The sequence below is a fragment of the Lygodium microphyllum genome, chromosome 3 (assembly GCF_053477565.2).
Source record: "Lygodium microphyllum isolate KBCC chromosome 3, Lygodium_microphyllum_v1.1.10, whole genome shotgun sequence".
NCBI classification, from domain to species: Eukaryota; Viridiplantae; Streptophyta; class Polypodiopsida; order Schizaeales; family Lygodiaceae; genus Lygodium; species Lygodium microphyllum.
The window spans coordinates 14,925,240-14,997,328 of record NC_141137.1 but is presented as its reverse complement, the minus strand read 5'-3'; the positions used below and the strand labels follow the sequence as shown (position 1 = coordinate 14,997,328).

Below are 72,089 nucleotides of genomic sequence, written 5' to 3'. Positions count from 1 at the left end.
TCAAATCTCTTATCTCTTATAGCCTCTTTTACTACATCACTAGTGTATGTCTATGCATGTACCTTAGGATAAGAAAGCCAACAATATATTGCACACCCCAAAAAAGATTCATTGCACCTCCCAAAGGAGTTTTACCTCAGTAATAAATATTGCAACAAATATTTCTCTCCAATGTATCTTTTGAGATGTGTACATGGAATATTAAGGTAAAATCCTTGTTACAATTCGCGAGTTTAAATATCTATGGGATATAACTAGCTCAAAAATAGAATGGTTAGTCCCTAAGAAGAAACTATGAAAACTTATTCAAATAGAGTATAACTTATCTCAATTAAATTGTCATGTGTCACTTATATGTGACATAGTTTTGATCACATGGTCAAAAGTATCATGTTTAAATTTTCTTTTAATAATTAGAACTAATAAACATCTTCTCTGTACATGCCATTTTGAAGGCCTTTTAAAAAACTGAGTATGTTAAATATTATAATGATAATATAATTTGTGCAACTAATTACAAGAATCTATTGTTAGTATCTCAAGTATACTTATAACTAGCGAGAAAAAGTAGGTATGGAAAAATGACTTGATTAGAATAGATTTTACTTCAAAAAAATCGTCATATATATTTTGTTCACCTCATGATATTACTTTTGATTAGATTTGACCACATGGTCAAATGTCTCTTTTCTTAAGATATCATTTTTAAAGTAGTACCTATTTATGTATTTATTAATGTGAAGTTAAATTGCTTTAGTGTTCTATGCCAGTTTATAGCTCAAACATTAGGTAGAATGATGAGGAAGTAAATGAATCTAATGTGCTTCTTTTTCTTCTTTGTAACTTCAACTAAGACATCTATGGTTGGATATCTAACAGATTCAACAACAGTAGAGCACGATGATGTGAATGATGTTTCCTTGATAAGAAATGCAACACAATTATGTGTAATACTTGATCTCAATGGTCTTCTTTTACAACGATGCTTTGCTAAGTCTAAAAGGTTTCAAAGCTTTCAAATGGGAAAGCAATGGCTTGTTCTTCGACCAGGATGTATGGAGTTTCTTGAAGCCTTATTTGCAAGATTCCAAGTGGGAGTTTAGTCAACAGCTTTACATAAGAATGTCATGGCAGTTATTAAGTGCTTGGAGATCCATGCAAAAAGGAAGTATCCTTTCTTCATGATTTGGGGCCAAGAACAATGTCATAGACATCGACTCAAAATCATATATAGGCCAGATAAGATGGGAGTAGAAGCAATGTTCAAGCCTCTAAAGTATGTATGGGATCAATATGGAGATGTTTGTCAGCATATCAAGACTATTCTCATAGATGATAGTCCTTACAAAGGATGTCCAAATCCTGTTGAGAATTGTATTTATCCTAAAACATTTGATATTGATCGTGAAGACTCTATCTTGATCAAAGAACTTCTACCATACTTGACTCGCTTAAGAAAATACCATGATGCACGTGAAGTCATCAAGTTTGATCAATATGGACAAGATCCAGTTCAATATGGACATGAATTGTATGCTCAATTCAAGGTTGTCATTGATGAATGGACTAAGGCAGAGAATGATGGTATTTCATCTTCATCATCAACACCGCACGAGACCATGATTGATAAACAAGGTATATATGTTCAACATTCAATTACTTCTTGCTTCAAGAGACCATCTATTATACAAACATCCTCAACAAATGCCTCATGTCATCCGTTTCTTACATTGAACAGCTCACAATTATCCATGTTGAAGCAGCCTTCTTTAGTCTCTACTTTCAAAGATATGGAAGCAATGCAACTTGCTCATGAGTTAGGATATCACACACATTTCATAAATGGTAGTGCAGCTAAACGTTTTATACAAAATCTACAAAATTTCTATTTTTCCAATATACATGATGTAACAAGAAGGCGTTGACTCTATATGGACTAATTTTGACTTTCATAATAGGTATATCCCTTACATTAAAGGCTTTTGCATGGCTATGAAATATATGCTTGTTAGAAATTTAAAGTGTTTTATGTAATTACCTTGGTGTTTCTAAACACCACCAATATCAATGAGAGAATCTACTTGATGTTTTTTATTGTTTCAATAACATTAGTTAATTGTGTTGAAATTTCTTATAAAGTGGTTTAAATCCTATTTTGTACTTTATGATAGTCTACTATACAAACATACTCAACAAATGCCTCGCATCGTCTATCACTTACATTGAACAACTCACAATTATCCATGTTGAAGTAAACTCCTTCAGTCTCTACTTTGAAAGATATGGAAGCAATGCAACTTGCTCATGAGTTAGGATATTACAAACGTTTCATAAATGGTAGTGTAGCTAAATGTTTTATACAAAATCTACAAAATTTATATTTTTTCAATATACATGATGTAACAAGCAGGCACTGACTCTATATGGACTAATTTTGACTTTCATAATAAATATATCCCTTACATTAAAGGATTTTGTATTTCTATGAAATATATGCTTGTTAGAAATTTAAAGTGTTTTATGTACTTACCTTTGTGTTTCTAAACACCATCAATATCAATGAGAGAATCTACTTGATGTTTTTTATTCTTTCAATAACATTATTTAATTGTGTTGAAATTTCTTATAAAGTGGTTTAAATCCTATTTTGTATTTTATAACCATCTACTATACAAGCATACTCAACAAATGCCTCACATCCTCTATCAGTTACATTGAACAACTCACAATTATCCATGTTGAAGCAGACTCCTTTATTCTCTACTTTGAAAGATATGGAAGTAATGCAACTTGCTCATGAGTTAGAATATCACAAATATTTCATAAATGGTAGTGCAGCTATCTACAAAAGTTGTATTCTTCCAATATACATGATGCAACAAGACAGTGACTCTATATGGACTAATTTTGACTTCCATAGTAAATATATCCCTTACATTAAGGGCTTTTGCATGGCTATAAAATATATGCTTGTTAAAAATTTAAAGTGTTTTGTGTAGTTACCTTGGTGTTTTTAAACGCCACCAATATCAATGAGAGAATCTGCTTAATGTTTTTTATTCTTTCAATAACATTAGTTAATTGTGTTGAAATTTCTTATAAAGTGGTTTAAGTCCAATTTTGTACTTTATGTCTTAGATAACAAGTAAGTCTTGATTGATTATAAAATTTATGTCTATTTCTTTGGAAACACAAACCATTGGTCAAAGGTTAAATCTTTAGTCTTAGAAAAATCATAAACTTCTGGCTTGGTATATAAATCTTTATTTTATGATATGAAAATTCATTTGGCTAGTCAAAGTGTGAAGCTAGTTAATTTTGGCCAAAGTCAATATCCATCTTGTCCATATATTTTCAAGATAGATAGAAATTTTGAATAAAAGATATTTATATATCATACATATACTTACAAAAAATGTAAATGGGGTGAGCAATTATTCGACATACTTGTGTCTATTGGTTTACACAAAAAAAAGAACAATCACATCATAGGTTATCCAAACTTATTACGATATGGTATTAGATCAAGTTATTAAACCACACCTAGTTAGTGGTGACTCTTTTAAGGTCCTAGTTCATGAAACTTATACGTGCCACTTTAAATGATGCTATATCTAAAAGAAAAAACTCGTATTATAATATCTTCAAATCCATAACATTATAAATTTTGGCCATGATAACATATTTTCATACAATGTTTAAGGCTCTTGTATTCTAAATTCTCTCTCCACTCCATCAAACCTTTGTATTCTTACATTAAACTTGGAAATTTCCTAGGTATACACTAGTTAAGCCTCCTTGATGTTTCCACCACCATACAACATCATATTTTGTTAGTATGATAGAAAAGATAGCGGTGAAATCCAAATCTCGTAACAGCCACATAGCTTACATTCATCATTTAAGCTCTCAAGATGTGTGATCTCATATTTGTAACATACAAAGTGCCCTTTAAAGATAAACATAAACATAGTGCTCTCTTTCATTCACAAAAGTAAGACATTCATTCAAAGTGGGACTTGGAAAATTTCCAAAATCTCTAATATGGTGTTTGAAAGTTTTGAAGTGCTCAAGCACTTTACTTTTTTCCTTCATGAAATATACATAGAGTTTTCTAGATCAATTGTCAATGAATGTAACAAAATACTTATTGCCACCAAGAGATAGATTCCAGGTAGGCCCCCAAACATCTGTGTGCACAATATCATGAATATTCTTGCTTACATCTCTATTATGAAAAAATGGTTGGCTTACCTACTTCACAAATTGACATGCTTTAGAGACTTTATGTACTTTTGCAACCTTGAATGTAGGCAAACCGACCCTTTGGACAACATTCATTTCAACCTTTGCACATTTGTATGTCCAATACTTTTATGCCAATTCAATGTCTGCCACCGCATCTTGACTTTAGCATATATAACAATATTTATAGCAGGGATTCCTGTATCCAAAGTAATCATATGGCTAACTTTGCTTCCTTTTTCAATCAACTTGTACTTATTGTTAAAGTCTTCAACAAAATCGCCCTTTGTAATATGCATCTCTTGCTCTATCATTTGACCAACATATACTAAATTCTTTGTGATGGATGGCACATGTAAAATATTTGACAAACACTTTATTTGACCATCATGCAATGACAATGGAACTTCTCCAATATGTGAAATCGAATGATATGAATAATCACCTATCTCTATATAGCCTGGACTTTGTAAATCTTGCATCTCTCAAAACCATTCAGCATGGTTAGTCATATGATTAGATGTACCCATATCAATATATCATACATTATCACATGTCCCCTTTCCTATAATAGCATTTGTTATATGTCGCATGATAAACAAACATTCCTTTTTATCTTCATTTTATCTTGAATACAATGCACAATTTCCATTAATGTTGCCACTACAAATGTCATCCTTTTGATCAAAACAATGGCCTGCAATATGACCTATTCTTCCACAATAATGATAGGTGATACCAAAATTATTAGAATCTTTATTCTACCATCCACCTCTTTCTTTGGATCTTTCCTTGTTTCTAGAATTACCATGGCCTCCAAAAATTTGTATGTCATTAAATTTTTTATTTAACGTGTTTTGTTCGTTACCGCCAGTATGACCCATACCATGACCTCTTGAAGAGGATCTGCTATGTTTCCTTCCTGAACTTGAGTAAAATTCTTGGACCTATTCACTAGTTCTTTTAGATGATTCACTCTGCATGTTGATCTCTTTAATGATCATGAGAGAGACCAACTCGTCAAAATCTTAAGACGGCTTTCTTACATACACAGAAGTAGTAAAATATTTCTAGGCCTTCTCATTATTAGGGCCACCCAAAGTAGATGAGATCAACATATCATTCTGAGGCATTGCATTAATAGTTGCTAAGGCATCTACAATAATCCTACCTTCAAAGCATACTCATTTACATATATATTCTCTTTTTTCAACTCTTGCCTGAGTTGAATCTTTCCTGCATTTGTATTTACTGAAAATATATTTTTAAAGGTTGTCCAAGCTACCTGTGAACTTTTTATATTTCTAATATACCATAGCATAGTGTTATCAATGAATATACATAGCCAATACATTACCTTTTTGTCTTTTTCATTCCATTCTTTCCATGGCTTTAGTTCTTCTGCAGTTGCAATATTACTCGGCTATGGTTTCTTTTCTTCACCTAAACAAACTCAAAGAGGCCTTTTTCAATACGAAAGTTTGTCACACAAAACTTCAATGATGGGCAGTTATTATTATCTAGCTTCTCAATGATAGGATTTTCACAGTTCTTAGACATTATGACAAGGCTGAGTACTAAACAATAAGCAAGTTTTTTGCAACCCTTAACACAATGTTCACAACAATAAATTGGGCAACATTTTTTATTGATTGCTCAGTAATACACATAATCTGCAACCTATTTGTAAATAAACCTTGTGTTTGCTTCTTGACAAATACCTAAAAACTTATAGATTTGAAGTATGTAACCTATACCTTAGAGAATTGCTGACACAGTTGAAATTATAGTATGCCTTGAAATTGATGATAGTAATCCTATAGAGCTAAAATGGGGCCTAAAATGTCCTCAGATAGCAAAAAATATAGGGGTAGCCCTAAAGGACTAAATTGCAAAAAATATATCATTTTTCTTGCTTAGCAAATCTCACAGCAATTTGAGATTTTTCTTGTGCCTCCACAAGCATTATCCAAGGGAAAGAGAGAGAGAATGAAAGATCTTCCTAATTATTGCTTTCTTGCCTAAGTCTTTACGCCTTCTCCTTTATCTCAACCTTCAAAACTAGTCTCTCTTAGTAGCACCACTCTGGTACTATGTCAAGAATCGTTTGGTGGAGGGACTTGCTTTGAGCTATTGTGCTGAACAAACATAATACACATAAGAGACATCTCACTCAAGAACACAAGAAAGATGGAGACCAAAATGTTCCTTTACTAGTTTTTCTTTCTTCCTCTAAGAATATAATGTACACAAAGTATAGATAAGATATAATATATAGAAAAGTGGCCTATTAAGTCAAACAATACATAACTGATTATACTAATTGACAGGTACTATAACTATGCTAGTTGTAGGTAGGTGTACACCTATCTAACTAGCTGGTGGTTCATCATCAATGTTCACACATATTGAGCTTGCCATATCAACAAAGTTCTCTCGCTACAATGGCCTACAAAATAGTCTACAAGACAATTTTGGTTCACTTATGAATTTGCTGGGAAGACAAGGGGGAGGGGGGATATTACATGGGCTCAAAAGAACAAATTTTTAAAATATCATTTTTACACATTTTATGTATATAGAATATTGCCATATTAAAGGGATTATTCATAGATTGAAAAGAAAAGGGGCATGTTTTGTTTTTTTTTTTTGTAGATAAGGGTATTTTTAAATAGTCCTTGAATACACATGATACAAATGATTTACATATAGTGAACCCCCCCATGGATTGACTAGATTTAGAATTGGAATATCTTACTAGATCTTGGATCGGTTCGCTTGTAGAATTGGAATGTCTTACTAGGTCTTGCCTCTTGGAAACACATGCCCTCCTTTTTGAAAAGGCCCGACGCTTGGTTTTCATAAGCATGTGCAACAACAATCCTTTGGTAAAGGTGATCTAGTGCTCTTACACTGTATAAAGGGGCCACAAATAGAAACTAAGAGCGAGAAAACATTGAAAATTTCAATGGTAGTCACATCAATAAATACTACATTGTAGGGCACTTCTTACATGAATCCCCCATACACTAGCTTGATGTTCATGTTAGCTCAATCATTGTGGTAGAACATACATGTTATGATGAATTTGAATAGCATGATGAATCCCATCAATTTTCTCAACCAAGCCCTTCATTAAATTCCTCTTATTTTAATGTAGGCTTCCTTTCACTCACTCTTTGGACTCCAAGAATGGGTATGTTTTTCCTCTTGCTCACCTTATAGTTTGGCTAACTTGTTGACAAACAAGTTAGTGTTGATGCTTTCATTGATAAAGGCTGCAATTTTAACATGCTTCCATATGCAATCTAGACGTGGTTATGCTAGCCATCTTTGAATTTGACTAACAAAAAGTTGAATCCATATGGTGCCAACCTTAATCCTTCTTGGTAAAAGGTAAGCTATTGCTTACTATTAAGACTAAGAATGTTCCACTTCTCTTTTATCTTGTTACCCATCACGAGGATGTGGGGAAAGAACTAATTTTATGTATTAGGTTCCATGCAATGTCAACTACATCGATAAACACATCGACTTAGAGCTTCCACACCTTGCACTTTTGGTAAATAGGATCTCTCTAGAGGGCACACATAGACTCCTATATTCATCCCTTCCCCATTTACCACACCCCTCCAAGATGAATCTTTACTTTCTCAACTACTCCATGACTAGAACCAAAGGAAACTTATAGTGTGTTAGTCTAAGAAATGTACTTCTTCTATGAAACCTTCTCACTTTCAATGGCATCCTCAAGTCTTGTCATAAGCCCCATCACAACCTCTTATAATTTCCCAACCATCACATAGAAACCCAATCAAGTTCCAAAGGCCTCCACTTCAACCAACATATCTTTCTGATAGGTCTCTTATACTCTTCTAAAGGCACAAGGTCACTATCAAGGTAGTTGCTATATTTTGGTTTCCAAACAATCTCGATCCTAGTCGATCCTATTTCATAAATCTTTGCCTAAAGGAGCTCCAAGATAGTCCAACCAAGATAGTCTAAGCCTAAACCTTCTTACAACCTCAAGATAGTGCCTCTATAAAGTAGTCTACTCTCTTTCGAGATCAAATCCGTATAAAGCATAATGCTATATTTTTGAGACGATTAACTTTGACTCATTTGAAATTTTTGTATCCTTTGTGGGTTCTTAACCTTCTTAATCTATTCACTCTTCTTCCATGTCCACCTCTAATACCCTAGATTTGTAAACTATTGCACCCCCTACTACCCCTCAACCAACCAAGTTAGACTAGGCTTAGTAGGCTAAGCTTAAACATGCTCCTAGGAAACTCATTTAGCATCATTTATAAATTAGTCAAAATTCTCCTAATCCCCCTTCTAGTGTGCCACCACTACTCATTTGGCACTCTTTTAGCAACATAGCGATTGAATTGAGTAGGCAGACCCCTCTTCTTGAAACTGAATGTTTGTGCAACTCAATTCCACATTTAATAAAATTTCCATGTTGTTTGCAATGATCGACCTGTGACTTTTTGATGTGTCAATGATTATATGGTTCAAATCGCTTCAAAATGGTACCCCAGGTGGAAAGAGCATGGAGCATCTTTCATAAAAGCATCCTCATCTAGGCTAAATTTTCAAAGACTTCTCGCAAAAGTAATTGCATCATGCTCGACTTATTTCATCCCCTGCTTCTATCATGAAATGTGATGTCAATTAGAGCTTGTGGCTTTGAATGAGAAAAGGCAAAACTTCTAGCCCTATTTACATGGGTAGTAAGATCATAGACTTGAGCTTTTTTATATTGGCAGTCACTTAATGATCACATCTAAATAGCAATGTACAACCAATACTCTAGATCCTACCTTCCATCATATCCACACCTCTCTCCATTCCATCTTTTTGACTCAAAATCTAGATGTGCCATCCAACTTATGGTACCATCCTTTATATGACAAGATCTTGACCAAGGAGGAACTGCATATTACTTTGCAAGACCTTCTCAACACAACAAACTTAGTACCCATGTATGTGGATTGGCCATTCAATAGTTTGACCTTGATGCTTTTGTGAGCTTCTATGACATGGTTATCCACAACCCTTTCTTCTTAAACTCCTATACAATGGATATAGGAATCTTCATTCACATAATTATTTGTATTTTTTTAAATGTTCTTTTACTCTTGGATTGCATTAATAAACTTTCTTGCTTTCTTCCTATTACATTTTCAAGCTTGGATCTTGCTAGCTTTTGTTTTCATAGGGGAAAATAAGCCACTCACTCTTTTTGGGTGTGATGAAGGTAAGAAAATTAGGTATATTTTGTTTCTTTTTTATTGTTGATTGAGAAATTATTGTGGTAGGTTTTTCTTACCATTTATGCAAGAAAAAATGGGAGCATTAAAGGTTCCACAAATCAAGGTGGTTGCAACACATATTTTAGTTCAAATCAAGGATCCTCGTAACAAATATAAGATTGTGTTTACCCTTAAATAGCAAGGGGAATTCGATCTTCATAATAGCAAGGGGAATTCGATCTTCATACAAACATGTGGGATGTTGGACAGCTATCTAGAGAATATCATCCATAGGTATCCAATGACTCAAGATTTAGTGGCCAAGTGTGGAGTTATAAATATGCCAATGCAATTGGTGGCCCAATTCACTTCAAATCATGTGTGGATTGGATTTGAAATTATTGTCCTAATAGTAGGGCTAGTCTAATAGGTTATTGGGTATGAGACAAGCAAAAAGTTGGCAAAGTCACTTTTACTTTGCAATTGATAGAATGAGCTTTAGGTATCTGGTAGGGATTCGGAAAGAATGAGAAAGCATTGCAAACACCCTTGGTAGACTAAAGATGGGATAACATGCCCAATGTTAATCAAGAAGCATTGCTCTTTAAAGCCATTCAAAAGGAAGATCTTAGAGCCATTGCACAAGTATTCCACCATATGTTTGCATGCAACAAAGTGAGCACTCTTGCTACATGATTGCCCAAAAGTCTCATGGAGGATATCCTTTCTAGTGAGATTGTTAACTATGACGAAAAGAATTGTGGTTGGAACGATTCGATGAAGTAAGAACAAAGCAAACAAGAGACAAAATAGTTGGGGGGGTTCATTATATATATATTCTCTATATAACGTGTGTTCATGGCCTATTTATAAATATCCTAATCTCTGAATTTTTCTTGAATAAAATACAACCCTTTTCTATTCAATCTATAAGTAACCCCTTTATATGACACCCTTCTATATGTAAAAAATGTATAAAATTGGTGTTTTAAAAACCCCTTATTTTGAACTCACGTTATATATACATATATTCATGAGTGATCCCCCCCCAGAGCAAAATGGTTACAATTCACCAAATGAAGCAAGAAATCAAGAGAAAGAAATAAAGAAGATAGTACACTCACTGTGTTCAAATGACATTAAAAAATGACCACAAAACAACATATTTTTGGATTTTGATCCTAAATTTTACAAGCATCTATATGTGCATTGAATATTTTTTAAAATTATGCTAGTATATACATTAGAAAAAAAAGTATCTTCTTTTTAAAAATTATAAAAAATTATAAAAAATTTAATTGTCATTTTTAATGCTTATTCCAACATATATATCGACATTGAGATTTGTTTCCTTAAATTATCAAACTTTTTTGTCGGTATACTGTTCATCCCTTGTAGTCAAATTAATCTACATTATTTATTTATTCTCTTCCTCACAGACCTCACTCATTGGCACTCTCAAGTTTATCCCACAATAGGAAGCAAGAAAACAAAACCATGTCTTTCTTCGTGTGGAAGAGACGCAAGAAGAAATGGAAGAAATGTATAAAAACCAAAGGAGGAGAGTTGATCTTATGATGAATTTGACATGCTTGCAAATTGAGGATATGTTTGGAATGAGTAGAGAAAGGAAAAGTTTCAAAAATGAAAATTTTTAATAGGATTAGAATATTTGTTGAAATGTTCATCGCTATGTTTGGTGATACATATGGATAGATATATTAATGCACGTTTGAAACATATTTTAATACTAATACCAATGCTATAAAGTCTTTTCCTAGACCCTAAGAAAGTAGCATTGGAGTGCTCTTCATTTATTGTAGTGTCCTTAAGGGTCTCCTAGACACCTGTTTCTTCCTGATATCTATGACTAACTCTATATTAACTAGGTGCATTTACATCTCATTTCTACACCCATAAGGTGGTGGATTATAAAGTCAATTTGGCTTACTTGGAGTTAAACATCTACCTCAAGCCTTCTGTGGTTTTCCTAAAAGGGCATATAGACTTATGTTTGGTTTTGTGTTTCAAACAATGGATAATACAAAGTACTTTAAGGACATGTATTACCCTAAATTACTACTTCCCTTAGGATTGCTAGACCATTAGGCTTGTTTCAACTCAAATGATCCATTCCCAATTCTAACGTGAAATGTAGCCTAGATATCTTACAATTATAAATTTCTTTAGATCATTATGACCCTATTGATCCTTTAACTTAATTGGTAGATTCAATTCTTCAAGTACAAGAAGGAACCTGGAGGTCCCAAATCACTTGTGATACCATGAACGTGTGGGTGCTAGGGTGGTGGAGCCCCCTTGGGGGACATGACTCATAAATTTAGCCTCTTATAATGACCTGGTGGCCTTGTTAACTCAACACAATTAACATTAAGTTGGTTCAAGGTAATCAAAGAAGATTTTAGTAGTGGAGGATGAGGATTGATTTTATTTTTGGCTGACATGAGTTGATTAGAGCACTATGCTAGTAGACTCATTAGGCAATAGGTGGAGGATTGGTGAGACCCGAAGGGGCAATATTCGTGGTGACATTGAGAGAGGTGAGGCCAACACATCAATAATAAGTGGTCATGGCCTCCCACAACTTGAGAGCTACCTATGGGTCAAATTATGTGGCAATTGACGATCAACAACCCAACATTGAGTTCATAGCGTTAGTGGTGGCTATTGGGTGGCAGGCGGTAATCCATGAGACTTTGACTCTCTCTCTCTCTCTCTCTCTCTCTCTCTCTCTCTCTCTCTCTCGTGGCTGGGTGGTAGCAAGATGGCAATTCATGAGGCTTCGAATCTCTCTTTCACACACACGCGCATGCATGCGTATGCATGCGCATGTGTGTGTGGTTGGAGACGGCCTGAGTGCCGAGGAGGAGGGAGGGTGGGGAGGCAATGCCCTCCCTTATATAGAGGATGGGGAAGAAAGATGCTTAGGGGGGGTCTAGGCAGCCACTGTTCTTTAAGCATCACATTAAGTGAGATATGACCATGAATGAAATGGTGATATTTGTAGTCCTGGCTGGTGGTAGGGTTGTTGGAGTTGGTGATAGGGTTGTTCTTTGTTGGGGATTACACTCATGGCTGGCACATGTGTTGGTGTTTTGGGGATTCTCTGGGCAACAATTCTTTGGTGTGCTTGCAGGATGATAAATGATAAGAATTCAGAGGTGAGTGTCGATGAAGAGTGAGTGACCTCTCCGTTGGAGTCTTCAATACCTGCAATTGAAAACCTCTCATATGTGGTCTCTCCCTAGGGGTAGTGCTACTCTTCTTTATCATGCACAAGACGTAGTTCAATTAGTTTGGGAGACAAGTCGAACTCTAAGTAAGTTGAGAGTATTATCCTGCACTTGAGGACCCAAACTGTGTATATATTTCGGTGCATATATTATGTGAGTGCTCGTGCATACTTAGATATTACCTAGTTAGAAGACCACGGGCTGGTTTCTCGTAACACGTGTGGGCGAAGCAAAGTTGTCTATGCTCAGAAGAAGTACACGTGAAGGTATATGAGACATTCTTTGCATTGTGACTGCACCACATAGCATATTTGAACTCAGGGGCACTACACTTTTAGTTAGCTGGTAGCTATTGGACCTGCGTGATAAGGATAGTGTACTTTTCATGGCCATTCATGCAGTGCTTACCACAATTGATTGCAATGGTATTAAGGTAGAGTGCAAGAGGGAATCCTACGAATGGGTCAGGGTGACAGGTCTAACCATAGGCGAGACAAGCTCCCTAGGTATGTCTTGCCCTTGATGTGCCCTGAACAATTGTGGGTGATGTTAAAGGGCTAGGGGACTAGGGATGGAGCCAGCCAACCAAGGTCACTGGACGTACCTAATTTGAGGAACCCTAGGTGTTGTGCTATGATCGTGGGTGCTTCTTATTTTTTCGTTCTTTTCTTTTCTTTTTTTCTTTTCCGTTTTCTTTTTCATTTATTTTTCTTATTCTTATTTTTTGTTTTCTTGTTGTTGTTCTTCTTTTTGGACTTGCTTGGATACAAACATTGCAATATGTTGAGGCTATCAGTCTTTCAATGGGTTGGGAGATGTCAAGCTTCGAAGGCTCAAGAAATGGATATTACAATGATGATTGTGCCCTAGCCTCGTTGTTAGAGAAGCAGTTCTTGAGATGGGGAGATATACTTGAGATATTGCAACCCTCTTTGGAACGTGCAATGTGGATACAATTGAGATAATAGCTGCCATGAGTGCTCGGCGTAGAGTGTAACCCAAAAAGAGGAAGTGGTTAAGATCATGCTTTGGGCCATGCGACATGGGCACTCGCAAGGGTGATTTTTGCTTTCGGCAACGTGGCTTTGTCGCGGCTCTTTGTGGGGTTGGTGGTCTTGCGGTGTCTTGGGTATTGAACACTTTCGCACAAAGACCTACATCATCCTGCATCCACTTGTCACTTCATGAGAGTACATGCATGGCACATGCCGTGACTATAATAAACTAGTGCAACGCAAGGAGACATCACTTATCTGAATTCCATGGTGTTGACTTAGATACTTATCACTTGTGCTTGATTTTCTTTTTCTTTTGCTAAAGTTGTGAAATATATTAAATGCGGATATAAAAAGTTTGTACAATTGGGGAATCTGTCAGCACTTAACCATTTAGAGACAAAAAGTCATTGCTAGGTAGCATTTGATAAGCCTTTTATACAACATGGGGCTACTCTATTTGTACGAGGCGAGGCGAGTCCGGGTGGTCGGGTGACTGAGGCTCTACTGGTAAGACGCACCTGTGAGGCTGGGCAGGGGAGATATCGACCAAGACCTGAATGATGTAGTCCCTGGCTGCAACAATTTTGAGAATGCTTTTGAACATTGCATTCGAGCACCTGGTGCTCAAGCGTCTGGTGGGGGCCTGCACGACCGGTGTTGCCACGCCCCGTGTGCTCCCTTGATCTTTTATTCCCCTGGGCTGGGGATTTTTTGACCTACGTCTAGGGCGGTGTCGCTTGGGGCCTCGTTTCTTTGCATACCTTTTAAGGGTAGATACGTAGCGTTCCGGCAGAGGAGCTTGTGTTACATGCTCCCTCCGACGGCGAATAGCGTCCTTGCAAGCCAACTACACTGGGTGCTCCATGTGGGCTACCATAGGGGGACCTGAAAAATGCGAACCAAGGATTAGGCTTTGAGATAGGATAAAACTATTAGCATGGAAGGGATTATATTGTGGGTTATCAAGCACATATGATGAGGAGGGGAGAGGTGAGGCATGTAGCATTTGTTGTAGAGGGACAACCCCCTGTTGATATTCGTTTTTCTTCCAGCCATTAAAGCAGATCTTGGCTTATGCTAAGTTACGTGGATTGGTTATCATGGAGTGGGACACGGCTCATCCTCGGAAGGATAGACCGGAAAGGGGAAAGGTGCATACAAAGGGACAGTGCCCTGTCTACACCATCAGAGATTTTAGTCAAGGCTTCTTATGGCGGTAATGAGGGTTGCATGCCCTCCACCTGGGAGGTGGAAATGGTCACGCGACTTCTAAATGTGTGGTGAGAGGAGGACCTGAGGAGCTTAGCTTGTCAAACCCAACTCTTCTCCCTACGCTTGACTATCATTGTTTGTGTGTGTTGATATTATCTATACAAGGTCACAAAATTCATTGTTTATTTATGTACATATTTATGAATCCAAGTCACTTTGTGAGGATAAAAACCAATTGTAGAACTCAGGATTGTACTGGAGTGTGGCACATGCATCCAGTACTCGTGGTAGCTTACTCAATAACGATAGATATTTTGCAACATTGAGTAGCATGGAACCCTGTCCAAGTCCACTGGCTAGTTTCAACAAAGTCTGTACTCCGAATGGCAGTTGGCACTCAAAACAAAGTTGGTGCCACATAGTTTGGGTCTCTTTGAGACTGCCATTTGGCCAATCACTCCTCTGAGACTGTCATAATTTGGGCTCCTAGTTCGACCATTGCAACACGGTTTTCAAACCAACGTTTTTCAAAGTGACTTCGACTCTTTGATTATCGCTTTAGTTGCTCTTTCTCTAAGAGATTTGGTTGCCAAAGCACATCATTGAATGTCATAGTTAAGCATAGTTCCTCGGCTTCCTCATCAGAGATGAGTCTCATGCGTTCATGCAGGAGCCTATCATAGTGCTCGTCAAGATGTTCTTACTCTTTCCAGGATAGGGGAAATGGCAAGTATTCCCCAAGCTACTTCTTGGGGAATGTACCCATGTCCGCAAGGACGTAGACACGTGTGAATACTTTGAGTTTAGCATCCAACTCAGTTAAGCATTCTGCGACACTTCTATGTTCAACGAGGGCTTGCTCAGTTGCTATCTCATGTAAGGCTCTAGGAGTTTGCCTAGGCTTTAGCATAGCTGGGGGCTCAGGCCTGGATGAGCAAGATTGGTCAATGCTAGGATTTCTTATGCTCTCGGGGTTTCCATGTTTCTTTTGAGGCTTTGTTATTGCGTCATGGTTCTCCTTGGATGTGACTAGTATAAATTTGTCACCCTGTTGTGATAGCGTTGTATCCACTCTTGATTGGTCAATGCGAGTTCTGTTGTCGGTGGATTGAGTGTTGAAAGAAACCATTGATGGTAACGACTGCTTTGATTTTTCAGATCACACGGATGCGTCTGAGGTTTCACTGGTATTAGGAGAGACATCAATGGGTTCATTGGTAGACGGACTTGATGCTTGATTCCTTAGCTCTCAGCGCTCTTGCTCTCAATGTTCTTGGGGTCCACAACCACCTGTAAAACTGCTGTTGTTTTCGCTGTTTTCTCCTCTTTTTCTTGGTCAGTGAAGGTGCATAACTTAACGACTCAAGACCCTGAACTAGGATAGCCGCCGTTGATGTGCTTGGTTGGGCCTCAACTTTCCCCTTCCGTGGTGTGTCCTCATGGGACATAGTTTCACCCTACTGGACAACCTTGCTGGGTTGACTGGTCAGATGCGCCATCTCCTTGGCCACATCTTTGAGAGGTTTCTCCTCAAGCCTAGGCTTTAGGTGCTTTGGAAGAGCTGAAGTTGTCAAGGATGTTGGTTGCGATACCTCCCCCTCAGGTGAATTGCTAAGGATACATTCCGCAAGGGTTGTTGTCACGGCCAAGGGCTATGACTGCTGTGATCCCTGATTGGAAGTGGTAGCGGCTAGTCCAGTGGGCTAGCTAATCTTGGTGGATTGCAATGTCAAGTCCTTAGGGCAATCGGAAGCGGTCGTGTCTTTTGTTGCCCTTTGAGCATTCACCTGTGTAGATCGAGCATGAGTCGATCGAGTCACATTAGGTTGCACAGGCATATCCTTGGTCCGAGAGCTATGGATAGTGTCATGTCCCACCTCTTGGACATTTGGAAGCTTAGATGGAGATAGAGATTGGGATTGAGCAGTCGCCCTTGACGACTACTATTGTGCTTCCTGTGTTCGTTCGAAAAAAGAGGGTGTAGGAGATCTAGGACTCTTAGGTGGACTTGGCACTGGGTGAATGATTTACTCAAGGCTGTTAGACGATTGTGCCATCTGCTTTGTTGAGCAATCAGCCTTCTTACAAGCAGTGTTGTGCCTCTCGTGCTCACTATCCTCTTGGGAAGTCAAAATCTCCTTGAGCACTAGTGGCCTTTGCATATCCTCAACGATTACATCTGATATCTGCTTGTCAAGCACGCTAGGTTGAGGATCTACCCTCCGATTAGTCCCGTTTGATTTCTTGATTTTGACCGTGAGGGGCTCGGTCAGTCCAATGCTTTTGAATCGAGACTTTGTTTTTCGTTTAGATCTCCTCCTACGCTTCTTTACTCTTGATACGATCTAGCCTTCAGTCGACAAAGGAGGTTTAGCAGGGGGTTTTGGCACCCAAATCCATCGGTTACCTGCGTAATACCCTTGAGCATGTAGCAACGCTTTGGATATCCATCATGGCATTGTGCTGACCCTCCATCGATGCCTTCGTCTATAAGGCTTGGGCTTCTTTTGAGGTCTTCTACAATATTTGTAAGGTCAAAGCCCGTCCTTGGCATTGTCTCTTGACCTTCTTGTTTCAGGCATGGCCTCACTCACTGGTTCTCGTTGTTCGACCTATGCTTGTATCAACTCTTCCAACAAGTCCTTGCTCTCGTTAGTAGGCTTGATTGTTATGTTAGCACCTTCCTTGCCTTTCCCTCGAGGTTCGATGAGGTCACCCTTACTAAAGGTTGTGACTATCCTCACACCCAGTAGTGTCAGGTGTATCCTCTGTGCTACATAGTCAACCCTCACACTTGGTCGCCCTTTTGAAGGGTCTTCCTAGGAGGGTTTCCTTCCCGTAATTAGCACTATTTGAAGGACCATAAAATAGGATATCAGTTTCAATTGTCGCAAGGATTTTACACTTCCCTATGAGTGCTTGTGGGTGTCCCCCAAGGGCTAAGAGTTGCATTAGTCGGTGTGAGCTCTGGTTGGCCTAGTATGGTCCATGATTCATAGGTCAAGATATTAAAATGTGCTCCTTCATCAATCAAAGCATCAATAGTGTGCTCTCGTTTTGTGGTGAGTTTGACCCTAAGATAAGCAGGTGGTACTATGTCTTTGTCTTTCGGGTCTTGGCTTGTAATTTAAGCCTTCTAACAAATGCCCTTGAGTCCCTAACTGCACAAGCAGATGTGGATTCTCCACTGATGTCTTGGATCGCCTGTGCAGTGTTATTCAAGATGCATCTATCATTAGGACGGTCATATCTAGTCATTCTTTTTGTCGTAGCTTGATGTTGTTGCTTTTCACTTTGACTAAATGCAGTCCGAATGCAACATGTATGTGCTTTTGCAGTGTGGCCTTTTTTTCCTTGTTGGCTAGATTGCCCCATTGAGGTTCTAGGGTCTCTCTTTGTCTCTGTTTGGGTATGCGCTTTTGGTTGCTCTTTTGCAAGTGAGAGGACTTGTCACGACGCGCATTTTCTCTCCAACCTACTTGGGGGAGGTGTGGAGGGGACAAAGCCCCCTCTGCGAGGGGGTCCGAGGGGGCAGTCTCCCTTGGCCCGCAGGGCTGTTACAATAAATACCATGTGCAATTTGGAGGACCGTTTATAGCCAAATTTTGAACTACTTGCTCTAAGTTTAAGCCAAGTGATTGATCTAATGATATGGTTTTGGCTCTATATGGTCTCTAGGTCAGTTTCAGGATCTACAGGTAAAAATTTGAAAAAATCCAAATTCGGCCCAATAGGTCCGAATTGCAGGGGCCGAATGCCCAATTCGACTCGTCCAAGAGCCGAGTAGAAAGGGCTGAATGTAACTTGTCCGAATGTCAAATTCGTCTAGTCCAAGTCTGGTTCTCCGAGGGCCGAGTGGTCGACTGGGTCAAGGGCCGAGTCAAGTGGTGAATTGGCCCGTGCTGAATGTCAACTTGTCCGAGTGGGGTTGGGCTGAGTCGGCAAGGCCGAGGGCGGCCGAATGGCCGAGCGGTCCAATGGCCAATTCTGGGACTCAGCCCAGAATCGTGGTCACTGGAATGGGCCAAACGCGATGCGATTTTTGCTGGACTTTAAAGAATTTGTCACGCCAAGCAATCGAGGGCTTTCTACCTACTGAGCATCTCCAGATCCAACCTACTCATGTAGGGGAAGGTGTAGAATTACTTGGGCTAGGCAAATAACTTCTGGATGGCCAGATCAAAGTGGATCCACACGACGAAGCTTTCTCCCTCTCTCCTGCTCTCTTGAAACCCTGCAATGCAAAATGTGGCCTTTCTTGCCACTCCTCGCCCCTTATCACCCTGTCCAGGCCTGCACTCACCTTAGTCTTACTCCCTTCACCAACATTTAAGCCAAAATTTCATTTTTTACCCTTCTTTTTCCTATTTTAGCCTATTATACAACAACAGAAAACCCTATTGTTTGCTCCAATGTTTTGCTCCTATCCTTCCTAAATGCAAAAAAAATCATAGGGGAAATACCTACACTACTCCATCATACTTTCCCAAGTCCAAAACAGCAAAAACCTACTTGCTAAGGAGATAGAATACCTCTTCAAACTCCCTCACTTCCTATCTATGTACCTCAAGCACTGGTTCAGGGAAAACCCTGCTTCAATGCTCGATTTGAAGCGTGCAAGCGCTCAAGGCTTGAATCCGTTGGTCGCGACAACGAAACCAAAATGTGGAAGCTCACGCTCAACCGCCAAGACCCACGGACCGCTTATTGCTTCAAGCATTCCAAGCAGAGCACTAATGGCTACCTCTCACGTAGCCGACGCGCCATCCATATCTACTAGTGTAGTGAGCTTACATCCATGCTGATTGAGTTACCTTCTCTCCTGCGCACTCCGATAGCTCCACGATCCAAGTGCAAGCTTCAAGCAAGCTCCACGCTCCAAGCTCCATAGCCGTGAGCAAGACAAGAGAAGAGAAGAGAAGAGAAGAAGAGAGGGGAAGATGGAGAGCTTGTCCTCCCCGGTCCCTCACCCTCACACACTCATTCCCTTACACTCTCACACTCACTCCTTCTCTCAAGCATAAGCTCACGCAAGTAAGAAGAAGAAGAAGAAGAAGAAGAAGAAGAAGAAGAAGAAGAAGAAGAGGAGACCTACTTTTGGCCACACACAAGAATGAGCTTCTCATTCACTTTTCAACTTTATGAACAAAACCCTTATAAATCCCTTTTGGGCGGTCATCCCCTTATCCCCTTTTTTACATGGTCGGTCGTAGCCTAGGCCCTTTTTCCCATTGTCCTTCTATCTTCCTAGCTTCCTTTCTACCGCCCATCTATCTTTACAAATTGCACGAGTGAGAGCCCGGTGCTCTTTAAATTAAATCATGATGCGCTTTCTCTCTTTTACAAAAGTATTGACTTGCACTTTTTCTTGTGCGTCTTTTTCCTTTATTTAGGACTTGTCTGTACTTCTTGTGCTTCCATATTTTCTTTGGCACGCCTTCATCTTCCGTTTCACTTTTGTCTTGGTCTTTGTCTTCTGCTTTATATTTTCCACCTTGTTCGTCTAACGGTTAAGAGAGGTAAAGAAAGCATCACTTTGCACATATGCAAGAGGAGGAGAGAAGGTGATTCGAGTCTCACAAAGTGCTACGGGCGGAAGCAGAAGCTCTACTAAAATCAAGCACCAAGAAAAGAGCCCTACACATATTGTGTAGGAGAGAAGAAGATAAATCAAGAAGATCAAAGGAGCCAACTTTCAAGTTGTGCAAGTGCTCGCCGGTTATATACTGTGTAAGGATCTATGTAAGTTCAAGCTCACTAACCCTCAAGTTGTGCAAGTGCTATGGAAGCTCTGCTAAAATCAAGCTTCAAGAGGAGATCCCTACACATATAGAAGGAGAGACTCAAGAAGGATCAAAAGGTGCTAACATCCAAGTTATGCAAGTGTTAGCCGGTTGTATACTATGCAAAGAACCATCACTACAAGGTACATGCACAAGGAACTTTCAATCGTTCCCCACATAGGCAATTTGGTGAAATATAGGAAATTCTCGAATATTTCCTATGTAGACAAGTACGAATTCCCCATCTATAACTAGGAAATTGCATTTCCTACATCTTATAATAGGGAATATAGAGCATTCCCAACATTCCTTTGAAAGTCCCTACGTTCCCTACATCTTATAATAGGAAAATATAGAGCATTCCCCACATTCCTTTGAAAATCCCTACATAAGGAATTATAAGGATGTGATTCCCTACTTTTATGTAATAGGGAATTAAAGGTACAATGAGGATAAGATAAAGATGATGTTTATCACAATTCTCTATTTCTCAATTCAAGTTGATAATGATGGTTTCGAGAAGGTAAGGACAAAGGTCACAAGAAACTCTAAACCACTTACTATATAGAATGTTCACATTATAACTAGGAAGATTACTAACCAAACTAGGAAGAATGTAGAATTTTCTAGTTATAACTAGATAATTTTGCCATCACTAGTCTCTTCTAACTAGTAACATCCTTTTCCTAGATAGTATCTAGAAAATTGAAGCCCTATCTAGCAACATTATCTAGCAAGTTATTGTATAACTAGTAATAATATCAACCTAATTAGAGAATTTTACTTTTTACTAGTCATAACTAGCAAGTACTATCCTCTAACTAGGGAATTATAGATATTCTATCAAGTTAACTTGGAACTCATGATTTTTCTAGGTATAATTAGTAAATAAATATACATTGATTAGACATTTACATTTGTAATACTTACTCACAGCTAAGCTTTTCACATTGACACAAAAGCAAGACCAGAGTTGTTGAAAGGTAATCACAATAACAAAAAAGAAAATTAAAAGAAAGATGTTTAGTACACATGAATAACACAAACTGTGTGGCCCCAACAGCAGAGTCATTGCATTTAGCAACAATAACACTTACAATGTTGAGCAAAGTACATGGCCACATTGACCAAGCATATATCATGGCCATGACATCCATCTTATTGCAAAGCTCATGATTATATTAGTGAGAAAAAAGCATATTGCACCAATGGATTAAATAGAAACTCCACACACTAACATCATATTCCCTACTTTCCAAATGAGCATCAAGAGCAAACATTCAAAGTGCATGGCAAGAAAACCACACAATCATATATACCCCATCATGAAAATTAGATAGCCATATTAAAAAGGAAAGCACATTACCAAGTGCATGACCATATTGGTCATGGAAGTGCACATGGAAAAAAAGAACCACCAAGGCAAAGCGCATAGCCATATTGAGAAAAAGCTAAATTGCATTGCCCAAAACATGTGGCTATAGAAAATAAAGCAAACTACATTGCTAGTTGTATGATGTAATATTATCACCTTTCAAACTAGCACTAAACTTATAAACTTCATGTCTTAGCACAAAAATATAAGTACCAAGGATTCTAGTGATTGCCAACTATTGTAGCTAGCTCTATGTGGAAGCTTGCAACATGATAGATGGGAAGCTACTTGAAGGTTCACTATGAGGTGACTTGAATAACAAGAAGGCTACACCTAAATAGCCTTACAAGGGTGGAAGTATATTACCTTTACAAAGAACTAGTGCTCCAAAACAAAGAAATCCTCATTGGATATTCTCATTTTATTAGGGTTTGAAGTTGAGAAATTCCATAGAAAAGTATCGATGGGAGCATATCAAATTCTCACCAATCTCAAAGGTAGGTGAAATAATTCAAACAATGTAGAAACTCTTGCAATTTCTCAATGGAACATTGAAAGTGCATCATAATAAAAGGAAAACACAAGAGGAAAATAAGAACAAATTAAGCTTGGAAAAATTTTGAATTTATCTTTTGAGAAAAAATAAGAGAGCTAAAAGAAAGGCATGCTTTTTGTGCTAAGAACATGCTCAACAAGGCCAATATTAAAATAGAGTACTATAAAAAGCAAGGAGGGTGGTGCACAGATTGGATGTTGTACGCTCACGTAGTGAATGCCAGAAGGTTCCCAAGAACAAAAGAACTCTACTTTTTGCACAAAATTCAAGGTAAAAAGCATGCACGACATGAACAAGAGACCAATTGGGTGCAATCTACGCCCATGCCTTGTGTGAGCGCTTCATAAAGCATGTATTTTATGTATATTTCATTTTCATGCTCAATAATAGCCCAATTTACAAAAATATAACAAGCTTTTAGCTTTTGAGTTTGCTTTTACAAAAATAGGAATAAAGCTAATGGACGGTGCCCAAAGAGTCTGGCACGCCCAATACAATGTCCAAATAGAAATAACATAACCGTGCGCCCATGCGCATACAAAATAATAATAAATAATTGATGCCTTAATAAATAGGCATGACAAAATATAGGCATGGCACCGATCAGAATATAATCCATAAATCGAATACTCGCTATCCTCCAATGCTTTCCTCCGCCACTGCTGCTATCTCTACACATCAACTGAAGCATTCACAATCGTTAGTAAAATAATACAATTAAACCGACAAAAGTGAATACCTAGCAGTCTTCAGCTACATAAATAAATCAACTGGTTAGAAATCAATCCTAACCTTAAATTATTACGAGTGCGCACTCTAAACTCATAAACGTTTATTAATTTAATATGTATTTTACGGAATCACCCGCTATGGAATCACCCATGTACACACTAAATTAATAAAACGCCCGAAAAGGATAGGCGTCCCCATCAACTTCTCGCACAAAGAATCCACTTTGTGTATGAGCCCCAGTCATCAAAGTTTACGGAATCCACCATAAAACCTCATGGAATCCACCGTGGCACGGAATTCACCGTGAAATATGCCTCCTGTCATCAGGTAGATTGCCTTCAGCCATAAGATCATCCATATGTGGTTCCGTCATCCTGCAAAACTAAAAAGACATTTCTCACTCAAAATCAAGTTAGCGGGATGAGCGTAGCTCAAGTTCGGGAATACACGACTTATGTGTTTTTGGGTATAGCTTTCACAATCTTCGTCTTTGACTATTGCAGGATTTGTAATCTTTGAAAAATCTGTGTTTTAATCTTTTGCGTGTGTTGAAAATGGTTCGGCAAACATGCGAACAGTACCTTCCAACGAACAACTTTGCAGTTCGGAGTTTCTGCGCTGGAACAGCCCTTCTAGGAGTTCTGAGCATAAGTCAGTTTTGACTCCAGTTGACTAGTCTGACTTGCAGAATTGCAGACTTATGTGACTTGCAGAATTGCAGACTTGCAGAACTTAGTCGATTTATGGAACTTGGAATACTTCAACTTGGTAGACTTGCCAAATCTGGCTGACTGTATGTGACCTGGAGTTATTTGTGACTTGCAGGATTGAGAGTTATTTGTGACTTGCAAAACGGCACAAATCGTGGGGGGGGGGAGCCGTTTTTTTTTTACAACGCGAAAAAATCGAAGGTCCTCAGAGACCTCGCGGATCAAATTCGAAGCTTTTAATCTTCTTTAAAGCTTATAAGCTTTACTATTAAGCTTATGAAAAGATTAGATATGGAGGTTTCTCACTATTTTTCCATGACTTGATGAAGGAGATTTGGAAGTGGTCCTCCGTCGCTATAGCTCGGTCCTTCACGATCCAATAATAGAAACAGGGGTTCTTGATCGCCAGAAGTATGCCTGTATCGACGGTTCGCAATGAGATTGACCGTAGAGCCTGATCATTCCAGGAGCTCTGCCTTCGCACGAGATGGGTAGCGATTGGAAGCTCTTGATCTCAGCTCCGCTGTGATACCACTGGTGTACAGATCGGATGCTGTACGCTCGCGTAGTGAATGCCGGAAGGTCCCCAAGAACAAAAGAACTCTACTTTTTGCACAAAATTCAAGGTAAGAAGCATACACGACATGAACAAGAGACCAATTGGGTGCAATCTTCCCCCATGCCTTGTGTGAGCGCTTCACAAAGCATGCATTTTATGTATATTTCATCTTCATGCTCAATAATAGCCCAATTTACAAAAATATAACAAGCTTTTAGCTTTTGAGTTTGCTTTTACAAAAATAGGAATAAAGCTAATGGACGGTGCCCAAAGAGTCTGGCACGCCCAATACAATGTCCAAATAGAAATAACATAACCGTGCGCCCATGTGCATACAAAATAATAATAAATAATCGATACCTCAATAAATATGCATGACAAAATATAGGCGTGGTGCCTATCAGAATATAATCCATAAATCAAATACTCACTAGTGGGTTGGGATCCCATGATCTTTTAGGAGATAGGTGTTTTTGATTACATGAGTGCTTGAGAAGGCAAAAGGCCAAGTGACCCTATCATATAGGATACCTTTAATGCTGAGGGAAGCTTATCATGGCTGTAAGTTAATAAGTTCCCTACTGTGTGTTGTTGACAGAAGTAGTGTAATCACATACAACCCAATCTTATGGGGTTGGAAGCTCATATCCTAGGCTAGACAATTGTTTTCTCTGTAGGGAGATGGATTTTATACTACTTCATGGAATGGTGTTTTTATATATTATCTTTTGTGCAATAGAATGTTGTTTTCCAAAGTGTTTGTCATGTGCTAGATGTTGTGTTAATGGACCCTATGTAACATGATAATAAAAGGAAGCTGCTTTTTTATGTTGTAATAGTATGGTACCTTTGCTAATTAGATAAGTAAAATAAATCCCATCAAGGAACGTGAGAATACCTCAATCCTGATGACCAATCATCTATGGCTAGATGGACCTAATAATTTGGGTAGCTTTTCTAAACATTAGATGGAGTTATTAATACATGATCCTCCAAATTCAGTAGGATATATATGAGGCTCAACTTCATTTTTGGGGGCCTAATGTGAGATGATGCCTTATCGGCAAGGGGATCAACATTTTATTCTCTTCCACTTCTCACTCTCTTTGAACCAAGTGCAATATTTTCTCTACTCTCACCTATGATTGATTACAAAGTAATATTTCTCAGGCAAGCATTATGTTGCTATTAGGGGTCACCTGCCTATGAAGTAGAATCGAGATTCTCATGCTCAACTAAGTTTGAGATTTCTTGAGGGAAAATTGAGCAGTGATGTGCATGGACATAAATTTTTGTTGAACACTAGAGGGCTTCTCTAGGTTTATTACATGAGACAACTCACAAGAATCCACAAACTCATTGTGATTTCTATCCTCTAGGTAGGCAAGTCCTAAGACTCCTTAGGTGAAATAAGAGCTTGTCTCAATCCCACATGGGACTTAAAGCAAATGTGTAGAACTTATGAGAACGTGGATCTATTGTGCTACACCTAGTTTCTTAATAAGGGACAAAATGTCTCAATATGGGACTTTCATGTTCAATGGTGTTACGATGATGTCCTAGGCTTCTTTACTTTCTAAAGGAGAGTGATTATAGCTATAAAGTGCTCTTGGTGAGGGGTGTGTGTGTGTGTGTGTGCACTACTTGGTGTAATCAATATCTAATTCATGTGTACTTAATACTTTTGGTGACCTAGCCTTGAGTTGAAATGACACACAAGATTTTTAAGGTTACAAGTGCAACTAGAGACCCTTCAAGGTCTCCAGTTGACCAACCTTAATATGAGTCCATCTATGTATGTCCTTGTATTTTTCTTGTAACTCCTTTTTGTCTTATGGTGCTTGCCTCAATTTCAAAGTTGGCAAAGAGTCACCTCTTTTCCACTCTAGTAGTCTTAGTACAAAGTTTGAGTCTAGGGTTCTTTGGGCACTTGTTTCCTTGTGCGGCAATGCTTGGTAGCCAACAATGGAAACCCTAATTTCTATGGTCTCAATGCACCAATGGGCTGATCTAGATGCAGTGAACCCATTGTCAATTATCACTCTCTTTTCTTACTTGCAAGGCTAACTCCTAGTGGTGACAAGAAGCTACCTTTACACTGCAAGTTTTGTTGGTTGTCCCTATCTTTGTCAATTGTCACTAGATTTTCATACTTGCAAGGTTCCAATCAGATGACAAGAATATTCCTATAGTGCACTATTTTGTGTGTGTGTGAGATGGCAGCTTATAAGCCATCATGTGACCTAAAGTGTACCTAAAACCATGTATAACTAGCAAAATGGACCTATATGAGGTGCGCATGTATTGCCTAGTGCAAATAGGTTGCCTTAAACTAGTGTGGAGCTCTTAAAAATGTGAGTGTAACTAGTTGGGAACTTGATATCATATTTCGATGGAGTTCAATGCTAAGAATATTAAGAATATAAGCATTGAAATGGATAGAATGGACACAGACTTTCAAATTGGATTATATGGAATTGGAAATTGAAGATTACATGTCTCTTGAGTAGCCTTGGTTTTCATTCAATCTTTAGAGTAGGCTAAAGAAGAGTTTCACAACTTTGTAACATAGGGGTTCAAGACACACACCACTACAATTCCTAGGAGTAATAAGAATATCCTATGATGTTGCAAATCACTCCCTTCCACCAATAGTAAGAGTTGAAAAGAGACTCTAACTTCTTCCAACATGTCCATATAGAAAGGGGAAGATAGTAGCATTGAATATCATTAGGGGGGTAAGAAACATCTTCGAGTCTATGATTTGACTAGTAAGACCAAGCTCCGATCCTCTTCCTAATCTTTACATGTCTTATGTATTAGCCACCACTCAAATATTTTTGAGACAAAATGTTGACTCTCAACCCAATGGGAGCACCCAACTGTCTAAATATTTGACTAGTAAGACCAAGCTTGAGATTAGTCCTCTTCCTAATCTTTACATGTCTTATTTATCGGGCCACTCAAATATTTTTGAGATATGTTGAATCCCAACCCAATGGGAGCACCCAACTGTCTAAATATTTGAGCTTTCAGTTGCTACAACATTGGAATTATCATCAATTATGCAAATATATGGCCATTTAGTAGTAAGGGGAGACATGTAATCTAAGAGATGTATAAAGCCCTAGATGTTGCTTTTTTTAAAATACTATGTCACCTTACTTGCTTCATGGCATAGAAGAGGCAAAGTTGGAGGATGATATTGATCAATGAGATCTAGAAAGCCCCTCAAAAGCATAACATACCTTTGCATAAAAGACATATCCTTCTTAGCCCCTCAAAAAAATTGTTAAAAAAAACATTATTTCCATGGCTAGGTTTAGGAACCAAGGGTGTTTGTCTTACAGGGCTACTTCAAATTTGCATTGTACACTTGTTATGTTTTTCTTTTCATCTGGAATAAGCTCTTTTACTTTGATTGTGGAGAAAGTCAGTTGCGTAGGTGAGGGATTATAGCAAAGAGCTCATATTTAGTGGCTAGATGTTATAAGAAGGGCTAGTTTCAAGCAGGTACAATAGATTGACTTGTAGAAGGGGGCTCCATAATCAAAGAAGGCTGCTGGACAAGAGAAGGCTCTTGTAGATGATATAGAGGTGGCCATTCCCCTATGTTTGGAGGTTGCAGCAGGTGAGGAGAATTGGGAAGAATGGGGTCACTTGGGTCTTTTGAAGTTGTGCATGTAAGCATCATTGGCCTTGAAAAAATGTGATGTATGAAAGGGTATCAAAACATGTTATGTATGAATTTTTTATATATTTATTGTTGTGTAAATGGCTTTTGTTAATGTACTATACTTTGAGGTCTCTTGCCAATAATTCCTCGAAGTTCAAATGCAGCCTACAGATTTTCATTATTAGATTTGTAGGAGGAAGTACATGCTTAGAGTTCATGTTATTCTTTAGTGCTATACCTCTTATTTTATAGATATATTATAAGAAATAAATGCTAATGATTCCATGATTAGATTATCTATAAGGTATGCTTGAATCTTAGTAACACAAGCTACATTATAAAATGTGTTTCAAGCAAAGTCATATATCAATATTCGAAAAGCAAACAGAACCTAATGGCAATTTAGTACAAAAGATGCATAATCATTAGCTATATAATACAAATTCATAGACATTGAATACATGCTTTGTCTAAGTGCCATTTATCTTTTGCTTAGTATTGGTTTTGTTAGAATCTTCAAACAATGCATCCCTTAGTATCATTATATTGGCCCCGCACCTTCATTTCCAAGTTCCTTGTCAATGTAGAACAAGAAGGATTCGTGTATGCTTTGCCCATCTTAAAGCCCAAACACTAGCTAATCATTAGCTATATCCATGTTACATATAGAGAGAGGAAAATAAAGAATCGAGAATGTTATGTGAACAAGCCTTACGATCCTTAAATTTTCAAAGACAAAGGAAGTGAACAGTTGTGTGTATGATTTTGAAGTTGAGCCTTTCTCACAACTCAATAAGAGACATTTAGTCCCTCCGAATACCCCTCCCCCTCCTTTGCCCTCACGAAATCCTAGTTGTGGTGTCACTTCACACTGGTGTCTGTGTGTGTGTGTGAGGGCTTATATAGGTTCCTAGGATTCAGCCTTACCCGCAAAGATTTAATTTGCGAGTCCAATACCAATAAAGCATCGATGGAAGTCGAATTCATTCAATGATCATCGCGATGAACAGACAAGGATTGGGTGAATGAAGGGCCAAGATACTAGAAGCTTAAAGCCACGACTGTGAACACGAAGCAACATATGAAGCCTCGTAGTATCTCGTGTGGATGATAATTGAAGGTCACAAAGACTCACAATGGCTATAGAAATTGAGGGATCTATAAACATAGGGTTAACTCAGGTGCACATGAAACTCAAGAGGAAAAACGAATATACTTCCACCAAGGAGACATATGACCCATCCAATACTATTTCTAGAGTACAAAGGGACCCATTGAGTGAGCATTCATTATATGCTGTATTTTACTCGCTTGTGTGTGTTTCACATCTTGTTGATTCAACATTAACCACCTCTTTAAAAGTGTATTATTGGTACCACAAACAAAAACCTTTAATTCCACGTTTTCAAGGATTTTTTGAACAAATTATATGTTTTGTCGTTTTTATAACTAAAAATCTTGTAAAGTTCAAGATATTGAACCTTCTTCTTTGAACTTTGTTGGTTTGCTTTTCTTGCAATTCATTTTACATTAAAGGTCACTTTTTCATAATGATTGGCATTAACTAAAATTGGTTAATTAGTGTTCGCATGTCCAATCTATGGTGCAGAGTCTCGTATAAGGAAGCGCTTTCCAGTTTAAGCAGTGCTTGTGAAATTTGACACCCAAGATGCCATCTGTGAGTTATTTATAGCTTAATTTATGTTGAGATGAATGAAGAGAAACATATATATCATTATCGATATTGCATTTGTGTGGGTGATCATGGAGCTATGTGGGTGGGTAAGATGTGCTCGTGGAGGGGCATGTATGTATTTTTAGAAATAAATAATTATGAGTCTGAAACTTGCATGGACTTACCCCAAGGAATAGATCTTGTATAACAATTGAATAAGTGAACCATATCCCCCCAACTAGCAACAACAACAAGGATAAATGGAGAGGCATAAACTCAACACTCCTTGTTTTGATTGCTTGTCCCTGGAAAAGTGCAAAAATACACAATAACACAAGTTAAAGTATTGTATTGCTTGAAGCAATTCTCCCTTTTCTAAATTATTGATTACTATTATTAATAGCCTAAAGAATATTGCTCAATTGATGTGTAAAGAATATCAAATATGGAGAAGACTAATTAATATTTATTGTTCTATAAGGGCTTTCATGTTAGAACTTCTTGTTTGTGTCAAATTCACTTGTGAAATTATAAGCATATCAAAATATTGAGAGCTTTTAAGTCTTCATCTTAACATTAAAAAACAAAAGAGAGTTTACATATTCATGTTCCTTGATGTTTAAAATATTTGGAAAAGTCTAGAAACTCTAATGAATAGATCAACATTACCATTATGGTAAGAGGAGATGCATAGGATATAATTGCCAACATAAAACAAATTAAACCCACAACTTTGATCCTTATAGTTCCATGGCACAAATGAAGAGTAATGATCAAGGTACAACCAAAAAGTAGGAGGCTTAGAACAAGATGTCGGGCTACTATCACCTGCAGTAAAGAAACTTTCCTTTTTAGTAACATCTGCATGATCATTAAATACGTTTGACCTTACTGAAGATTTCAAGGCATGCTATGAATTACTTTGTGTATGGATGTTTACACATTGATATATGTGAGAGAGTGTGTTTCTATAAAGCTATGCATGCATATGGTGGTGCTTTGAAAGATAAAAACATGATGAAGTGTTGGACTTACCCTTTGTTTGTGGGAAGCAAAGAATAAATAGATGCCTACATATACCATTTGGAAAATGGTAGATATGCCACAAACTATGACTATTGGTAATAGGTGAGGAGCCATAAGTCCATAATAAAGCCATGATGCGACATTGAGAAGGCCAATGGTATAAGGGTCTACCGAGAAGCTCTCAATAGAGCGCTTCTTCAGTATGTGCCAAAATGTGGGCCTGCAACATGTGTGTATTTACTCCATGCCAAATTACCTATTTAAGATACATCTTGCATGAGATCCATAGTCTCAAAGTCTTAGCACATTTGCTAAACATCTCATGTACCTCATTAAAAAGTTAAACCTATCTCCATGTTAAGTGCTTAATATGGGAGAATTACTCAAATGAGAGGATCCTCAAAGGTAAAGCTTGAATCAACTTTCTCAAATACTAACTAACTTACATTGGTGCGAGTCCTCTCCATGATACGGTGGCCACATTGCCTGCAAGAAGAAGGACAACAATACACAGCATTAAAGCATTTCACTAGTAGCCAAGGAAGCTATTGGATAGTTTGAACAAGCAAGCAACTCCATTAACAACGTCATCTCTCCCGCTATGGCTCTTGGGCCGTCATCATCATGAGGCTACATGGATCGCATTGACTGTGGCTTCTGCTTCCAGCTTGCTGCCGCCTCAACATTTTTCTCATTGGTCACTCATAGGAGAACCTCGAAACCCTAGCATCTCACACCTGAAGACGAAGTACAGATCAGTGCAGGTGTAGTTATTGAACTATTAATCTTATGACATATAGAGAGAATTATCCGCATCTCTTGGAGTGGATGATATAGATAAGCTTCAAAATGTATCAAATGACATAACATATTCAATGGTAAGATTATATGATTTATAAGTTTGATATCATAAGTGTAGGATTGGTTCTTTTTCTCCCATACTCATTTAGGGGTGTCTATTGATGGCAGAGTGAACCATATGTTGATACTATTGATTCTAATCAACTTGATGTATACATTCCTAGCATGGATGATATTTCGAATGAACAAGGTTTGGAAAATGTGTCTTATAATTTTATATGTTTATCATTTTTGTACTTGATTCCATATATTTTGGAGATATTTGATGTATACACATGATCTTATTTTGTTGATGTAGCCTCTTAAAGAAAGTAGCTCCTTTGAAGGACAACAATACAAGCAAACAGATTTATCATTGCAGGTAATGCTTTTAAGCTCATATCTAATAACTTTCTTTGAGAATGTCTCTTATACAGATACTTATACATTAACTTTCGTTTCCCATAGATGAATATGTTCGTGGAGGAAGAAAAGAGCTTTGAAGAATTTCAATGTTATACATCCGATGAGGTTCCTTACTTTATATTAGATTTAAGATTAACCATACGATTCATGTTCTTAACATTATCTTATCCTTTACATGCTTAAAATGTAGGATGTTGAAAATGAAGATGAGACACTTGATATGGAAAATTGTGCCAACTTTTCAAAGTTATTGTCACATGGTTTAGACAAAATAATGTACTCAACTAAACGTCAAGAAACTCTGGAACAAAGTATCCATAGTTCAAGCAATGATAAGGTATGTAACTTTTTTTTCTATATAAATATTTTTAATGTGATTACTAATTTTAGTTTTGAATTTAGGCTAATTCAGATGATGACATTAATGACACATCTCGAAAAAGTCAAAGAAAGAGGAAGGTATTTGATATATGTTTGTGAGAGAACAATAGCGTCATAGTTTAGTGAATAACTAAAGATATGATTTATTACATAACTATTTATTTTACGTGTTGACTAGCCAAGTGAGAAGATGAAGGATCTTTTGCAACAAAGGAGCATGAAACGAGGTATCAATATCAACGAAAAAGAACCAAAGGTTCTAGATGTAAATGTTTATATTTTTGTTTATATCATACATGAAAAGTATAATCTAAATTTTTTATTTTATTTGAATTAGGAATTTAAAGATCTCCCAAACCAAGGCATTGAGATTTTTCATTTCAAATGATACTCAAATGGTAACTTTATTGTTAATTTATATTTTAATTAGATATATATATAATTGTAGTCATGTAGTTCAATTTGTAGCTTTGAGATTAACATTTCAAATGATGCTTAAAGGGTAGCTTTATAGTTTATATATATATATATATATATATATATATATATATATATATATATATATATATATATATATATATATATATATAATAGTCATGTAGTTAAATTTATGGCTTTTCATATTATAATTCATGTCATTTAATTATCTATACATAGTATAATAAGTTACTTATTCTCTTTTTGTTATTCAATGCAGGTTAATATGACAAAAGAGAACATGGAAACCGTACTTTTGAAGTATCTTGGTGTGCCTACAATTCATGATATGTACTTTTCTTTAAAGAGTACATACATGAATCTCAAAAAGACTGAAGCTAGCTTTCGAGTCTTGATTAAGGATACAAAGAAGCCAACAAGTGATGATATGATTAAGGAGATTCTTTATTGGCTACTAGGAAATGGCAAAGTTGTATTAAACAAAAATAGCAATGTGCTTAGTCTAGATGATGTGGAAGTTTCTATTGTTCAGGTAGATACGAGTATAGATGCGAATATAGACACGGAAATAGACGTTAATATAGACGCGTACGTAAACACGGATATAGACACACATTTAGGTTTTATCATAATTTTTTGTTTTTAAGATAAGTTTTGATAGTGAATTCTTATCATAAGTTTTAATGTATTTATGATGTTTTTTGTGTATTTAAAATTGAGATCTTAGAATAATTAATACGCTAGCTTTAAGTTTTTATGTAAACATATGAATGAAAAATATTTTGATGTTGTCATGAATTGGGTTTAATCATGTCGTCGTCATCACCTAGTGCGGTGCATGCTGATGAGTCAATGAGCACATCCTCAAGTGAGGATGAAACATTACGTCTTCATAATCGAGATGCATGGCTACGACGAAAAATTAAATGCATGTGTGATCGTTGTCGAGGGTGTATTTTTTGAGCACGTTGAATTGCAATGTCACACCTCAGCTTATATGGAGAATGGGACCGAGAAAAATCACCGGTATTCATTGTTTTTTTTAACAACTAAGATTGCTAGTCTATGTTACGGGAATTATATATCAACGTATATGAAACTCCCTTTTGTGGTTGAGCAGGATGCGATGCCACATTCTCAGATGCTCCCTCCCGGGCGTCGAGAGGCTGCAAAACGTCGACGCGAGGAGGCAGAGTCTTCAAGAAGAGTAGAGACTGACGACCATTATAGTAGCCCTCATGAAATGCCCCATCAAGTCATAGAGGATGAGATTTTGAACAACATGGTACACCATCTATTTTCACAACTGGTTCAAGGAGAAGGTCACTCTACAAGCTAGATGATCCACTATATGTAGCATCATCTACTCCGTTGTATGAAGGTTGTACATACTCCGTTCTTCGTGCATCCCTCGAGATACTTAACTTGCAAACAATTTATGGATGGAGTAATGTCAGTTTGGATGCGTTATTGAAGTAGGTATCAATTCAGTTTGGCTTATGAATCATAATATTAATTGTTATATTTTGAAATCAGACAAAAATATATGTTGGTGGTTTTTTAACTCACTTTTAAAAATATATGTAGGTTATTATTACAAATGCTTCCAAAAGGAAACAAATTGCCAACTAAGAGAGAGCAAGCAAGACATTACTTGACATCTCTGGGAGGCCTCGATTATGTCAAGATCCATGCATGTGTCAATGATTGTGTCTTATTTCGTGGGACTCATGAGTTCGCATGAGAGTGTCCTGTTTGTAGCGAATCAAGATACGAAGTGGAGATGAAGTCAATGGATGTGCCTCGTAAGGTTTTGCGACATTTTCGGATTGTTCCATGTATAAAACTTATGTTCAAGTGTAAATCTATTAGAAAGCTCATGTCATGGCATGCTAGTCATGGTTCAAGTGATGAAAAATGGAGGATACCTGCAGACACACTGGCATGGCAACATATAGATAATTTGTGGCCTCTTTTCAAAGAAGAGCCAAGAAATTTGAGATTTGGTTTAGGTATGGGTGGAATCAATCCATTTGGCATCAAAAGCACATCATATAGTGTATGGCCAGTGGTATTGGTGAACTATAATATTCCTCCATCCATGGAAATTAAAAAGGGACATGTAATGTTGTCCCTTCTGATTCCTGGAAAGCACAAGGTAAAAAACATGGACATTTACTTAGAGACTTTGATTGAAGAGTTAGAAATGTTATGGGAAGGTATTGAGGTGCAAGATACAAGTGCATCTGCATCCTCTAGAGATTTCACATTGAAGGCCATGTTGTTGTGGACCATACATGACTTTCCAGGATACGGAGAGTGTTCAAGTATATGTATATAACTCTATATTTGAAATTCAAGACTTGAATCAATTGCATTTTATTAATTCACTTGTTTTTTCAGGTTTAACCACATCAGGATATCATGCATGTCCTATTTGCGGTCCCTCTCTAGTTTCCTCTAGGCCGGCACGTTTAAAGAAGGTTATCTATGACAATCATCATCGATTTCTTCCTATTGACCATCCCAAATATGTTCTCCCTACTAATGGAATGACTCCACAATCTCTAACCATTCGAGATTGGAAGGAGAGATGGATTAATGTCGACAGCCACCCTATAAGAAGTGCATTTCTCTCGATTGACTTTTAAGTATTTAGCATGATGAATTGTTTACATAATATATTGTTTGTTTGTTAGGTTCTCTATATTTTTTCGTCTTCCGTACTGGACTGAACTCAAGATCAATCACCTGTTAGACCCCATGCACATATTCAAAAATGTTGTATCTACATTATGGGATCACTTGATAGGGGCTCGTGATTCAGTTAATATAAGGGAGGATTTACGTAACATTGGTCGCATGAGACGAGCCTGGCCATGCATTGGACCCATATGAAAGATTGAGCTACCCCATACACCTTGGATGTTGTCAAAGAACAAGGAAAAAATAGTGAAGGAACAAATATATAGCTTTCGAATACCCACAGGATGTATGAGATGTCTCAAGGGAGCCTTCATAAAGAAAAAGAAAAGAGGTGTGGAGCAACTATCTGGTTTGAAGTCCCACGATTGGCACCAAATGATTCAAGTAAGGGTATCTCTAACCATGAATAAAGTAATTAGTGGAGTAACTCTGTAAACTTTGGGGTATGATGACTTTTTCCTCAACTACTCATTTGATCTATGAATATTGTTTACATTCACTTCGTACTTCCTACTAGTATATCCCATTGTGTATCCAAAGATGTACGTGATATCATTTACAAGATGGGAGAGCTTGTGAGGTGTGTATACATTGTATTTTTTCATTATATATATTTGAATTTCTACACAAAAATAAACAATTCTCAAATACATCCTGACAGATACGTGAGCTCGAAGGAAATTGATCCAAACACATTGCAAGATGCTCGAGTATTATCTGTTGAGGTGGTTTGTTTGGTGGAGGAAATTTTTCCTCGATCCATTTTGACTACTCAATTACATTTACTTGTACATTTGATTGATGAGATCACACTTTGTGGGGCAGTTCATGTAAGGTGGATGTTTTTTCTTGAGCGCTTCATGAAAACCTTGAAAGATTTTGTGAGGCAAAAAGCACGGCCTGAGGGAAGCATGGCTGAGGGTTGGTTAGTGCAATCATCCCTTGTTTATATATCTGAATATCTTGCTGAAGTGGATCCCTCTCAACCACGGCTATGGAAAGATGATGAAGACTTGAGGATGACCTCTATAGTACCTCAAGGAAAAGGAATGAGTAAAGTGTTAACAAAATAAGAACTTTGTAAGTTAAATAGTTTTTGTATGCTTAATAGTGATGTAATGAGCAAATGGGTGACACTATATAATGAAGCAAGGGCAAGAAGAAAAAGCGAAAGACAAGAATTTCACACTAGATATGGACGTAATGTCTCATTTCCAGATCATCTAAATGCGCTCCCATGTCATATTGATATAGATTAGTTACATGAGGAAATGGAGAGAATGGAAAAAGAGGAGGAAATTAATATATCTCAAGAAGAGTGGGAATATGCACGAGGTTGCTTATCAAAGGTGAGACATACTATCAATTAATTTGTTTCTATAAGTTTTATTTTATATAAATAATTGACATGTTTGATTTTTTATCTTTTACTACTAGTGCACATTATTCAATGCACTTTGGTGTGAGGGTAAACATCTTCGAACTCAACGTATAGATGAAAAGAGAAATACCCAAGATTGTGGTGTCCTTGCTCACTTCGAGGATGCAATGGTACCATGGAAGATTATTGTGGCTTGATCCAAGATATTCTGAAGCTTGCGATTCTTTATATATGTACTGGATGTGAATGGTTTAAAGAAGTGGTAACAAATGGTGAGCATTGCACAATCAGACATCATCCAAGTGGTTTTGTAATCATTGACTCTACAAAATTTAACCAAAACAAGAATGACACATTAGTACTACCTCAACAATGTGAGCACGTATATATGCAAAGGCTAATTTTTTAATATATACAGTATACATGTGATACATATACACAATATAATAAGTATTTAAGTTTTTTGCTTTTGTTTTTCAAATACAGGTTGTGTATCATCCAATGGTAAAACAATAACCGATGGTGGTATGTCATCCCTATATCTAATCGTTCAAAACCAATATATGGTAATATTAACGACATGGAGATAGCAGATGACAATCCAACAATTAATGATGATGTGCATGATGACACCATAATGGATGATATGTGTGATAAAGTACAAGATGAACCTCGCAAGGATGTTCAAGGAAACACAGAAGAAGACAATAATGTGATTGTCGATGATATTGATGAAGTTATTGAGCAATATGGCAATACATTAGATAGTGGGATAGACTTATTTGTTTCGTTACCTCTTGGTAACATAGACCTAGAAGTAGATAGTTTAGCAAGGGCTGATCTCATTAAAGATGAGATGGATCATTCACTGTAACATACTTAATTTGCTTAATGATTCAATGTGTATTCTTAATTCTATGGTTTTTATCATGCGCACACGTGCATACTCAAGAATCAATAGTCAAGTGTAAAGCTAAATTGAATTTTCCATAATAAAAATGAAGTATTTTTAATCATCTTCAAGTAGAGAAATTACGAGATACATATTGCAATGCTTGTTACTAATTGTAAGGTTTCTATCGCTTGCTGCTAATTACTTATATCAGGCTTGTCAAAACTGGAGGAACTGCCATTCATTAGAGAGCAATGAAAAAGTAATTATTAACTCTATTTTTTTAATTCAATGATTCAATGTTTTCTTAATTCTATGGTTTTTATCATGCGCACACGTGCATGCTCAAGAATCAATTTTAGGTGGTTAAATAATTATTAACTTTGGTTTTTTAAATATATTAATTCCAATTTTAGGTGGTAAAATAATTGTGTGTCTGTTGGCGCCTCTATATTGGCATCTATTTGCGCGGATATGTAGACGCAAAATTCGCATCTATTTACACTCACTTTTACACACACATATAGACGCAATGATAGACGTGCCCGACTTTGCGCCTCTAACATGCGCGTCTATGCCTCGTTTCTGTTGTAGTGAAGGAAGATCTTAGAGCCATTGCACAAGTATTCCACCATATGTTTGCATGCAATAAAGTGAGCACTCTTGCTACATGATTGCCCAAAAGTCTCATGGAGGATATCCTTTCTAGTGAGATTGTTAACTATGGCGAAAAGAATTGTGGTTGGAATGATTCGATGAAGTAAGAACAAAGCAAACAAGAGACAAAATGGCTGGGGGGGTTCACTATATATATATATATTCTCTATATAACGTGTGTTCATGGCCTATTTATAAATATCCTAATCTCTGAATTTTTCTTGAATAAAACACAACCCTTTTCTACTCAATCTATAAGTAACCTCTTTATATGACACCCTTTTGTATGTAAAAAATGTATAAAATTGGTGTTCTAAAAACCCCTTATTTTGAACTCAGGTTATATATACATATATTCATGAGTGACCCCCCCAAGCAAAATGGTTACATTTCACCAAATGAAGCAAGAAATCAAGAGAAAGAAATAAAAAAGATAATGCACTCACTGTGTTCAAATGACATCAAAAAATGACCACAAAACAACATATTTTTGGATTTTGATCCTAAATTTTACAAGCATCTATATGTGCATTGAATATTTTTTAAAATTATGCTAGTATATACATTAGAAAAAAATTATCTTTTAAAAAAATCAGCAAATTTTATAAAAATTTTAATTGTCATTTTTAATGCTTATTCCAACATATATATCGACATTGAGATTTGTTTCCTTAAATTATCAAACTTTTTTGTCGGTATACTGTTCATCCCTTGTAGTCAAATTAATCTACATTATTTATTTATTCTCTTCCTCACAGACCTCACTCATTGGCACTCTCAAGTTGATCCCACAATAGGAAGCAAGAAAACAAAACCATGTCTTTCTTCGTGTGGAAGAGAAGCAAGAAAAAATGGAAGAAATGTATAAAAATCAAAGGAGGAGAGTTGATCTTATGATGAATTTGACGTGCTTGCAAATTAAGGATATGTTTGGAATGAGTAGAGAAAGGAAAAGTTTCAATAGTGAAAATTTTTAATAGGATTAGAATATTTGTTGAAATGTTCATCGCTATGTTTGGTGATACATATGGACACATATATTAATGCACGTTTGAGACATACTTCGATACTAATACCAATGCTATAAAGTCTTTTCCTAGACCCTAAGAAAGTAGCATTGGAGTGCTCTTCATTTATTGTAGTGTCCTTAGGGGTCTCCTAGACACCTGTTTCTTCCTGATATCTATGACTAACTCTATATTGACTAGGTGCTTTTACATCTCATTTGTACACCCTTAAGGTGGCGATTATAAAGTCAATTTGGCTTACTTGGAGTTAACCATCTCCCTCGAGCCTTCTGTGGTTTTCCTAAAAGGGCCTATAGACTTATGGTTGGCTGTGTTTCAAACAATGGATAATACAAAGTACTTTAAGGACATGGATTACCCTAAATTACTACTTCCCTTAGGATTTCTAGACCATTAGGCTTGTTTCGACTCAAATGATCCATTCGCAATTCTAACGTGAAATGCAGCCTAGATATCTTACAATTATAAATTTCTTTAGATCATTATGACCCTATTGATCCTTTAACTTAATTGCTAGATTCAATTCTTCAAGTACAATAAGGAACCTAGAGGTCCCAAATCACTTGTGATACCATGAACATGCCATTCGGTGGTGGTAGGGTGGTGGAGCCCCCTTGGGGGACATGACTCATAAATTTACCCTCTTATAATGACCTTGGTGGCCTTGTTAACTCAACACAATTAACATTAAGTTGGCTGAAGGTAATCAAAGAAGAGTTTAGTAGTGGAGGATGAGGATTGATTTGATTTTTGGCTGACACGAGTTGATTAGAGCACTGTGCTAGCAAACTCATCAGGCAATAGGTGGAGGATTGGTGAGACCCGAAGGGGCAATATTTGTGGTGACATTGAGAGAGGTGAGGCCAACACATCAATAATAAGTGGTCATGGCCTCCCACAACTCGAGAGCTACCTATGGGTCAAATTATGTGGCAATTGACGATCAACAACCCAACATTGAGTTCATAGCGTTAGTGGTGGCTATTGGGCGGCAGGCGGCAATCCATGAGACTCTGTCTGTGTCTCTCTCTCTCTCTCTCTCTCTCTCTCTCTCTCTCTCTCGTGTGGCTGGGTGGTAGCAAGATGGCAATTCATGAGGCTTCGAATCTCTCTTTCACACACACACGCACGCACGCATGCGCATGTGTATGTGGTTGGAGACGGCCTGAGTGCCGAGGAGGAGGGAGGGTGGGGAGGCAATGCCCTCCCTTATATAGAGGATGGGGAAGGAAGATGCTTAGGGGGGGCCAAGCAGCCACTGTTCTTTAAGCATCACATTAAGTGAGATATGACCATGAATGAAATGGTGATATTTGTAGACTATGGTGAGTTATGAAACAAGCATGTAATATAATGTCCAAATTTTCAATAAATCATGGATAATCACAACATAAAGTAGTGACTATGATGCATTGAAGGAGAATGAGGATGCAACGGACAGGTTAGGTGAGAAAGGTGATGGGTATGCAAAGAGTGGTGGTTGTAGTGATGGAGGATGTTGATAGATTGGAGAGGAATTTTTAACAGGAGTTTGATGAGACCATTAGAGAGCTCGGTGATGGCATGCTCAGATGAACAAGTGGTCTTTTAAGTATGTGTCGATAGAGTTAGGGGAGCAAATGGAGGAGCTAGGTGATGACAAAGTGTTGGTATATATATATATTATATATATATATATATATAATAGTATATATCATAATTGTTTTGCAGACTACTATCGTTGGTAGGATACCTACTCCTAGAGAGGTAGGTTACCATCGAGGCCATTACCGCGCAGCCACATGGCTTCACTTCTATGAGGAGGGTCTCATCACTGAGGACCAATACAACCGGGCTATGAGGATTCGACAGCCAGAAGAGGTATGTTTTTCTTACTTTCCTATTAAAAGTATAGCTAATTATAACTTTTTCTCCACCATGTCTACGTAAGCAACCTTGATCTTTTGTGTGTGTATGCGAACCCGGATGTGGAGCATAGCGAGGAGGGGGATAGCGACACTAGTAGCCATGGTGGTACTAGCGAAGATGTTTCTTCTTTAGATTCGTAGAGGAACACCATACCTCCTCATAAGGCCTTGTTTTCTTGTATATGTATGATCCATCTTTGAGCCTATTGCTTGCGGCCACGCTTTAGGTCGCAAGCACTTAAACTTCCCATGTAAATGCTTTTGATCTATAATGAATACATGGACTTTTATTTTCAATTCTCGTGCTCGTAAGATACATTGTCTTTTTCCAAAATACACAATCTGATGTATGGGAGGGGGGAAAAAAAAAACCAGAGAGCTTTGCAACCACGTGCTCTCTGGCAAAGCAACCACATGATCTCTGGTTTTTTTTTTCTAGTTTTGTTTTGCGCATCTATCCGCGCATCTAAATTGCAAAAAATGCGCATTTATACGCGCATCTACAGTACAGAGTACACACGCTAGATAATTCAAATTAAAAAAATAAATAAATATCTTTTTTTAAAAAATGAGATTTTTTGTTTTCCATTCACGTCTACCGGTGCTTGTAAAAGCGAGTCTATAAGCGTGTCTATATGCCCGTCTAACTACAAAATAGACGCACTAATAGACGTGCAAAATGAATAAAATAAATAGCAATTTTGGTTTATTATGCGCATGTATTCACGCATGTATATGTGCGTCTATTGCACGTCTATTTTTGCATGTAAATGCATTCATACATGGGACTATAGACGCGACACGGTAGATGCGCAAATAGACAGGCGGATAGACACGCCCGTAAGATTTTCTCTATATTCAAAAATCGCGTCTAAAAGTGTGTCTATAAGGCCTTTTTGTTGTAGTGCTTTCGAATGGCCTTAAAGAGCAGCGCTTCTTGATTAACATTGGGCATGTTATCCCATCTTTAGTCTACCAAGGGTGTTTGCAATGCTTTCTCATTCTTTCCAAATCCCCACCAGATACCTAAAGCTCATTCCATCAACTGCAAAGTAAAAGTGACTTTGCCAATTTTTTGCTTGTCTCATACCCAATAACCTATTAGACTAGCCCTACTATTAGGACAATAATTTCAAATCAAATCCACACATGATTTGAAGTGAATTGGGCCACCAATTGCATTGGCATATTTATAACTCCACACTTGGCTACTAAATCTTGAGTCATTGGATACCTATGGATGATATTCTCTAGATAATTGTCCAACACCCCACATGCTTGTATGAAGATTGAATTCCCCTTGCTATTTGAGGGTAAACACAATCTTATATTGTTATGAGGATCCTTGATTTGAACTAAAATATGTGTTGCAACCACCTTGATTTGTGGAACCTTTAACACTCCCACTTTTTCTTGCATAAATGGTAAGAAAAACCTACCACAATAATTTCTCAAACAACAATAAAAAAGAAACAAAATATACCTAATTTTCTTACCTTCATCACACCCAAAAAAAGTGAGTGGCTTATTTTCCCCTATGAAAACAAAAGCTAGCAAGATCCAAGCTTGAAAATGTAATAGGAAGAAAGCAAGAAAGTTTATTAGTGCAATCCAAGAGTAAAAGAACATTTAAAAAAATACAAAAAATTATGCGCATGAAGGTTCCTAGGAGATCAATGTGGCTAAAGATACTAGCTCCTTGCAACTTATCCAAGATATCATCTACCCTTTGGATAGGAAAATGATTCTTGATTGTGATCTTGTTCAAAGACCTATATTCTATGCATATACAGAAAGAATCGTCTTTCTTTTGAACAAGTAAGACTGGAGAGCAGTATGGAGAAGAGATAGGTTGAACTAACCCTTTTTCCAATAGTTTCTTTACTTGTTTTAGGATCTCCTCTTGTTGACTTGCACTTACTCGGTAAGGCGGTTGGTTAGGGTGGTGAAATTCCTAGAATAAGATCAATTGTGTGATCTTCCGGGCGCTTAGGAGGTCTTTATCCTGGGTGTGAATCACCAAAACAATCTTCATATTGTTTAACAAAATCATGTCAGGCTTGATCAATTAAAGAGAGTGGTTCTTTTAAAGTCTAAGACTTAGAAACATTAGTTGGTGTTGTGTGTTTGTTAGAGGCATCAAGTGCCCTTGAATCATTAGTTTCTTTTGACTCTCTCACAAAAATCATGTACATAGAAATAGATTTCTTCATTTCTCTAGAAATGCTAACATGACTAACTATTGGCACATGCCAATCTCCAGCATCAGCAATGCATACTATGTTCCGACCCTTGAATTGAAATGCAAGGGTCTTCTTAACAAAATTGGGAAGAGGGCTAATATTGTAATGCCAATGCATATCTAAGATAACATCACAGTTACCAATGGGTGTAAGTAAAAAAGATTCTTGGCCGTGGTAATACCCAATTCTAAGATTCAACTTTCCCTGGATAGGAGTAGAATTGGTTGTAAGTCCTTCAAATGCCGAGAACCTGATCCAATTGGTGTTCCCAATCAATCCAGTGGAATTTGTAGCCTTTCAACAATATCTGCTAACACAAAATTATTTGTGGACCGTGGATCAAAGAGTATCAAAACTCATTGATTGTTGAGTATCCCCCAACCCTTTAAGAGTTGTCTCTTCTTCTCATTTGAATGAGTGTTATCTTGCACACCCGGAATAGAATTCGAGGATAGTGGAGGAGGATCTTTAATCACATTTTTTTCCTTCATTTTGTGGGGAAAATCAGGCTTCATATTCCCTAACTCAGGACAATAAAAACACCTTTCTTCCTCTTTGTACTTTTGTATCTCAGAGGGTGAGAGATACTTGTGCTTCTTCTTATTACACTCTAGCTTTGAATATTGGTCATGGGTAGAGGTAGGCCTTCTTTGATTAGTCATGTCTCTTGGTTAATCTGTAACGTGTCCTCTTCATATCATCCAGGACACGTCTTAGTAGTCCATCGGAAGGGATGCCTAGAAAGCTCCGCTCGGCACTCCCATGGAATGTTACGGGATTTGCGATCTAGGTCTTTCCGCATCTACAACGTAGCGGAAGTATCCTGGCCGTTCCCACTTAGGATCGACTGAAATTAGGGTTTTCCTGACTGGTCATTAACTAACAGCAACTAGTGTCGGACCCAAGCCAACTACTTTACGCAGAAATGCTAGGTCCGAAGCGGATTCACGCTGCACTTGGTTCAAGGAGAATGGGAAACGAGAGGGATGCAAAGCTCAGCCTCTCTGCCATAAGGCATAGTCCCATTCCGTTCCCCTAAAACAGTGTAAATCGGTTAAGACATAACTCTAGGTCATCGCTTTCGTTATTCGTTTTCTTTGACGATCATCCCGCTATTCTTTGAGAAAAGTTCCCGGCTAACGGGGACCACCCAACCACAGGACGGACCTATGGACCATCCTCCGCACTTTCCTCGGGTTGTTTTAGTTATGTAATTACCTAACACATTCGTTTGACATGTAACAACCAGCTTCTTTAATTAATCCGTTAAACACTGGTTCCTTCATGTAATCTTATCATGTGACATAGAAAAACAATATCAAACAAGTTCTTTATTAACATATCATCATTTTTATCTTTGAAATACAAGGAGTTCCGCCCGTAGGCTTGTCCATAATCTGCCCGAAGGCTATCCAGTAATCCACAGTGATCACTATTCCAAGCTTCTGCTCGTATTACTATGCGGGCCTCGAGATCCAATCCCGAGTCATGTTAGCCCCCCCTCGCACCCAAGTGTCCTCCTGCTCCAAGTAGAGCTCAACGGAGAGACCTCTCGCGGCGGGTTCGGTCCACGTTCTTGGCACGGTCAACAACCCCCTTGGTTAGGGTTAGGCAGGAAGTCGAGGGTAACTGAAACTGCCTCTTCCTTCAGGCCTTCAACCTGAAGTATAGGTATTCATTTAATTTGTGATTCATAAATCAAACAGTGCTAAAAAATCTCTAGCAAGCACAAACATTTCCATTAAATCGACCGTGTTGTTTGGCAAACTGCTAAGGAATTATTCTTTCCTTTTGAGTGTATTAGCACTCGTTCCTAAGGTGTCTTGTAACTTGGCGAGATCCTTTATAGTCCGGGTTAGGGCGTACCTTATTAACCCAACTTGGTCAACCCTAAAGTTCATTAGATACTTTAGTTTCCAGTTTATAACTTTCCTTATTTAGAAGGATATCCAAGAATACATCCATTTGCAAGATAACTTGAGTAAGGATCTGCCATCCTTGTTGAGGTTATTTACCCTTTCATCTTGTGAATCAGTCACAAGACTACATGACTTCGTACTTGCTGCGCAAGTCCTATGTTGAAATAATCGGTTTAAGTTTCTTTAAGCTGACGTATGTTGAACCTAGGGTTTCTTTTTTAAGAACCTCAGGGACAAACCCTAGTCCTTTATCGTTACGAATTTATTGACCCTACAATAAGGAAAGTAGTCAAGTGCTTAAGGTATAAACATTTCTTTGGTCTTTAAATCATCTCCGAGGCGTATTTTTTTCTTCAGCATGGTATTTTCTAAGTTTAGATTAGTTTAGTTATCTTTTGGAAGGTAATATTGATCACCTCATCACGATTTATTATCCTTGTGATAATTGATTTTTCAATCGATGAATTCAATTTAACCTTCCTTTTTCTTTGCAAACAAACTCATGCCAAATAATAATATTTTCTTTGCTAAGAAATGCAGTTAGCAATGATAACTTCCTAGTAATTTGAGTAATGAGAAAAAAAAAACCTTTCATGGATTTCATGATGAATCATTGTTAAAGGAATAGGGTTAATGGTGCAAGATGCAGCTTTTATACCTTCAGGAATTTAACTCAAATATACTACTATAGTAAGTAGATAATCTTGTTCGTAATTCGTTATAAATGCATAATGCTATTCGAAGGAAACTACGTTCTATACATTATCATTTGTTCAATTAAACTGAACTCCTTCCTTGTAAATAACTCGGAAAAAAAATATATCCTATCCTTAACAATTTATCTTTACATGATTTGACTTAAAACCTGATATAAAACCAAGAAGGAAAAACCTAGTTTTGGGGTGAGATATCCACATGTATACTGGGAGACGACCCTCCCGCAGCTACTCCTTGGACTTTCTTAGGCGGCATCGCAGTTCGATCGTGAAGGCGGCTTTTACTCTTTCTTCCGGATTTCCACCGTCTCTCTTTCGAGGCAAGAAGTCGATCAAAAAGTTGACCACCGGAAGGGATAATAATACTTCTAAAATCCTAGCTTCTTTGGAGAGAAAAAGGTTTGTAAGCTTAAGGGATAACAGATCTATAGGATATAATCACGGTGGAAAGATTATATGTGAGCGTGGCTTCACAAACATCTATGAAAGCCCGTGGGATATCTTTGGCAATGGAATGGAAGGATCTGGGAGTTTTTCAAACCCAAAGGAAAATTTGAAAAATAACACAAGGGATTATAGTTGGGGAAAAAGGTGTGTACGGGTTTTTGGAAAGGGCTTAGGAGTGTACAAAAGAAAAAGAACAAATGAGGGTAAAACACGGGGTCAACACAAGACGGGACTTATGGTTTTAGGCAAAGGGATTAAGGGTTTTCTCCTCCTAGAGTAAGGTGAATTTTAAGGGACTTGGCTTTAATGCACCCCAGAAAAGGGTTAATCATACCCCGGAAAAGGCTTAAGTCTACCCCGAAAAAGGGGTTAATGCACCACGGGAAAGGGGGCTTGGGGGTTTAAAAACCCGGGGGAGGGGGAAATGAAAATTGAGAGGAAGGGGATATGAAGGGTGAATGGGGGCTTGATTAGCCCTCCCTTTAGGAAGGTTCCACTTCCTTATCACGTGGTAGGAGGGGGGAAAGACAATCTGGGGGGAAAAACGAGGAGTCTGACGGTGGTGCTATGGAGAGGGAAGCTGAAGGTGATGGGCGGCAGTGGCGGCTGGTGGTGGCAACAAACAAGCGGCTGAATTCGGGCAGGCGGTGAGTATGTCCTTCTCCTCCTCCTCCCCCCTTAATCATGCCACCCTCCCTCTTTAAATAGGGGAGGGGAGGGAATCCTCCCCCCCTTACCTATCGGTATGCATGGCGAGGGAGCCAAGCAAGCTCCAGCGAGGAGCTTGCTCGCTCCTCCATCCCCCCTCACACACGCTAGCTCAATACACCGCCGTGGGGGGCGAAAATCCTCTTTTTTTATATACTCAATATATTACATTCTCTCCCCCTTAGAAGAATCGAGATGTCCTCATCTCGAGATAAACTGGGGATATTGATGGTTGAGAGTGCCTTCATCTACCCAAGTGGCATCCTCTTCGGAATAATCTTTCCACTGGACGAGGCATTCTCTCAAGGTTCTATATCTTAACTGTCTCTCCCGAACACCTAAGATCCTATTTGGCCTTAGTTCAAGGACTCCTTGACTAGGCATTACAATTTGTTGGTCATCAAGTAGATGGTTAGGGTTGGGTACATATTTTTTTAATAGGCTGATATGGAATACATTGTGAATCTTTAGGTTCTCAGGGAGTTGCAATCTATAAGCATTGGGTCCTAAGCATTTGAGGATTTTTTACGGCCCACAATACCTCACACTTAGCTTCTTGCAATCTCCTAGGGATAGAGAACTCTTTTTAGGGCGTACACGAATGAAGACCATGTCTCCTTCTTCGAAGACTCTTTCTTGGCGTTTCAAATCTACATATGCCTTTTGTCTATCCTTGGCCGCTTGTATGTCTTGTCTTATTGACTTTATTTGGTCATCCATGTCTTCCAACATTTGCCTTGATGCTTCAACCCTTAGGGTTGGATCAGAAAATATTAGAAGACTTCGACAATCATGACCATACAATGCTTGGAAAGGAATCATCTGAATACTCTGCTAGTAAGAAGCATTGTAGGCAAATTCAACCAATGGCAAGTATTGAGTCCACCTTTTCGGCTCTCGACAGCAGTATGCCCTAAGCATATCCTTGATGACTTGATTTACTCGCTCTGTTTGGCCATCCATTTGGGGATGGTAGGCAGTGCTAAAACAGAGTTGAGTCCCAATAGCTTCAAAGATAGCTCTCCAGAAGTGTGATGTGAAGAGAGAATCTCGATCACTAATGATTCTTCTAGGTAACCCATGTAGCTTGAATATCTCCTTGATAAACAATCTTGCAATGTCAGAGGCTTTATAGTTTGTCTTTACTGGAATCAGATGTGCAACCTTGGTAAGCATGTCAACCACAACCATAATGGAATTGTATCCTCCTTGGACTTGGGGTAAGCCCACAACAAAATCCATACTGATGAATTCCCATTTCATTTGGGGAATGTCAAGTGGTTGCAGTTTCCCTGGCATCATGACATGTTCGGCTTTGATATGTTGGCAAGACAAACACTCAGTGACATATTTGAGAACGTCACCTTTGAGCCTCTCCCAATGGTAGCTCTTCCTAATTGCATTAAGAGTCTTAGCATAGCCAAGATGTCCTGCGAAAGGGGAATCATGAGCTTCCCATATTATCTTCTGCTTAAGTGACTGGCTTGCTGGTATACACAGCCTTGTTCTGTAGTAGACAAGTCCATTATCAATGGGAAATTCCTGATACTTAGCTTGCAACTTTTGATTCTTCTCCTTGGAAGATATTTCCTTTAGCATTGTTTGTTAGGACAAATCATGGCATGCTTCCTCTCTAGATAGTTCAAGTATAGGGTTGTTTCGCATAGATACTTTTGTAGCCAGAGATCTGGCCGTTGATGGGTTCTGCAAGATTAGGGAATTTAGGAATGCCTTGCGACTGAGTGCATCGGCAACTACATTATCCTTCCCTGGTCGGTACTTGATTTCAAAATCATATTCCTCCAACACTTCAATCCACCGACGTTGCCTCATGTTGAGCTCGTTCTGGGTAAAAATCCATTTGAGACTCTTATGATCGGTTACTAGAGTAAACTTGTTACCCAATAGGTAGTGTCTCCAAAGCTTTAGATTATGGATGACAGCTAGTAATTCCAGATCATGCGTGGCATAATTCTTTTCATGACTCTTCAATTTCCTTGAAGAGTATGCTACTGGATGACCTTCCTGCATAAGTACACACCCCAAGGCAAGAATGCTAGCATCTATTACTACCTCGAACTCTTTATTGAGGTCTAAAAGTTTTAGAATAGGTGCTGATACCAAACTTTGCTTCAATTTGTCAAAGCTATTCTGTTCGGGAGTTGACCATGTAATGGAAGTCTGCTTCTTTAGTAAATCCGTTAGAGGTGCTGCAATCAAAGCATAGTTTTTTATGAAGACTCTATACCATCCTGTCAATCCAAGAAAGCTGCGTATTTCTCTGTCAGATACTGGTGTTGGCCATTCAAGCACATCTCTGACCTTGGCTGGGTCTATTGATATTCCTTCTGATGATACTATGAATCCTAGATATTCAATCTGACGCTTGAAGAATGCACACTTCTTCATTTTTGCATACAGCTTATGTGACCTCATTGTCTCAAAGACAATCCGAAGTTGGGGTTCATGATCTTCTTCCTGTTTAGAATAGACTAAAGTGTCATCGAAGAAGACAAGCACGAAATCATCAAGATATGGCCTAAAAATGTCATGCATTAATCTATTGAAGGTAGTAGGTGCATTCGTAAGCCCAAATGACATAACCACAAACTCAAAGTGCCCATATCTTGTATTGAAGGCCGTCTTTGAAATATCTTCTTCTTTGATCCTTATTTGATAGTAACCTGACATGAGATCAATCTTGGAGAAGATCTTTGCACCCTGAAGATGATCAAGAAGCTCATCTATTCTAGGAATAGGATACTTGTTCTTGACTGTTGATTGATTCAACCCTCGGTAATCAATACATAGTCGAAGTGTCCCATCTTTCTTTTTCTGGAATAGTACTGGAGCTCCCTACGGTGAATTGCTAGGCCGGATGTAGCCCTGCTGATCTAACAATTGCTTGAGTTGTTCCTTCAACTCTATTGCTTCTGGTATAGACATTCTATAAGGTCTCTTTGCAATTGGCGCAGCTCCAGGTACTAACCTAATCTCATGATCTACTCTTTGAGGCGGAAGTTCAGTCAATTCTTCAGGGAATACGTCAACATATTCCTTTAGCCAAGAAGGTCCTTCATGAGACTCTTGCTTTTGATCTAACTTGTTGAGTTTGATCAGGTAAACGGGTAATCCTTTTTTGACTCCTTTTATGATCCAAGATACTTTGGCCAATTGGATTCTTGGCACTCCTGCCTCACCTTGAGTTGTGAAAAATTCCCTTTCAAAGTTTTGAAAAGAAACTTGACCCTTTCCACAGTGAATGTGGGCGTCGTTGGGCTTAAGCCAATCTATTCCGAGTAGACACTCATGGATTCCTATATTGAGTATATAAAAAAAGAGGATTTTTGCCCCCCACGGCGGCGTATTGAGCTAGCGTGTGTGAGCGGGGATGGAGGAGCCAGCAAGCTCCTCGCTGGAGCTTGCTTGGCTCCCTCACCATGCATACCGATAGGTAAGGGGGGGAGGATTCCCTCCCCTCCCCTATTTAAAGAGGGAGGGCGGCATGATTAAGGAGGGAGGAGGAGGAGAAGGACATACTCGCCGCCTACCTGAATTCTGCCGACTGTTGCTGCCACCACCAGCCGCTGCCGCTGCCGCCCATCACCTTCAGCTTCCCTCTCCACAACGCCACCGTCAGACTCCTCGTTTTTCCCCCCAGATTGTCTTTCCCCCCTCTTGCCACGTGATAAGGAAGTGGAAGCTTCCTAAGGGGGGGCTAATCAAGCCCCCATTCACCCCTCATATCCCCTTCCTCTGAATTTTCATTTTCCCCTCCCCCGGGTTTTTAAACCCCCAAGCCCCCTTTCCTGTGGTGCATTAACCCCTTTTCTGGGGTAGAATTAAGCATTTTTCGGGGTATGATTAACCCTTTTCCGGGGTGCATTATAGCCAAGTCCCTTAAAATTCACCTTACTCTAGGAGGAGAAAACCCTTAATCCCCGTGCCTAAAACCATAAGTCCTGACCCCATGTTTTACCCTCATTTGTTCTTTTTCTTTTGTACACTCCTAAGCCCTTTCCAAAAACCTGTACACACCTTTTTCCCCAACTATAATCCCTTGTGTTATTTTTCAATTTTTCCTTTGGGTTTGAAAAACTCCCAAATCCTTCCATTCCATTGCCAAAGATATCCCATGGGCTTTCATAGATGTTTGTGAAGCCACGCTCACACATAATCTTTCCACCGTGATTATATCCTATAGATCCTTTATCCCTTAAGCTTACAAACCTTTTTCTCTCCGAAGAAGCTAGGATTTTAGAAGTCTTAGTATCCCTTTTGGTGGTCAACTTTTTGATCGACTTCTTGCCTCGAAAGAGAGACGGTGGAAATCCGGAAGAAAGAGTAAAAACCGCCTTTACGATCGAACTGCGATGCCGCCTAAGAAAGTCCAAGGAGTAGCTGCGGGAGGGTCGTCTCCCGATATACATGTGGATATCTCACCCCAAAATCAGGTTTTTCCTTCTTAGTTTTATATCGGGTTTTAAGTCAAATCATGTAAAGATAAATTGTTAAGGATAGGATATATATTTTTTCTGAGTTATTTACAAGGAAGGAGTTCAGTTTAATTGAACAAATGATAATGTATAGAACGTAGTTTCCTTCGAATAGCATTATGCATTTATAACGAATTACGAATAAGATTATCTACTTACTATAGTAGTATATTTGAGTTAAATTCCTGAAGGTATAAAAGCTGCATCTTGCACCATTAACCCTATTCCTTTAACAATGATTCATCATGAGATTTATGAAAGGTTTTTTTTTCTCGTTACTCAAATTACTAGGAAGTTATCATTGCTAATTGCATTTCTTAGCAAAGAAAAGATTATTATTTGGCATGAGTTCATTTGCAAGGAAAAAGGAAGGTTAAATTGAATTCATCGACTGAAAAATCAATTATCACAAGGATAATAAATCGTAAGGAGGTGATCAATATTACCTTCCAAAAGATAACTAAACCAATCTAAACTTAGAAAATACCATGTTGAAGAGAAAAATACGCCTCGAAGATGATTTAAAGACCAAAGAAACGTTTATACCTTAAGCACTTGACTACTTTCCTTATTGTAGGGTCAATAAATTTGTAACGATAAAGGACTAGGGTTTGTCCCTGAGGTTCTTAAAAAAGAAACCCTAGGTTCGACATACATTAGCTTAAAGAAACTTAAACGGATTATTTCAACGCAGGACTTGCGCAGCAAGTACGAAATCATGTAGTCTTGTGACTGATTCACAAGTCAAAAGGGTAAATAACCTCAACAAGGATGGCAGATCCTTACTCAAGTTATCTTCCAAATGGATGTATTCTTGGATATCCTTCTAAATAAGGAAAGTTATAAACCGAAAACTAAAGTATCTAATGAATTTTAGGGTTGACCAAGTTGGGTTAATAAGGTACGTCCTAACCCGGACTATAAAGGATCTCACCAAGTTACAAGACACCTTGGGAACGAGTGCTGATACACTCAAAAGGAAAGAATAATTCCTTAGCAGTTTGCCAAACAACATGGTCGATTTAATGGAAATGTTTGTGCTTGCTAGAGATTTTTTAGCACTGTTTGATTTATGAATTACAAATTAAATGAATACCTATACTTTAGGTTGAAGGCCTGAAGGAAGAGGCAGTTTCAGTTACCCCCGACTGCCTACCTAACCCTAACCAAGGGGGTTGTTGACCGCACCAGGAACGTGGACCGAACCCGCCGCAAGAGGTCTCTCCGTTGAGCTCTACTTGGAGCAAGAGGACGCTTGGGTGCCAGGGGGGCTCTGGCCGTAAATCTCTCGCCTTCCGGGTCCTGCACAAGAGGCTAACATGACTCGGAATTGGATCTCGAGGCCCGCATAGTAGTCTACGGGCAGAAGCTTGGAATAGTGATCATTGTGGATTACTGGATAGCCTTCGGGCAGATTATGGACAAGCCTACGGGCGGAACTCCTTGTATTTCAAAGATAAAAATGATGATATGTTAATAAAGAACTTGTTTGATATTGTTTTTCTATGTCACATGATAAGATTACGTGAAGGAACCAGTGTTTAAGGGATTAATTAAAGAAGCTGGTTGTTACATGTCAAACTAATGTGTTAGGTAATTACATAACTAAAATAAATTGAGGAAAGTGCGGAGGATAGACCATAGGTCCGTCTTGCGGTTGGGTGGTCCCAGTTAGCCGGGAACTTTTCTCAAAGAACAGCGGGATGATCGTCAAAGAAAACGAATAATGAAAGCGATGACCTAGAGTTATGTCTTAACCGATTTACGCTGTTTTAGGGGAACGGAATGGGACTATGCCTTATGGCAGAGAGGTTGAGCTTTGCATCCCTCTTGTTTCCCATTCTCCTTGAACCAAGTGCAACGTGAATCCGCTTTGGATCTGGCGTTTCTGCGTAAAGTAGTTCACTTGGGTCCGACGCTAGTTGCTGTTAGTTAATGACCAGTCAGGAAAACCCTAATTCCAGTCGATCCTAAGTGGAAACGGCCAGGATACTTCCGCTACGTGGCAGACGCGGAAAGACCTAGATTGCAAATCCCATAACATTCCATGGGGGTGCCGGGCGGAGCTTTCTAGACATCCTTTCCGATGGACTGCTAAGACGTGTCCTGGATGATACGAAGAGGACACGTTACATGATCATAGAGCTGCTCTTGTCTAGCTCTATAAGAACTCATCTCCAACTTTTGAGATGTACCAGGTGTATGCAAAATTTTAGCTATGATGGCAGACTCCATCATGCAAGATAAGGTTTCATGTGGATATACCTTCATGGTTTTGTGTAAATGAGGGAGTAGGCCAGCTTCAAACTTCCTTTTCTTCTCTTCATCGGTCGCTGATATCCATGAAAGGAATAACCTTGAGGAGAGTAGACCAAAACTTGTCCACATAACTAGTGTTCTTCTCCTACTCTTTCTGGCCTAGCCAATCCCACTCCTTCTTGATATCATTCTCAAAATCAAGAGGCAAGAACTAAGCATAAAATTCTTCTTGAACTTTTTCCAAGTCATAGGTTTCCTTCCCTCCAAAATGAGATTCAACCACTAATTGCTAGTGGTGCCTTTCAAGTGCATGCCTACATGCCTAAGCTTGGACTTTTTTGAGAAATTACCATCAGAAAAAGCAACTTCAAATTGTTTGACAAAGGCTAATGCCTTAGCAGGATCTCTTATTGGACTAAGAGTCAAACTTTATGTCCTTATCCCCAGACTTGAAAGTCTTAGTCTTCTTAAGCTTACTCCTCTTATGGTCCCTCTTTGTCCGTTTGCGGATTGCACAAGACTTAAAACCAAGAGAGTAGGAGCTAGAAGATGAGGAGGAGGAGGAGGAACTTGAGTAATTAGGGGAGTAGTTGGTTGCTGAGTGAGATGACTTCCTCCTTATCCGCCTCACTTGAGGTGAGGTCTATTTAATCTTCTTGACCCGAAAGTCCTTCTTTCTTCTAGGAAGTTTCTCAGCAATTGGATGCTTTGCACCTTCACCATCAATTTTTCTCCAATATCACCATCTTTTGGAGAATCCTGTCCTTCATAAGTAGCTTCTTCCCTTGCCTTAATTTGTCAATCAATTGACGTACACTGGGAATCTCCAACAAGCTACGATACTTTGTTAATTGAGCATGTAATTGCTCACTTGTAGGCACTTCATTAATTGCCATCTTTATCTTCTTCTTGCAAGGATCGCTTGTACTTTGAGAAAAGCAAAGAGACATGCTCTGATACCACTGTTATAAGATTCAAGATACACACTCAACCTTCTTATATACTTAAAAGATAAATGGTGCATATTATGTTGGCGCAGAGAGAGAACAAATGAGAGAAAAAAAGATGCAGAGAGAAAGAGAGAGAGATAGAGAGATTGACAATACATTAGGGGCTGGAAGATAGGCCAGTCTCCCCCCTTGTGGAATTATATTATTGACAAGCAGCAAGCTCCTTCGTTACATATAAACCAGTTCTTAACTTGTAGATCTTGGGAACAAGATCACGCGCTACAAGGATACATGAGTATAGTGATGGCGGTTTCTGATGTAAATTAGCAGTGTTGCTATTTGCATTGCAAATGCAATGCAAATAGAGAGGCAAATAGCGACATTACTCAGATGAAAAAATGCAAGCCGAAACCCGAGTGCGTCATTTTGCGCGAACGAAAGAAAGAGAGAGCGAACTCCATCTTGCGTTTGAGAGGAAGGGGGAGAGGGAGAGAACGAGAGAAAGAGGGTGAATGAAAGCTTCTCACCGCTGTCGCCACTGCCACCATTTGCGAAGAAGAGGAGGAAGTGTACAAAGGGTGAAGAGGAGCCGCCGAATCTATCCTCGGGCCTTTGCGGTGAGTGTATTGTTCCCTCTTGCTTTGTTTTTGTTTTTTCTCCTTTTCTTTTGCTTGTTTTTATTAAAAATCATGTGTATTGAGAGAGAAAGAGAGGAAACGAGAGAGGGAGAGGAAGAGAGAAAAGGAAAGAAGGAGCGAGAGAGTGAGGGAGAAAACATTAAACATAATAGAGAAAGAGAGGGAGAGGGAGGGAGGGAGGGAGGGAGAGAGAGAGGGAGGGAGAGGTTTTTGTTATTGTTGTTGTTGTTTTATTTCTTCTTTTCTTTTTTTCTTGTTTGTTATTGTTATGATAGTCATAGTCATAGTGGTAGTGGTAGTGGTAGTGATAGTGGCAGTGGTAGTGGTAGTTGTTGTTGTTTAATTTCTTATTTTCTTGTGTGTTGTTATTGTGGTAGTTATAGTAGTGGTAGTGGTCATGGTAATGATAGTAGTAGTAGTTGTTGTTTAATTTCTTCTTTTCTTGTTTGTTGTTGTTGTGGTAGTCGTAGTCATGGTTGTAGTGGTTGTAGTGGTAGTGGTAGTGGTAGTGGTTTGTAGTAGTAGTAGTAGTAATTTTCTTGTTTGTTGTTGTTTTTGTTGTAGTTTTTTTTTCTTTTCTTCTTTATTGTTGTTTAGTTTTCTTGTTTGTAGTAGTAGTAGTAGTACTAGTAGTTTTTTCTTCTTTTCTTATTTGTAGTAGTAGTAGTAGTAGTAGTAGTAGTTGTTGTTGTTGTTGTTGTTGTTTTTTTTTTCTCTTCTTTTCTTGTTTATTGTAGTGGTAGTGATAGTGATAGTGGTAGTGGTAGTGGTAAAGAGAGAGAGAGATGTTTTGTTAAAGAAAATAAGAGAGGGAGAGGAAGAGAAAAAGAAAGAAGAAACGAGAAAGAGGTAATAAACATACAACATAATAAAGAAAGAGAAGAAGAGAGAGAGATGAAAGAAGAGAAGAGAATGAATGAATAAAAAACAAAGAGAGAGTGGTGGAGAGGTCCGGTGCAATACCATGAGACAGGAAACACTCCGACATATGTTAATTTGTGGGTGGGTGGAGACTTTACATACATTAATTTTGTTGAGTTACAAGAGAAGAAATCCCTTCTCAAACAATTTAAGAAAGAAAAAAGAATGATAATAAAAATAAATTGTTTGTCATAACATAGACCAAATAGAAAACGATGAAGTTCGTGATGTTTAAGATCGCGAGGCATGTCTTAATCAGCATATCCCATGTCCTTGTTCTACATATAAACAGGCAATTAGACGAAAACGTCGATTGTCTATAGAACACATACGACACTTCAACGAGTTTCAATCTGAGTTCATTGATCAAGCAATCTCATATTTTGAGAAAACGGTAAGAAAAATATATATCAATCATGAATATGCATTGTAATGGCAAGCTAATTGAATACCATATACAAAAACATTGGGTGTGGTTGGCAAATTTTCTATCTAGGGAGGTGATGTCTCGTCCTAAGGAGCAGTGCACCCTTTGCGGCCAGTTAGAAGAGTTTCTAGGCATGTAATGGATAGAGTGCATGTGCCAATCCACCACTTGGAAGGTTGTACCCAATCTATACTGTCAATACCAGAGGAGACAGGAAGTCTTCCAGACTTACCTACAGACTTGGAGCATGAGATGGAGGCAATGATCAATGCATTGATGCCCATGGATGTTAAGACTTCTGATCCACTTAGAGAGGAAGCATCCATACCATTATATGATGAGCGACAAGGAGCTACATGAAATCTTCACGCATATGTTTTCAGATCGGATGGCAAAATTCAGAGATATGGTGGACTAGGAGTTGTCTTGGACACCATCAAGCCGTTCTATTAGATCTACTTCAGTGCGTTCTGATGCTTTAGTTTCCAGCAGATGAGGTCGACACTCCAGACTTTAACTAGATGGAGGGAGTGGTTCAAGGGGATGCTGCAGAGACCTAAATGCAATGAGCCCATGGTTGGCTCGGGATACAGGTCTTATTTCTTGCTCTTGTGGCGGTTCGAGAGAGCGTGGCTTAGGTGGTTTTTGTGGAGGTACCAATGCAGTATCTCCGTCTCATCATTCTGTTGAAGTTACGTTACGCGTAGGATTTGTCGTACCTGTGGGGGACGTCTACTCCAGTCACTCCAACTTTTGCTCAGCTGTCTGTAAGTGGCACCCCTATGGGTGCTACTCCGAGAGATACTACCCCCGTAGGTACACCAGATGTACAAGGATCTCCTGGATATGCCCAGGAGCATGGTTGCAGGTGGGAGAGGACACATCTTAGGCATACCCCAGAGGGGTATGGATACCTTGTAGATGATAGGACAAGATCCATCATCATGAATGATGAGGGGAGGAGGGTGATGGCTTGTATGAGAGAGTTGTGCCAACAAGTTTTTTGGCACAATATCTTGGATCATTGGAAAAACATACCAAAGGGGAGCAAGGAAAGATGGCCTATTAAACAAGTCACCTTTGATGATGGAACATCACTGCTACAACAACAATCATACATGCAATTTATCTCTACAAATGCTTGTGCCAAAAACATGGAAGATACCAATGAAGATTATGTTTCTGCAAAAAAATCAATTTTTGTTCAGAAGAGATCATATTGTATGGTCAATAGAAAGCCTCGAATTATTGCCCCTAAAGGTGCAAACTTGAGGACTTCTATGGACTCCATTTCATAGGTTTCCATGATTGATTGTTACCAAGAAAAGTGTTGTCCATTTGCTGATAGAGAAGCAATGCAACAATTAGGTAAATACTTTTGGGGATTGCAATTTGAAGACCGCACAAACTATTCTTATGACAAGTTTGAATCATCATGCAGGATTGATTACTTGGGAACAAGGAAGTACAGCTTTATCTTCAATTGACAAATGGTATGTGGAAGGGCATGGTATGAGATTCATAGAATCCCAAAGACATCTTTTTACAGGTACGAAACACAATTTGAGCATGGCGTGAGGGCAATGCATGGAAACAAGGGGATAGTAAGAGCAGCTTGGGATCACACAGAGATGGGAAGAGCCATCCTTAGAGACTTTGTTAAGAAGAATGCAGAGAAAATTCCACACAATAGTAGAACAATGCAATATTGATCAAGGGAGACCCAATCCCAGATGTTTACAAGCAGATAGATATATGGGCAGAAGTAAATACAACATTGAGTGGTATTGGATGTAAGCAAATGTCCTTGTCCACCTTCAATCATATTTGGAACACAGACTTCAAGCATGTAACCTTAGCAAAGACAAGTGAGTTCTCCAAATGTAGTATTTGCTCAAAGATCAAAGAGCAACTTGCAGCAACAAAGTGTCTTCAAAAGCGAAATGTGCTTCTAAAGAAGTGTCAATGTCACATGCTACAGCAACAAAGTTGTCAGAACATATACTACAGTTGGCGCTTGGCCTCAGCATTAGATCCAGATAAAAACTTGTGCATCATACATGATAAAATGGACTAGTAAAAGACAGCTATCCCTAGGTTAAGGCTTCGATCAAAAGAGACTGAAAGATCTACTCAACTACCAGTTTCTTTAACAAGCATGATTGCACATGGACATGGAGAAGGTAGATATGGACATTTCTCATTCGATCTATGGCCTCATGATCCTAACTTCACAATTGCCTCATTGTCATTGTGCTTTAGGAACTTGGAGTGACTACATGGGCATGCAAATAGTGATCTACAAGTAGATGGAATGCCAAGATCAACCTCTGTGCTACTAAATGCCCTCAACTCGAAAAAAACACTAGACCACCATCAAGGTGTTGCACAAAATAAATCATGCATGGAAGATAATACACCACAAGATGACCATGATCATTTCAAATGATTGCCAGAAAACTTACTTCTTCAACTTGATAATTGTGGGTCAGAAAACAAAAATCACTATCTCTTTGCATATCTATCATAGCTTGTTGCACGAGGAACATTCAAGATGATCCAGGTTGGGTTTCTCATGGTGGGTAATAACCATGAAGACATCGATGCAATGTTCAACAAATTTTTAGAGAAGCTAAGGACGAGCATGACCTTCACTTTTCCTCATTTTATGCAACATTTTCAATCATGCCAAATGACTAGTCATACATCTTTTTTATTTGAAAGATACTTTGATGGATACTTGTGTGATTCGAAAGATACACTTGTTGGTCACTCAAAACCTCTTCAATTTCAGTTTTATATGCAAGGAGATACACCTATCATGCAATACAAGATGCATCCAAAGTCCCCAGACTGGTTACCAAGAGAAGGTGGCATTGAATTATGGAAGAGAGACCTTGCAGGAAAGCCTACTCTTCCAAAGGGTGTTCCAATGTTGCTTCCCATGTTTGAGTAAGTTAAGGATTATCAAGAAGTAGTAAGTGGAGTTAAAGATTATTTGAAGTACTGGGAAAGATGGTCAAATGTACAAGGACCTAAAGCAGAGTTCACAAAGTTTATAACACTAGTGATTGATTATTGGAAACATATGATCTACGCTCTTTAAACTCCAAATGTCCAAGAGGATTTATTTTTCATAGATTTTTAGCCAAGAACACAAAGTGATGTAACCAATATAGATGTAGATAATGCAGATGGCTTCATTGGATTGGAAGAGTTGAATGATCACTATTGTGGTCCTTTGAGCAAATGACCCAAACCTGCATTTGAACCAATGCTTGATGTTAAGAAAGATGACTTTGTGCTTGTTAGACCTTGAGATCCAGTATATCCAATATGGCTTGGTGTTGCACAAAGTGAGGTCGATACAAATAGGCATTCCAAAAACTTCAATAAGGTACGCATACAATATTGGGCACCAGTTTGTAGTCCTCAAAATGCTACACATGCAGAGGTGTATTTTAATTGTTGGGATAAATATTGGATGTGCAACAAAAAAGATCCTGAACGATGGGAAACAATAGATAGCATTGTCTTCTCTTGGATGAAGAAAGGTACAAAATCTCCCAAAAAAAAATTTCCCCCAAAGGTTGTATTAAAGGCTAAAGAAAGTTTACAAGAATCTATCGACTGAAGATTTTCCTTGGATATTTCAAGGATATTAAAACTAAGGTGTTTATTAACACCACCTTTTTGAGTTTTTTTCAATCTCTTGGAAACAACCATAAGCAGTAATATGTTTAATTTCACCAAGTTTCAAATTAATAAAATTTCCAAAAATCATGAAATCCATTTTGATTTGGTTTTCCCATATTGATGGGAAATTCCCAAAATCCTGAATATGGAGTTTTCAAGGCTATTGTTGAAATAGAAATACACCTAAAAGTTAAGTGCTTAAGGTTAGATAAAGGGGTAGAATATCTCACTAATGAGTTTAATATTTTTTGAGGTCTCATGGAATAAAGAAATAATCTATATAAAGATATATCCCACAACAAAATGGGGTTGTAAAAAGGAAAAATAGACATATTGCAAGAGTTTTACAGGCATTGTTATCTAAGAAAAATATGCCCAAGCATTTTTTGTTTGAAGCTATTTATACTACTATCTACATTATAAACAAGTCTCCTATAGCCACAATTCATGATATGAATCCTGAAGAATTTTTTATAGGCAAGAAACATGATTATCACACTTAAAAGCGTTTGGTTGTATTGCATATGTTCATGTGCCTAATGAATTGAGGAAAGAAGTTGGACCCAACACTGAAAAATGTATTTTTATTGGATACTCTACTAAGTAAAAAGGGTATCATTGTTATAACTCTATTAGTAGTGAGATTTGGGTGAGCGAGGATGTTACTTTTTATGAGACGAGTAGTTGGTATGCATCTAGTGGAGATGCATTGGATGATCTTGATGATCATGATAATCATGTGCAAACAGAAAAGAAGGAATCATAGACTCTTACTAGATCATTGATATCATCCAGTAGTAAGTTTGGGAGACTAAGGAGAAGTCCCACATCTTCAAGGATATCTATTAGTATGGCATGTAATGACAAAGGGAAGAAGAAAGTGTTAGATGGTAATAATGCATATACTAGTCATGTGGTTATTAGTGGAGACTCTATTGGTTCAAAGAGTTTGGATGATGAGTTTGGTATACCTTCAATAGAGACACCAGGTGTAAAGAGAGCACACGTTAATGTAAAGGTTCCATTGAGTGATCCAATGGTACACATGCCTAGCAAGGTAAGATACGATGTTAGAATGTTTGGTTTTGAGGGTTATGCAACTCACCATTATGCCTATATGATAGAGGTAGTTGATGATGTTGAGCCCACTTGTTTTGAGGAGATTGTTGGCCAGGCTCATTGGGATACAACAATGGATGAGGAGATTGCTGGATTAGAGGACAAAATGACTTGGGATCTAATACCATTGTCCAAGGGCATTAAAGATATTGATTGTATGGGTCTATCAAACAAAGTATACTGCAAATGGTTCTATTAACGTATAAAAGGCCATACTAGTTACAAAAATCTATGCACAGACGTATGGCATAGATTATGAAAAGACATTTAGTCTAGTTGCTAGGATGGCAAATATTAGACATGCAAGTGCTTTGGCAGTAACCAAAGGCTAGAGCTTACAACAAATGGATGTGAAGAATACCTTCTTGTATGATAATTTTCAAGAAGCGGTATATACGGAGCAGCAAGCAAGTTATATGGACGTTATGCATATGTCGTGGGAATTTTGATGTATGCCATGATAGCCATTTGTCTTGGCATAGCATTTGTAGTGGGAGTTGTGGTATGTTATATGGATACACTTGGCAAATGACATTGGGATGCCGTCAAGGGTATCATGAGGTACCTGAAGGGCACAACAACTATGTGCATATGTTATGGTGTCCAGGATACAAGAGTCGTGGGTACACTAACTTTGATTATATAGAATATGCAGACAGTAGGAATTTCACATCTAGATATGGCTTTATCATTGCTGGAGGTGTTGTTTCTTGTATGTCCAAGATGCATAAATGCACAACCCTCTCTATTACTGAGGTCGAGTATGTTGTAGCCACCACTGAGGCTTGCAAGGAGGCTCTCTAGTTAGGCCGACCTTGTTATTACTGATGTGGTCCCTACTTTGCATTCGGATTCTATGAGTGCTATCCAGTTAGCCAAGAATCCAATCTTTCATATGCAAAGACGAAACACATTGAGGTGTGTTACCACTTCATCAGGAGGTCATTTCGGACATGTCTATTGACATTGTCAAGATCTCAACTGACCAAAATCCTATAGATTTACTCATGAAGAGTCAGTCTCTCAATAGAGTATTTTTCCTTCCTTGGGAAATTGATGCACGGTGGATGAGACAATATCTTTCCTCATCCTATTGTACTTATGCATATTTGTACTTTGTCACTTTTTTCTTGTTCTCTCCTCACTAGGGAAATATCTTTCCTCATCCTATTATACTTATGTATATTTGTAATTTGTCACTTTTTTCTTGTTCTCTCCTCACTAGGGAAATATTTGCATTTAAGTGGGAGGTTTTTGGAGGTAAATGCACTTGTGCTACCTAGCCACCCATGTATTACTACACTGATAATACCTGCATAACTGTATAGTGTAGGTGGTCGGGTGCCCATCACTATCACTTTGTTTTTATTCTTTCAGTGATATTGGAATAAAGGGAAGGCCGGACACACATTGTGACTACTAAAGTTTTCATATATCTCTCTCTCTCTCTCTCTCTCTCTCTCTCTCTCTCTCTCTCTCTCGCTTTTACTCCTTCCACCATAGCTCTTACTTCCGCTCACGTGCTTCCACTCCACGGGCTTACTTCCTTCAATGGTAGACATGGCTCTCATGTTGCTAGCTCTATCATTTGATGATGGGATAGTTGGGTGGGAATATTGTCTTTGTTGTTGATTCATTAGGTTTTAGGATTTGTAGGCTTCTCAATCTAGTAGCTTGCTATTATGCACTCATAAATTTTAGCCTCTCAATAGCTAGAATATTTGACTCTTCTTGCTAAGTTAAATTCTTGACTTGTATGTGTGCTCATTCTCCTCAAATCTCAAGACTTCTCAATTCCTCTTAGGCCTCTCGATCTCATCTTTTCATTTGTCTCTTCAAATTCTTGACTTAGTGTCCTTTTCCTTGCTCTTGCATTAGGTGTACTTGTCCTTGGGTTTCCTTTGATATGCCTTTATGCCTAGATTGGCGTCTTATGTTTCCAGATTGACTAATTCAATCACTTGGTCAATGAAATCCTTGAGATGTGTTATCTTGGGAGTGATAATCTAACTAGAGTAGATTCAAACACTACAAGATATAGACCTTATACCGACGTTTAAAGCGATGAAAATACAAACAACAAAATTTACCCCCGTCATCCCAAAAAGCGTCATTATTGACGACGCCATAGAAACATCGCTATTGGCGTCGCTATATGCTTCGCATGCGACACATATAGCGACACAACCAGTAAATTTGCGATGCAAATAGTGACGCCAATAGCGACGCGAGCATTAAATTTGCGACGCAAATAGCGACGGTAACAGGGATTTTTTTTTTGTAGCAGGGCAGCAAGCTGCCCTGCCACATATAGCACTGTGTGCTGTATGAGTGCCATACAAAATAGTTTCTACACTACTGTATACAAAGCGCTTGCAAACAAAAAGAATGTATACTGAAATCATAAAACTGATATATGAAATAAATACATGATCGCATAAAAAGCGATTGGTACAATCATGACAGGATATCAGTAATACATAGAAAATGTCTACATAGATCAGGCGTCTAAAAAATAAAGGTGTGTGAGCTCCAAGGATCTAAGGGCGAGCTACAAATCCTCATCCCCCGAAAGCTCGTCCGGCCGCAAAGGAGCATCGAACAGATTCTGCAGAAAAAGAAACAACACATCAATCCACCATACAATAATGCATTCAAATATCTCATGGTAACTATGGACGAGAAAGATGAGTGACTTACAGGGCCATCGCGTCTATACAATCGGTTGATCAATGCATTGAGACTGTGCCTCTCTGCATATCGAGTCTCAAGGCCTTGCGGATCACGATTTGTAATGGAGTGCTGCAAAGAAAAACAAAATGCTAACTATTAGAAACATGATTGTCAGTACAAAGAATATTTCAAAAAAACAAACAAGCAAAACAAAAGAGAAACTTACAAAGTCCTCCAAATATGTCCTATGGCCGCCACTCCCAAGATGATGGACCACTCCGGCCTCGAGTCGTGCCCTCGCCGCCTTGCGCTGCTGACTCCAATGTCCTGGCGAATCTGTAGCCTCCTCCCTCAGTTGGCGCCAGTCGTCTGCATCTAACCACTCGGGCTTTGCATCCCCACTCTTGATTGCCTTGCGTGCGTCGAATCATCTATGTGATATGTATGCACGCATGCAATCCATCATCCAGCCCATAGAGAATCTATCTACTTTGGCTGGCACTGAAAACTCCTTGTGCAAGGATGATACTATGTAATCCTTGCTCCCCCCCGGTATGTTCTTCCAATGATCCAGGACGTTCTGCCGAAAAACTTGTTGGCACAACTCTCTCATGCGAGCCATCACCCTCCTCCCGTCATCATTCATGATGATGGCTCCTGACCTACTATCAACGAGATATCCATAACCCCTAGGAGTCTGCCTAAGATGGGTCCTCTCCCATCTCCGTCCACGCTCCTGGGCATATCCAGGAGACCCCTCTACATCCGGTGTACGGACGGGGGTAACCTCTCTCGGAGTGGCACCCAAAGGGGTGCCACCTGCTGACGGCTACACAAAAGCCGGAGTAACTAGAGTAGACGTCCCCACAGGTGTGACAAATCCTGGAGGTGACGCAACTCCAGTTGAACGACGAGATGGAGATACCACATCCATGTCTCCACAGCAGCATTCCCCTGATCCCGATGCAGTCCCTCCCTCTAGCCCAAGTCGTGAGCGTCGAGATCGTCTGCTCGATACTGAAGCATCTGATTGCGCTAAAGCAGATCTAGTAGAGTACCCTGACGAAGAACGAGATAGCTCCTGGTCTGCCATCTCTTTGAATCTCGCGAGCTGGTCTGGAGACATGCGTGTGAAGATGTCCTGAAACTCCTCGTCGCTCATCCCTCGACTCATCGTGAAAATGTCACCTGCACAGGTAAAAAATGGTGTTAGAATAATCAATTTAAATTATACAAAGCACAGTAATATAAATCATTTTAAAAAAATCCCTCTTAAAATGCATATCTTATGTACCTTTATAAGAGATCTAAACAACGAATTGAGTAAGTGGATGCTCCAAGAATGAAGTATCCTATGGTCCCATGTTAATCTCCTGACACAACTGTGCATACACTGGAAGGTCGATAGACATGCAACCACAAAAGAATGAGTCTGCCTCGTTCTCAAAAAATTATTGGACTCCTGTATTTCCATCATTGTTAGCTGATGCGGGCTCCAAGCTTGTAGCGGCCTCCACCCCTTGTAGTATCGACCCCTCTATTTTCATATTATCTTCATCTATGCCCGGAACATCGCTTTGATCATATACTCTCACACTTCAGGGAGTTGAAGGTATAACATACCACCATCGAGGTTGTTGGGTGTTTGGATAGAAGATTACCTGTTCACAAACACGTACAAAGCGAGTTCAAACCATTGTGACATAAACCATGTTGTATTATAATTAGCAAGCAAATGACTCTATGCACCTGTTCACAATGGGCCGGCAACACGGTCCATTTTTTTTCGGAATCTATTTCGAGAAATCCAGATGGACCTCATCGAACTGTTGCTCCAGCTCCTCCAACTACCACTTTGAACCACTGCACATCGAATAGTATCATGGAGAAGCTATGGTAATCCACTGTAATAATGCTTTGCAAGTTCCCAAAATACTCCATCTCATCCACAACCGTGTTCGGATCCGTTGCTCGTCGCTGGCTCTCTTGCTCAAACCTTGCCATGACACCACAGTCCATTGTGGAGCACATTTTGTCAATACGCTCCACGCGAAAATGCCGTCCGAGTGACCACGCTGCACTATATATTTTGTATTGTACATTGAAACACTCAAATTAGATGTCCCATATAAAATTTAGATACGACATATTCTAAACCCCTCATCACCTTTGGACTACATCCCCTCGAGAATTCCCACTCCTCCATAGAAACCTCTGTCCCTTCGCTGGATGCTACGGTCAAGGCTCTATGCAACCATCGTGTTGACATAAACCGCGGCATCTCCTCCATGCCTTCGGGATATCGAATCGGTTGATGACGCATACTACGTCGGAATTCAGCTCGCGCTTCCTCTCGATCTTGCCTTGCAATCTGGTACTTGGCGAGCCACATCTCCATGGAGGCATAGTGCAACATACAAAAGCGATTCACCTTCTCTTCCATTGAGGCATCCATTCTTTTTTCTACCCCATTTCCAACCACCACATCTCCAGTCAGTCTATCATCGTCCTTCAGCGTCCATAGCATTTCATTGTCTGGTTCCACTGTTGGTAGCCATTGTGAGATATGCACTAACACCTCTGACACCAACCAACCTTCGGCCATGCTACCTTCTAGCCGAGTTTGTTGTCGCAAAAATCCTTTCAGGGTTTTCATGAAGCGCTCCAGGAAGAACATCCATCGCGTATGGACAGGTCTAGCAATCTCCACTTCGTCCACAAGATGCACAAGAAGGTGGACTTGTATCGTGAGCATGCTAGTGGGCAAGTATTTCTCAAAGAGACAGACCGTCTCCACTGCTCCCCGCCTCGCAGATTCAACAGAGGACATCTTAATCTCTTTCTGTGAGATCCATTGCACCAAAGTCAACAACTTGTAAATGGCCCCGCGAATTTCTAGAGTAAGGCATCATTCTATCACGATCGGTAGGACAAATTGTCACAAATGAGAAATCATTATGAATAATGGCCACTTTTCAAATTGCAAAATGCCCACGCTAATTACAATCCATTCTGTTCACAAACCTAACATATCTTACGCCAATCATGGGATTTTAGCCCCGATAATTGGTCATCTTTAGAAAATGCGGACCTGAGAGAACGCATCATACCCGTCGGAGTGCGGATAGACTTGATTACTTGCTTCACAATGCGCTCTTCTTTAGTGGACAAAACCCAAGGAGTGCAAGGAAGCTGCACTCCACCATCAGTACTCGACTGCCGCCAAAGCGCCTCCATCTTACCTACCTCCTTCAAATCCATTCGTGACCCTATAGTGTCTCTCTTTCCTGTGATGTGGTCCCATAGCAAACTGCCCACATTCTTGAAAATATGCATGGGATGCATGGGTCCAATATGGCAACTCGTAGAAAACTGAGAACTGTCGCATTCCATTTGGATGTGATTCCAGGTTTACCATTTTCAGCTCGTACCAGCTTGCTGCGTTCATACGTGTTGGAGGTCGTCCAAGGAAACCTTCCTTGAGTTCATGATCCTCTGGCAATAAAGCGGCGTGTCCTTGATATACCATCTTCTTCAAGGTTCGTGACCTTCAGGAGTCTAATTGTGGCCCACACAATGGACATGCATGATAACCTGAGGTAATCAAACCTGTAAAGCGAGCCACGACCTAGTGAATACTTGATTGAATGAGATAAAATATAGATATTACCAGCAAGAACGGAGGTCTGCTCACCTGAGCACTCTCCCAATCCGAGAAAGTCATGTATCGTCCACATGAGAATGGCTCGAATGTTGGCTGATCGCGCCGACCATCACACCTGCTCATATCTTGCACAGTGACCCCTCCTTCCACAAAATCTTAAGCTCATCGACTAATGGATGAAGATACACGTCCATATTTTTTACTTTGTAGCGACCTGGGACGAGCAAGCTAAGGATGAGATGTCCTTTCTTCGTAGAAAGCCATGGAGGGATGTTGTAGTTGACAAGCACTATAGGCCACAGACTGTAAGAAGTTGAGCGTAGACCGAATGGGTTCACACCATCCATTGCGAGACCAAGCCGAAGATTCCTTGGCTCTCACGCAAAGCCTGGGAAGGTAGAGTCAATGTGGCTCCATGCGTGCGAATCCGCTGATATTCGTTGAACTCCATCCGTGGACCTATTTTGCACATGCCACATTGTCAAGTTTGCCATGCTGGATGTGCGAAACATGTGGTTTATGCGGGGGATGGGCCGAAAGTGTCTGAGAACTTTTTGAGGGATGGTTTGCCCTTGCATGTCCTATCGATACCTGTGAACACCACACTTTGGACATGTCTCCATAGTCTCGTATTCATATCGAAACAGTATGCAGCCCTTGATACATGCATGGATGTTATTGTAGTCCATGCCAAGCTTCCGTAAAACATGTCGTGCATCATCACGAGACTCAGGCATGGTATTTGCAGGTGGTAATATATGATGGAGAGCAATGTGAATAGGAATCAGGCAGTTCAACTTCTTGGGGAAGAGGGAGAATGATTCAAGGCAAGAAAACAAAGCTGGTATTTCAATAAGGTTGGTTGCAAGGGAAATGGTATACTCTTTATAGATGGATAAGGGTTGCGTACACATTGATATTGGTGGCTATGCTAATAGAGCAAATGTTTGTTTTGTCCATTGGATGTCTCTCTAGGCAGATATCAACACTTACTTGTAGGCGCATGTCGAGAATGACCAATGATAGCACGAAGACGTTGCTCCATGGAGGAGGAGGAGGAGGAGGTGTGGTGGTGCTCGAACCATTTTGAGTGTTGAGCAGCTCATGATGATCGGTGGGGTGGTACTCTCGTGTATTTAATATTGGTGTGTTGAGGGCAGCTGCCTACCTCGAGTTGATTCGCATGGTGGCTACAAGCTGCTATACGTGTGAATGGATGTGTACTATTGGACAGTGTGTCATGTGTACTGTAGACCAAGCGCCCAGATGAACGGCAAGGAATTACCTATTGACATTGTTTAAGCCGTGCGTTGTAGGGATGGATGATCATATTACATGTGTGGCTGCTGGCTGCACTCGTGTCTGTGCATTGAGTATGTTTTGCTGATGTGGAGGTGGTTGGTGACACGAGTGAGACCCCATCTTCTCACAGACGAGACGACCAGCTTGCAGAGGTTCCCATGTTCCTACCTGCACATTCCTTTCCAATTTTCGGGTGGAGGCATTGTCAACCAAAATGTTCGATTCAGTGTCGGTACTTGCAGTTGCGAGCCTTCGTGTAGGCCACCCATGCCATTCACAAGGCCATGAAGAAATGTTTATGGTGCAAACCTAGTGTTTCCGGGTGTATCGATCTTCAGCGTAATGGTTCTATGAGATGGACCCGTCAGCTTTGGTCTTAGTGTGAATGCTTAATGGTTCTATCCAATCCACATGATGCTCTTCCCCCCCCCCTTCCCCTCTCTCACACACACACACACGCACTTGTAACCTGAGGACACGCATTTTTCCTATCTAATAAAATGAAAAAAGCATCCAAAAAGTCATCTTTAGGTGCACATGTAAATTAATGAGAACATATATCAATTGAATGTACAAAATTGCAACAAAACATTGCCTAAAGAAAACATTAATCTACCATGTTTGACACTCCTAAGAAAGCATTAGAGACTTATGCAATCAATTCTTTGGTTCTAAGATATGATCTCATGGAGGTGTGCCATCCCAATAGTAGGGCTTAGACCAAGGCAGTTCATGATATTGATGGATGCCACATAGAGTCACCCAACACAGATTCTACACTTAGAATACAAGAAGACATCATAAAGGGAACAACCAACAAAGGTACATATATTTCATGACATTGAGAAGAGTAGGTAGTTCAAGATGCTTCACAAAAACCACAAACCAAATATGTAATATAGTTATAGAAATTTAAAAAAAAATCGCCTTCGCGGTGGCGCGTCGAGCTAGAGCATCGAGGGGGGATAGAGGGGCCAGCAAGCTCCTCGCTGGAGCTTGCTCAGGCCCCTTGCCATGCAAGCGGAAATCTCAAGGGGGGGAGGATTCCCTCCCCTCCCCTATTTAAAGAGAAAAGGCCGCAGGGTTGAAGGGAGAGGAAGGACGGAAGGAGATACGCTGCTGCCTTGCTTCGAATGCTGCCCCTTGATGCTGTCGCCATCACCGCCGCCTGCAGTCCATTTCCCCCCAGTCGACGCCGCCAAGATTCTCCCCCCCCATCCCCCCCCACGTGGCTCCTAGACCCCCCCACAGAAGCTTCAAGAAGCTTCTTGAAGCTTCTAAGGGGGACCACCTCAAGCCCCCCTTCCTGTGCTTTTTCCCTTTTACACCCCCCCCGGTTTTCTTAAAACCCTTTCACCCCCCCTCATATCCCTTCTACTCCATAAATTCCCCCCCCTCCCCCGGGTTTTTAAAACCCTCAAGTTCCCCTTCCTATACCCTTCCTTTACCCTTTCATCCCCTCCCTATTCTAACCTTTAGAAATCCTTTTCACCCTGCAATGGTCTGAAGGCCTTAAACTTTTTCCGAGGGCCACTAAACCTCCACAACCCTTGGCCTCATAACCCATAAATCTCCCCCCCCGTGCCTAAATATATAAGTCCCTTTTTGTGTTGAAACCCCGTGTTCTACTCCCCTCATATTCCTTTTTTCTTAACACACCCCTAAGCCCTTTCTAACCCGTGTTTCCTTTTCCTTACACACCCCTCTTCTCTCTTCCCCCTACTATAAGCCTTCACCCTTCACCTTTCCCTCTCACTCCGAGTTAAAATCCCAAAAACCTTTACTACTCTAAAAATTCCCTTTCTATACCTTTTACCCCAAGCTCAAAGTTCTTCAAAGGTTCATGTGGTTGCAAAGCCACACTCTCCCATAACCTTTTTGCAGTGAATATACTACTATAGGGCCTTCTTAGGCTTTATAAACCTTTCCCTCTCCGAAGAAGCTAAGATTTTAGAGGTCTTATTATCCCTTCTCGTGATCAACTTTTTGAACGACTCCTTACCTCAAAAGAGAGACCGTGGAAATCCAAAAGAAGGTATAAAAAACTGCCTTCACATTCGAACTGCGATGTCGCCTAAGAAAGTCCAAGGAGTAGCTACGGGAGGGTCATCTCCCGGTATCCATGTGGATATCTCACCCCAAAACTAGGTTTTTTTTTCTTCTTGGTTTTATATCAGTTTTAAGTCAATCATG

At 39.1% G+C, this 72,089-nt stretch overlaps 1 protein-coding gene across 1 annotated transcript; it reads left to right on the top strand.

Moving 5' to 3' along the window:
• The first annotated feature begins 31,696 nt into the window (after positions 1–31,696).
• LOC148038080 (uncharacterized) lies at positions 31,697–33,073 on the top strand. Its single transcript, XM_087667654.1, has 7 exons — positions 31,697–31,759; positions 31,863–31,940; positions 32,032–32,124; positions 32,222–32,284; positions 32,519–32,665; positions 32,888–32,936; positions 33,047–33,073. Exons 1-7 carry the CDS (start codon positions 31,697–31,699, stop codon positions 33,052–33,054), a joined length of 501 nt encoding a protein of 166 aa, XP_087523780.1. The 3' UTR covers positions 33,055–33,073.
• Positions 33,074–72,089: the final 39,016 nt, after the last annotated feature.

Coding starts and splice junctions, on each gene's coding strand:
- LOC148038080 (XM_087667654.1), top strand. CDS start 31,697: ATGGATCGCATTGACTGTGGCTTCTGCTTCCAGCTTGCTGCCGCCTCA. Junction 31,760..31,862: donor CCTCAACATTTTTCTCATTG/GTCACTCATAGG, acceptor TATGACATATAG/AGAGAATTATCCGCATCTCT. Junction 32,666..32,887: donor ATAGTTCAAGCAATGATAAG/GTATGTAACTTT, acceptor CGTGTTGACTAG/CCAAGTGAGAAGATGAAGGA.